General features: G+C 35.0%; 2 protein-coding genes across 4 annotated transcripts in view; one reads left to right on the forward strand and one right to left on the reverse strand.

Annotated features, from left to right (window-relative positions):
- Positions 1-1,019: 1,019 nt before the first annotated feature.
- On the forward strand, positions 1,020-33,458 carry G3BP1 (G3BP stress granule assembly factor 1). Of its 3 annotated transcripts, none has more exons than XM_051978747.1 (12): positions 1,020-1,155; positions 20,257-20,370; positions 20,785-20,866; positions 21,569-21,742; positions 23,761-23,851; positions 24,755-24,848; positions 26,250-26,451; positions 28,160-28,261; positions 28,430-28,541; positions 28,742-28,870; positions 28,951-29,081; positions 32,277-33,458. In XM_051978747.1, exons 2-12 carry the CDS (start codon positions 20,276-20,278, stop codon positions 32,481-32,483), a joined length of 1,419 nt encoding a protein of 472 aa, XP_051834707.1. In that variant the 5' UTR covers positions 1,020-1,155; positions 20,257-20,275; the 3' UTR covers positions 32,484-33,458. The 3 variants fall into 3 exon arrangements, with proteins under 3 accessions (XP_051834707.1, XP_051834709.1, XP_051834708.1); XM_051978749.1 differs by having other exon boundaries at positions 28,972-29,081; XM_051978748.1 differs by lacking the exon at positions 1,020-1,155 and adding an exon at positions 4,576-4,668.
- A 19,546-nt stretch (positions 33,459-53,004) lies between these two features.
- The window catches only part of GLRA1 (glycine receptor alpha 1), a 78,224-nt gene continuing 59,139 nt past the window's right edge, over positions 53,005-72,089 (reverse strand). The window contains exons 5-9 of the mRNA XM_051978750.1: positions 68,312-68,394; positions 66,862-66,999; positions 65,340-65,554; positions 64,090-64,236; positions 53,005-53,459 (exon numbers count right to left, since the gene is read on the reverse strand). Coding sequence (XP_051834710.1) covers positions 53,145-53,459; positions 64,090-64,236; positions 65,340-65,554; positions 66,862-66,999; positions 68,312-68,394 — 898 coding nt within the window. The 3' untranslated portion in view covers positions 53,005-53,144. The remainder of the gene's footprint in view (positions 53,460-64,089; positions 64,237-65,339; positions 65,555-66,861; positions 67,000-68,311; positions 68,395-72,089) is intronic.

Raw genomic sequence — 72,089 nt, forward strand, 5'->3', positions numbered from 1 at the left:
GTATTTTACTAACGTGATGATGTATCAAACGTTATCTCTTTTGGAGGAGTTCTGTGCTTTAAATATTAAACGTATCCACAGTTAATATGTTACGATTAGGGTCTTTAGCGAGTTCAGAGTGATGGGTGAAGTTGGTCGAGAAAATAGCTAGGTTGTGAAATCCAAATGAAATACTTTGCAAACCTTAAAGCTTTATATGAATGTTCTTAACGTAGTTGATGCGCAGAAGAATGGGGAGGGAGCTGTGTGTGTATGTATAGTACACGCGCACGAATTTGAGGGTAGGGCGGAGGTCGCCCGGACAGTGGTGTTTAGGTCGGACTCGGGGTGCTCAAGCCCAAAGGGCACGGCGCGTGGAAGAAGATTCTGAGGGTTCTCGAGCACTCAATAGACGTAGCTAGCACTCAGCTACTGCCCCAGGCTCCTTTTACGGCACTTCCTACCCTTGGAGGGGCCGTTCCGACTTCTCCCTCACTGTCCGAAGAGCTCAGGCCTGGAAAGAGCTCGAGCGGCAGGCCCACAACGCCGTGGCCTTCCAGAACTTGGGGGAACCTGGCACTACTACCTCGCCGCCCACCCCCATGAAGATGTCAATCATCTACTGCTCGAACCTCAATTGGTTCTGAAGGCGCCATGGCGCCTCCTTGTCCCCGCCCCTTGGTGTTCAGGGTTTCCTACGCCGAAATACACGGGTCCCACATTGCGGAGCAACCGCTCCTGCACAGAAAACAATCTCCGCCTCAGGGAGACGTTTCACCTAACAAGGAAAGGTTTATGAAGCCATTGGCTAAGAAGAGTGTCGGTCGAGTCTCATCCCACCTTCGTTTCCGCTCTGTGCCTCAGCTACTGGTTACTATCAGTGTCAATCTGTTACTAGGGAAACCACCTCCTCCTAGTGTCACAGGCTACTCCTCACGTCCATCAAAAGCTGCACCGCCTTCCTCGAGCTATGTCCAATTGACACTCGTAGAGAATTGAGGGCGGGCTCCAGATTGGCTATCGAGTCGAACGACCCGGCAGCAACAGGGTAGGCTGAGCCCTGGTATATGTACCGGCGGCTGAGCACGCGTGTGTGCGGACGCCGTTGCGTGAGAGAGTTTTGCTACCCGGCCTGTTTCGGAGTGAAGACTCTTCCTCTCCCGTTCAGCCTTGCAGGTAGGTGAGGGAGGACCATTGAGGAGAGGGTTACTGAGGAACGGATGAGCGAGCTTATTTTCACTTGGAGCTTCGTTGCTGCCTATGTTAAAAAAAAGAGAACAAGAAAAAAAGAAAAGGAAAGGGGGTAATATAGTGCGGTGAGGGAGCAGCAGCGCGAGCGCCGTCGCGAGGCGCGTCCTCTTTTCCCAGCTTCCCCCACTTCTTCCCCCACTTCATTCCAACGGCCACGAGCGCGCGACTCCCCCCCTTCTACCCCGCCCCCATCAGCCTTACAGCTTCCAGTTTAGGGAGTGCGCGTCTTTTCTCGGCTCGCGCTCGGAGCTTCCATCGCTTTCCCGGGGGACCCATGCGGCCTTTTCAGGCACCTGCACCGCTGGCTTGCCCCTGGCTTTGGCTTTTTCGGGCCCGAGGGATGCGGAGGAGGGGAGGGGAGGAAAGAGGGAGTGGACTCTGTGTGTGTGTGTGTGTGTGCGTGTGTGTGTGTGCGCGCGCGCGCGCGCATGTGTTGTGTGTGTGTGTGGGGGTGTTGGAATGCCGGGATTTCCCGACCTTGGGCGGGAAAGTGGGGGGGCGGCCCCCGGTAAAAACCTTAAGGTTTCTTCCCGGAGGCTTCGAGGATCCCGTTGTTGGCTGCCCAGCGGTCCCTTCTCTGGGCCTCCGAGCAGAGCGTGACTCTAAGATGGGTGCTGAGCAGCGCCGCTTCCGGAGGGGTGGAAGCGGCCCCTTCCCCGACTAGCCCGGCTACACCGCGGGAGTTACTTCCTCTCCTCACGTGTGCTAATGGAAAAAGTGCCCGGCTCGGAGATGGAGGTGGAGGCCTCCGGCCCGCGCGTCCCTACGGGATTGGCCGCCCAGAAGAAAGTCTCCAACTCCCCTGCATGACTTGAGTGGAAGGATAGGCTGTCCCGGAGTAGTTAGCTGGAAGGTGCCATTAGGGAAGAGGCTCTACGGGATCCCGGTTCATTCTAGCAAAGGGAAGGGGAAAAGGCAAATTAGGACATAGCGTGGATCCGTTAGTTTTCAGGTGTATTCAGCGTGGGTAAGGAGTAAAGAACCCGGGATCCGACTGTTCCTTTGTATTTTAGGACTGTTAGAAACTTCCTTGGACATCGATTTCCGAAGTTACAGTGATATGGGAAAAGAAGAGGAAAATAATATCTGTCCTGTGCTACTTAGTACCAATATAAACTTGGTCAGGCCAGTTAACATCTCTGGGTTTCAAGTTTCCTCATTTGTAAAACGAGGGGCTTGAACTAGATGATAAGAGTTATTTTCTGGATCTCAATTTCTGGTCAATTGGGAAGGAAGAGCTGTTTAGTTGAAGGGAAGTATGAAGGGAAACGTGAGAATTTCAGAAAATGGAACTTAGGAATTTGGAATGTAAAGTTCACAGCAACTTAAATGTGTCTTAATTTATGGTCAGCTAAATGTATATGGAAGATACCTTGTAAAATTGGCAGTAGTGAGCAAATAAAAAACAATTCTTAAATGCAAAACCTGATTATTGGATTAGAAATCTTTCCAGTGTTCTTTCAGAATCCATGGATATTGAATAGTTAAAAAAAAAATCTGCCTTTAAAAAAAAAAAAATTTCAAAGACCATTTCAACCAGCATCTTCAAAGAATTTTGAGTGCAAACCTGCCCTACTGAAAATAATATTCTATTATTGGACAGTAGAATTTGCCTTAAAGACAACCATGTAATATACCTAGCACAAAGATTCTTCCTAGTTTTCAGATGAAAAATTGAAGCTTAGAGACCTCACTAGTTTGATCAGGGGACTTGAACCCAGGTTCTTTGACTTCAAATTTGATAACATGTTGCCTGCCTGGTTTAGCAATATTTGTAAGGCTAAAAATTTTTGGATAGGATTGGAATAGGATTTAATCCATTTTATTTGGAAAAAACTGTTAAAGTATATATTTGATAGTAATTTTTGGCAGAGAATTTAAGAGTTTTTCAAAACATTGAAAAGTATACATGTGAAAAAGCTAACAATTTTACTGTAGAAAATACTGGTATGTAGCTGCCCTCTTATGTTCATTCTTATACTGATTTTTAACTTTAGAGCAGCTATTCTTATATTTGAGGTCTGGGAATTTGATTTTTAATGGTTTTGTAACCCCTCCCTGTATTTCATGCATTTAAAAACATTCTCCATTCTTAAAAACTTCCCCAAGACTGCCAAAGGGAATCTAAGATACTGTTTAATAAAGTGGTTTAGGGAGAGTTGCTTTAGGAAATAACCATACTATTAGGTTTGTACTGAAGTTCTTCTTATGCTAAATGCATTGATTTAGCATAAAGATGCTCAATATTAGTGAATTCGTTTCAAGTTGCAATATTAGGAATGTAAACTGCTTTGGGTTAACAGATGGCAATCAGGCTCAGGTCTGAGTTAATTTATGTCAATTTTAGCATCCCTTTATTTTACTTATTTCCATATATGTCTAATTCTCAATTCTTCCCTTACATTGTAAACTTTTTGAAGGCAGAAATTATATCTTTTTAAAATCCATTTTTTAAAATTTATAATCCAGTACATTGCACTGGATACTTAGCGAGTTGGAATATTAATAGACGTAAACTTAGCCTGAAGATATTAAATATTCCCATTATTGGTCCAGGCAAGTGGCTTATTATCTGCGGGATAACTGAACCTTGACTTTACAATCTTCAAGTAATAATTTGTTAGTGGGCAAGCTTTCTTAAAACATAATGATAGGAAGTCTTTGGATTAAAAGTTGCTTAGTGTACATTCCACAAATTTTGTCAAACTGGGAGAAAGCCCAACATAATGCATTTCTTTGAAGAATGGTAGAGAACTTTTATCTTTTTTGTGATGTACATTGTGACTTGCGACATAAGTATTTCCTATAATTATATGAAAAATAGTTTGGTAGCTGAGGGATAAATTCTTCTGCATAAACAGAAAAGGGAGGGTTAAATTTTCAGATAGACTATAAAAATTTCTTGGGAGTTTGATTTAATAGGTCAAAAGTAGTGATTTCTTTGTACTACATTGAACTCATACTTTGTATTGGGTCTCTCAGGGAGCTGTAGGATATTTTGGTAATGTCTTCTTTATGACCTCTTTTTGGCTAACTTTTTAATCTTGTTGTGGGTTTTTTCCTTTATGAACCACTGCTGTCCATCTAAGGGTTTTAAGGATATGCCAATCTTATATTTATTTTCAAGCATGAAGAAAAGTGAAGCTAAAATGATGGGATTTTAATCTAAAACTCGATTTGTGATGAAAACAAGAGGTTTCTCTTACACTCAGTAAAAGTGTACTTGTGTTTTTAAGAGTACATTTGCTTGATTGCCATTTTTTTTTTTTAACTAGTCTCATCTTGGTGTATTCATTTTCTTGATATTGGAATGCTTTCAAGGTTTCATTGAAAACAGAAGTCTTGACTATATAAAATTTTGTTTTGCAGGGATAGTCTTGCTGGTAGTAGGAAAGTATGAAGCTGGCTAATTTTATCTTACTGGTTAACCGTGAACTGGTGAGAAAAATTGTTCACTTTGAATCCTTCCTTCCTAGCTGTTAAATTTCCATGTTTTTTTCCTCAAGCTATAAAGCCTGTAGTAACACAACATATCCAGTGTTTTCTATTTAGGTGCATTTTTTTTTAATAGTAACTTTATGCTTCCTTATGGTATTAAAAATGAGTGATTATTCCCTTATTTATTCTGTGGAGCAGTGGGATATATAGTTCACATATACAACAGTCCTTGAGCCTTAACAATTGTAACAAAACTTTGTCATGGAGCCAGTGTCACCACTGTCATTTGAACCTGGAGCAACTGAATCTTTCTGATCCTAAATTCCAATACTTATTATTATATTATTATCTATTATACCATGCTGCCTATCCATATGCATATATGCAAAATGCAACTTGATAGTAATAGCAATTTGCCATGAATATCATAAATGAAGAATAAAAGTTTAAAAATTTTAATTTTAATCATTTATAGAAACTCAAAGAGGCCCTCAGAGAATGACTAGTTTGGCAGGTCAATTATTAGATAGTTGATGACAAGAACTGTTTTTCTATTGCCCTAGCTCAGTATTTTTACCATATCACATTGCCTCTATATTTGAAGGCTTAACTTTATGAGTACCAGAAAAAGCAGGACATTAAAACAGAAATTAATGATGGTTCAAGGGAGAAAATCTGACATTTTGAGACATTTTTTAAAGGCATGTTCGTTTTCCTAAATCAGCTTATTTGAAAATGGAAAACTTTGCATTGTGAAGTTAATCTTAAGATTATGTTATGTTCATAAAGGATGAGGAAAGACAAAGATTGCTTTAAAAAAAAAAAGTCATTTTAAAAAATAGCTGATGATTGTTATCCGCCCCCAAGCGTTATCCTACTGAATTGATGTAGCTATTGTATTCTCTCTTTCAAATTCTGTCAGGAAAAAGGAAATGAAGATGGCAAGAATATAAGTTTAAGAGGATTAAAGGTTGGTTAAAATGAAATAAATCATATTATGATGCTGTTGTGCTTTTAAATCATTTGAGTCAAGTTCTCCTCCCCCTTCTCCATCCTCTTTATTTTTTTAAATAAGATGTTTCCACCACAATTTAGGCATCATATGTCTGAAACAGAATGTTAGTGTTGGAGATCACAGAACATACTATGTCAGTATTCAATGCCCTATCTTTGCAATTTAGAAACTTTTTGAGTAAAGTTTGGTGGTAATATGTAACTCAAAAAAGTAAATTGCTATTATTATTCCATACTGAAGCAAATGATTATTGAAGTCATCTTTGTCATGGAGGCTTTTTAAGATAACATTTTTAGTTTTTGAGGACAATGTGTACTTAAATGTGCCATTTTTATTTTACCCTTTTTTGGTAAAAAGGTGACTGAACTAATCTTTGCTCCCTAGTTTTTTTAAAAAATATTTAATGAACCCCTTTTAATAAGGAATCATAAATCTTTAGGACAATTTAATATATAATTCAAGATTTTAAATCTATTAAGTGCTTATAATATTTGCAAAGATAGATTTTTATTCCCAAAAGTTCCAAATAAAAATTTACATCATATAATTGCAAAATAAACTATAAAATTTTACTCTGTAATTAGGAAAACTTCAAATATGAAATTACAAAACTAATTTAAAATGAGTATTATATGTGGTATGTTTTATAAGAAGTAATCCAGCAAAAAACTCTGTGCTTATATTATATGTACAAGACTTCATATTAAATTAGTTTTGCAAATTTTGTCTTAATATTTTTAATGTTACAATTTAAAAGACTGTTTAAGGTAGTAAAAACAATTTCAATATTAAGACTCCTTATTTGAATACAATTTTAAAGTATTTGGCCCAATGCCAAATAGTCTTGTCTGGCTTTGCATCAAGTTTATTTCTATATTTTGATTTAAAAGTTTAAAGTAAAAATGCACCACAAATATGTGGTGGAAATGGCAAAAATTTTAAAGCTCTTCCTGAGAAATCATTTGTTTTTAGCCACCTAACCAAATAAAAAAAAAAATAAAATCATGGTATAAAGTATTTAGTATTCCATTGGCTAATGACAAGTGTAGTATTGCATAATAGATGTACTGTGTTCAATTGTGAATATATTATTTCATTTTAAACAATGTTTAAATGTAAACATTGCTTAACTTTTTGAGTACCAGAAAAGCAGGACATTAAAACAGAAATTAATGATGGTTCAAGGGAGAAAATCTGACATTTTGGGACATTTTTTAAAGGCATGTTTAGTAAGAAAAGAAACTCTTAAAATGTGACTTTCTAAGCTTATGTAAACTCCCAATTTAGTGAATGGACTGAGAAGTGTCAACCATAACATTTGAAAATCTGTCAGAAAAGAGCTTTAATACTGCAGCAATGTGAGATTTGTCTCTGAAAAAGTATCTAATGGTTTCAAAATGTATGTATGCCCAGCAATCATAGTTTTTAAACAGCTTATTATTTGTGCTATCAAAATGCAAAGTTAGTAACATCTCGATTGAATAATTATGTTGCTAATGAGGTGCAATTACAAGTTAATTAAAACAAAATGAATTCTGATGCTTTATATAGTATACCAGTGAGGTATGCATCACCATTATACAGAACATTGAGAATGTGAATGCTTTTGATTCTCTCATTTGCATTCATATTAAACCCCTTTTTTTGGTCAATTTTTTAGAATTCAATTTTATTTTCATTTCCAAATTCTCTCCTTTACTCTATTCCTTCTTGCCCCACTCAATGTATTTACAAATACATAAAGATACAAATCAGATTTCTGCATAAGCCTTTTTTGTAGTGGTTTGGAAATACTCAATTTGCATAATTTCTTAGTGTGATGGTGATGATTTTGAATTGCTACAGAAATAAACTTGGACTTAAAATATGCATGTACTTGTCAGAGAGTAAAAATATTTTTATAATATGGATAATTATTTACTGCTTAAAATACATTGGACCACTATCACAAATACTCCACAAATCCCTGACTAGGAGCCACTGGGCTAAATTAGACAGCTAAGTTGTATCAGTCCATAAATTGAGTCAGGAGATGCAAGTTTCAAGTTAGTTACCCTATGCAATTATGGGTGTGATCCTTGCCCTGAAGTTTCCTCATTTGTAAAATGAGTGAAGGCAATTTACATCTTTTTCATCCTGTAATAAATCTGTTTTACCTAAGAAATAATATAAATATCCCTTTAGGTGAAGATCTAGTAGGACATGAAATTGTTTATAGGTGGCTAGTGTTAAAGTTTCTAGAAGTTCTAGATCTAGAAATAATATTTTTAGGACGTTTTAGATAATTTCATTTTTTTTTTTTTTTTTTTTGCAAAAAAAATGTAAATGAATCTGATACCCATCTTATCCCACCACTAGCCTGTGTAAGTCATTTGGAATACTGTAAGACCCCATAATACCTAAAATCAGGAGGCAGTTGTGGTTACTTAAACTCAGGATTTAACAAATAATTAAATGTAACATGAATCTGATACCCATCCTTCCTAGTTACAAAGAAACAGTCATAGAATTATTTTCATGGCAATAGCTATTTCCAACTCAATATTGAATGTTTTAAAAATATATTTTAGTTCTAAGCTATTAAAGAAAAAAACCTACTAAATTTTGAAAGGTATCAAATAGCTGTGGAAAATGCACTGTACTATCATAAGGCTTGGGTTTATTTGCCCTGAACTACAAGCCATCCGTATTTGATTTTTAAAACTTATTTTGCCTATTTCTTCTCAGGGTTAGTTAATTGGAGAAAGAAAAGAGAAAGTTTCTAACACTAAAAACTCTTTGGATCTAAGGCTGAAATGATAGTTAAGTAAAGTGGAGTGATAGTGCTATGTGCATGTTAAATCATTTAAGAGTACATTCAATTGTCATTAAACTATATGAGTTTATGAAGATTGATGGGGGGAATCATTTCTTAATGGAGAGGACAAAAATTTTGAGCAAAAAATAACTAATTATGGAAACTTGTTGCATATTAGAAAGATTTAGGTTAGCCAGTATTGTAAACATAGAATATACAGTCAGGAGAATTGTGAAGTGTTTTGAGTATAGTTTCCATAAGTTTGGATCACCTGGTCTGTCTGACCTTCATTTTTGTATATGAAAAAAAACGAGTTCAAAATAACACAAATACTTAATATAAGCTGGAATTTGAATCTCATACCATATAGCCTAGTAGGTTAAAAAGTACAGCCATGATAGATTTGTTAGTTTCTTCTATTATGGTTATGGATTTCAACTGTGGATTGATTTGGCCTCTGGAAGACCAGTCTTCAAACATTTGTGTTTTACTCTCAGAAAGTCAAAGATACTGAGAAATTTTATTCAGAATCTTAATTTATGTTATTTATTGAAGTGGTCGACTTGAAAAGTGGAAGGAGAGGTATAATGAATAATGATTAGGTGACCAAGTTTTTGTAATTTTGAATCTATCCCTCATTTATTCCCAATAAATCACCTCTTTTAAACAAAGCTAAAAAAAAAAAAAAAAAAAAGAGGAAAAGCTGTTTAGCAAAACTAGGTAATATTTTTGCTAATCTAACAAAATTTACAGAATTCTACATACTTACTCCGCCACTTCTGCTACTTAGTGGTGAATTTTAGATTTTTTTTAAGCATGTTAACAACAAACTAGATTGGCCTGTCTTCTTTTATGTGCTATACATAACCTCTCCCTATCCCTGTGAATTTTCTTTTCTAACAAAGGGTTAGGCATAACCAGCTAACCATGACTGACTTTGGGTGCAGCCTTATTCCCCCACCTTTACTGAAAGGAAGAGAGTTAAGTGACTTTTGATTGGGAAAAGTTACATTTCATGCATGTACAAGATTTCTATTGGGAATAGGGAAGATTTACTGTTACTTTGCATACTTTTGGGAAAATTTTGGACCTGATTTCAAGGGCAGTTCTGGTTATTTAAACTGATACCCAATATTTGTTAGAAAAGAGTAAAAAAAGTATTGAAAGAAAATTTTGGGACTAATTTAAAAATAAAGCCAGAAACTTTTTATAGATCCATTTAAAAAAAGCAAACTCTTTAATTGTATTTAACTTAATTATTTGTTAAATCCTGAGTTTAAATAACCACAACTGCCTCCTGATTTTAGGTATTATGGGGTCTTACAGTATTCCAAATGACTTACACAGGCTAGTGGTGGGATAAGATGGGTATCAGATTCATTTACAAAAGTTAGAAAATAAGTGTAAGCAATTTTTTCTGTTTTTTAAATAAAATTAAATTTCTATAATTACCCATACTTTACTACTAATATTAAATTTAAATTGCCAAGATCTTGAGGAATATATTTTATATTCAAGCTTTTGTTAATCCATGACATTGACAAGTAATGCCTTATTAGGTGTCGTCTTATTCTTGTGACTTTTCTAAAAGGTTTTCTATTTGTATGGTATTTAATTTATAGGGCAATTTGTATTGCTTGACTTGACTAATGTGTAAGTGAAGCCTATATAAAGGTAATTAATGCTTAATGGCTATGAATGAGCTGTCGTGTTCCAAGCCTTATAGAATCTCTGGGCTAATTTTGGTACTATGGGAAATTTTTTCTTATGCCAGATTTTTTTTCTTATTTAACCCAGATTAGGGCCACCTTTATTTAATACAACAAAATTTCAATTGAATTCAGAAGTCATTTGACTTAAGGTAAACAATTGTATGCAGGTCTCTGGTAAATGTTGGTTGGGATTTGATTCATCTTTGCACTGTTGAAATCCATTTTGAAAACAGTGCCTCCCATAATTTGCCCTCTTTAATACTAAAATTAGATGGCCTTATTAAAACTCATCTGTCTACTTTTAATTTTTAGCTTCTTAGATTAAGGCAGTTTACTTTGAATTCGAGTAATGTACCCTTTGCAGTAATGGTTTTAATTGTCTTACAGAATTAGGAAATTGGTGGGCAATTTATTTTGCAAACAGGGATGTATATGTATCTTAAGTTTTATCAGGTTTCAGGTTCTACCTATTTCTATCTAAATTGGACAGGTAGGTGGTGCAGTGCATAGAATGCTGGACCTGCAGTCAGGAAGACTCATCTTCTTGGGTTCAAATACGTCCTCAGATACTTAATTAACTGTGTGTACCTAGGCAAGCCATTTAATCTTGTTCCATTTTCTTCATCTGTAAAATGAGTTGGAGAAAAATGGTAGAGTACTCCAGTATTTTTGACAAAAAAACTCCAAATGGAGTCATGAAGAAGTGGACAAGGTGATTTCTAAATTTTGGGTTTTGTGGTTTAACCCAAGTCTAGTGTTTTTTTGTTTTTGTTTTTGTTTTTTTTTTAAAACTTAGTGTGTCACTGGTAAAAGAATAATCACAAAAGTAGAATCTGATTTTGAATTTGTCTTTTGGAGAAAAGCCAATAAGTGACTTTTTTTTTTTTTTTGAGCTGTACACATATCTCTGGACTAAGTTTCTGTCCTTCACAAAAGTAGCTACAAAAAGTTGGGAAGGAGTAAAGGCTTACCTTTTTGCCCCTTTAAACTAGCCATGATTTGATATGTCATGCCCTTAGAGTTGTCAGGAACACTTGTTCATGTACAATTTGGGGAAATTTCTGTAATATGGCAGTGCTACAGGAGAGTAGTTTAGTTTATTATAATAGGGTAGAAGAATATGAAGTTCCATGTAATATTTCTGGAGACCAAATGAGGCTTTTAATGTGTTTTGAAAGAAATCTTAATAGAATATTGAAGTGATAACATGCTTGCAAAATGACTGAATGTTGCTTTTATTTTTATTTTTTAATTTGGTCTCCAAGCAGATGTTTTAGAAGTTATATCTTTTAAGATTTTCTTATTCTAGCACACTGTCTATCTAATAGGAAGATTTATTAGGTGATAGGCATTTAGACCAAAATAGCCCACCTTAGCAGCAGCTAAGAGAGACCACCGAAGCTTTTTTTTTTTTTTTTTTTTGCATCCTGATTCCCTAGTTATTTCTTTATATTATCTTTTCCACTTGTCATTTAAAAACAAATTTCTTTTGAATGTAACCAGTTACTTGTTTAGGTATTTTATTCCTTTGGTATAATGTAAATTACTTGAGCTTCGCAACTGTTTTCACTTTTCTATTTGTTTTCCCAGTGCCTCCCATTAGTGCCAGTGCTGATACATAGTAGACATCTTAATAAATGCTTGTTGATTATTTAAAGAACTCTAGAATGCAAAGATTAATGTAACCAGAAATTCAAGTAATTTGTGGTAATAATATAAGATGTTTATACAAGTCTAATTTAGAGAATATATATATGTAAGACTTCTTCCCCTTCCCCTTACATTTTGAGTTAAGTAAGATTGTTTATGTAGAACCTGACCAGAATTTTTTTCTTTCTACTTTGGAACTAGACTGGTTGGGGGAAATTGTAATAATGAACCGGGGGGGGGGGGGGGGGCGGCACTTGTTTTGGAGTTAGGAGAATTTAAATATGTGTTTCTTATTACCTCTGGCCTTAGGAAGGCCAATTCATCTCTGTGGGCTTTGATTTTGTTATTTTTGTAAAATGAGATTGGATTGAGATAAAATTTTCTCTAGCTTTTTTGAGCCGTTTAAATTTTATGAATTGTGTAGGACATTTTAGTCAGGCATTTTGGTATGTTCCTGTTGTGGCATTAGTCAGCCATGCAGGGTGAGCAGTCACTGTTTACTTGGAGCTGACAGAAGGATGATTTTCCTTTTAACAAATCTATCTCAGAGGAGGAAAAATTTGTACTTTAGCCAGGGACACTTACTTTCCTAAAGGCGAGATGATTGGAATTTGGCTTTAATGACATTGATCTTTTCCTTCTCATACACTCAATGAAAGATATGGCTCAACTCTTCAGCCAATTGTCATTGACATAATACAAAATAATTCAATATTTTACCTTCTGCTTCCTTTTGAGGTATTTTATCATCTTATTGATCACTTTCAAGTGAACAGAATTGGCACATACTCAACCATTTGGATTTTAATTTATGCACATAGGAAAAAATACTTAATATTAACAAGAATGCCAGTTTTAAAACTAGCTATAGTATTAGCACTTATTAGGGAAAAAGTAAAATAAAAGGTAATGAATAGGAAAGATAGGAGAAAATTGTCATGGCATTTCATTACCTACCTTATTCCTTGTCTTGGATGGTGCTTGCCCACTAGAATTTTATCCCCAGTTTCCGAAGACTCACCCCTTTGGTCATGGTCAGTCAATTGGATGAATTCCACAGGAAGACTCCAGCTAGGATGCTTTGCTCTCTCTAATTTTGATGTTCTCCTTATCATGCCAATGTCAAAGTTTCCCATTTTCTGTCTTCTTTACTTGACTTCTTTCTAGCGTTTGCTGCGCACAAACTTCTCCTAGGGTCAAAAGATCTATGGGTACTCTAAAGTATTATTCTCTCACCCTACTCATTCCTTACTACACCCCTATCCCCTTGTGTCTAAGCCTTTTGACAGAGTTCCAAAAAATTGGGTTTACATATATAATCTATATTCATAGTATTAAATGAGAGACATTTTGGTGTGATAAATAGACAGAACTTTGTCTGTCACACATGACTCTGTAATTCTGGGCAAGTCATTTAACCTCTCTGTTCTTCAGGCAATTCTGAGGTTAAGTTGTAGAGGTTCTTAGTTTCTTGGTAAAAAGAATAAAAAATGAGAAACTAATTCCAATCACTGATATCCTCTGAGATAGATTTGTTAAAAGGAAAATCACCCTTTTGTCAGCTCTAAGTAAACAGTGACTGCTCACCTTGCATGGCTCACTAATACCACTGATCTCTTCTTCCCCCCCACCCCCCAATTTTTCTACTTAATAAGTCGTTTTTTTTTTTTTTTTTTTTTCTTTTCTCTGAATGCTTTTTCTCACACAACTCATTTTGAGAATTTCTCTAGCAAATAATACGTTTCCCTATGGCCAACTTGGTGATATGTGGTAGGTGGCTTTGTATTTAGCTTCTGACAAAATTTTTCTAGTTTTGTAGAACCTAAAAGTAAAGTACCTGTGTTTTGCTGAATAGATTAGAATCATCTCTACATATGGCAAGGCAAGGGAACAGTGTTGCGATACGGGAGCCACTTGCCAGTGTCTGCTGGAGGTCTAACTCAGACCTGTAGAATGGATCTCTTCTTGTGAGAGGATGATGACGAAACGAGGAGATTGAGAGGAAGTTACATTCTCTGACCTCTCCTCTTCCCTCTTGCCTTCAATTTATTTCATTTCAATCCACAAGGAACATCTGTGAAGGCTGCTTTGCAACTCCTTCAAGTTTGATTTACAGCTGTGGAGGCTCTTGGAGAATTGATCTGCCTTTTCACCTAGGCAGGACTTTAGGGAAGAATGTTTATTTGCTTTTTTAAATTAAAATTTCCTTTTCATTATGAACTCACTAAGCATAACATTTTTATATACAAAGAACAGAAAAGAAGATAGTATTGCTTTTTATACACAACTTATTTTTTAAAATATGAAATACAGTATTATTCACCTTTTTTATTTATACTTTGTGACTTTCCACCTCTTCATATTTTTAAAATGTTTCAAATTTTTTTCCCTCATCACTATTATTCAACTATTACTATTCAACTTATTAATACCACCCCTCTTCCAAGTTAGTTATAATGAGTAAGCCTGGTAAAAATGAAAAAACAAAAAACTTCACAAACACATACAGAATGCATTTCATTCTGCAGCTCATAAGTTTATCACCTTTGTCCAGAGGTGCTTTGATTAATTATCAGTGTTCTGGTGTCACAATTGGTTGTTAAATTGATCATAGTTCTTAAATTTTCCATACTTTTATTCAAATATAGTTCTTTTATAAATTTTTTCCTGGTTGTTTATTTCACTGTGTATCAATTCATGTAAGTCTGCAGATTTGTCTAAAACCATTCTTTTTGTCATTTCTTAAAGTGCTATTCTATTACATTTTTACACTATTCCCAAATGACATATACCCATTTTGTTTCCAGTTCTGTTAAAGCAAAAGTTCTGCTTTCTGTGTTTTATAATACATTATTGATATAATTCTTAGCCCTTTTTTTGGATTTCTTAGAGCTATGCCTAGGTTAGTGGCATCCAGATCCTCCTGTCTCATATTTATTACTCCCCACCCTTTTTTTTTTTTTTTTTTTTTTTTTGTATTGTGAATTAGAATAGGAAACAAACCTTGATTTACATGCAAAGATAATTTTCATCATTCACCTTTGCAAAACCTTGTGTTCTAAATTTTTCTATCTCTATTTCCCCCATCTTCCTCCCCTAGAAAGCATATAATCCAATATAGGTTAAGTATGCAATTTTTTTTTTAATTCTTTAAATAACTTTTTATTGGGTAATTTTTTACAGCATTATCCCTTGTACTCACTTCTGTTCTGATTTTTCCCCTCCCTCCTTCTACCCCCTCCCCCAGATGGCAAGCAGTCCTTTACATGTTGAATAGGTTACAGTATATCCTAGATACAATATATGTGTGAAGAACCGAAAAGTTCTCTTGTTGCACAGGGAGAATTGTATTCAGAAGGTATAAATAACCCGGGAAGAAAAACAAAAATGCAAGCAGTTTATATTCATTTCCCAGTGTTCTTTCTTTGGGTGTAGCTGCTTCTGTCCATCCTTGATCAATTGAAACTGAATTAGCTCTCTTTATCAAAGAGATCCATTTCCATCAGAATACATCCTCAAATAGTATTGTTGTTGAGGTATATAATGATCACCTGGTTCTGCTCATTTCACTTAGCATCAGTTCATGTAAATCTCTCCAATCCTCTCTGTATTCATCCCGCTGGTCATTCCTTACAGAACAATAATATTTCATAATGTTCATATACCACAATTTACTCAACTATTCTCCAATTGATGGGCATCCATTTATTTTCCAGCTTCTAGCCATTACAAACAGGGCTGCCACAAACATTTTGGCACATACAGGTCTCTTTCTCTTCTTTAGTATCTCTTTGGGGTATAAGCCCAGTAGAAACACCGCTGGATCGCACAGTTTGATAACTTTTTGAGCATAGTTCCAAATTGCTCTCCAGAATGGCTGGATGTATTCACAATTCCACCAAAAATGTATCGGTGTCCCTGTTTTCCCACATCCCCTCCAAAGTATGCAATTCTTAACATTTTCATATTTATCATGATGTGTAAGAAAAGATCAAAAAGGAAAAAAAAAGAGAAAGATAGACAAGCAAACAATAAAAAAGGTGAAAAATACTATGTTGTGATCCCCATTCAATCCCCCTACCCCTCTTTCTGGATGCAGATGTCTTTCCATCACAAATCTATTAGAATTGGCCTGAATCACCTCATTGTTAAAAAGAACCAGGTTCATCACAGTTTGTTGTTGCTGTATATAATGTTCTCTTGGTTCTGCTCACTTCACTTAGTATAAATTCATGTAAGTGTCTCCAGGTCTTTCTGAAATCATCCTGCTGATCATTTCTTATAGAACAATAATATTCCATAATATTCATGATATATATGTGTATATAATCATAACCCAGCCATTCCCCAACTGATGGACATCCACTCAGTTTCTAGTTCCTTGCCACTACAAAAACATTTTTGCACATGTGGAGTTTTTTTCCTTTTTTATGATCTCTTTGGGATACAGATCCAGTAGAGATACACTGCTGGGTCAAGGGTATGCACAGTTGTTTTGCTTCTTTTAAAAATTAAATATATCTTCTTTAACATACAGTAATAGATTTATATATATATATACACACACACACCTCTTCTAAAGAACAGCAAAAGAACTTGGGTAGTAAGAGCTTAGTATGCTTTTAGTTTGAATTAAGTTCTCCTGAGTAGTTATTTTATGCTTGGAAAAAAAATTTTTTTAAAGCACTTAGGTTTTTTCTCAACAGAATATTAGGAATGGATCAAATAACTCAAACCATTCTGTAAACTGCTTGGTCAAAAGTTAACTGAGTTAAGGCTTTTTAGGCTGAATCTTTTCATCTAGGAGGAAAATAATTAGGTAGTATAAATTTATTTTCTCTCTTTTAACTTATATTTTAAATTCAAGGTGCTACCACTTGAATTAAAGTATTACTTGTGTTCATATTCAATTTTTAGAATGTTAGATGAATTAAATAATTCCTTTCAGCCATTTTAGGAAGCTGAGGACATTTTAGTAGGAGTGGATTACTTGCTATTTGCATTTGAGAGACATGATGATGATGGGGAAAGAATATTGACTGGCTAGTAAGCATTAAAGCTCTGCCAGTTAAGAATATCTTGGGCGATTCACTTTGCCTTTGAAATATCTTGGTTTTCTCATCTGTTAAGTAGATAATGATAATTGAGCTACCCTCTTCAAAGCTTCCTATAAAATACTTAAGTTGAGCTTTTGGTTCTATTCAGGTTTTTTTTTTTAATGCACTTTTGACACTTGATGTATGTAGAATAATAATCTTAATTTGGTCTTGAAAATTTTGTGAAGATTTTCCTTTATTCCCCACCACTACTAAACTGTTTAGGAGAAAAAAGATTACCAAATTAACATTTTCTTACTCTTCCACTGGATAGGAAGGGGAAACATGGAGTGGTCATCCTGTTTGCAGTTTTCCTATTTATTTCTATGACGATTAATTTTTCTTTGTTAGACTGCTAAATGACTATGAGAGTAATCTTAAAGTTCAATAGCTTCGAATCTATAATTAAAGCAGAATCTTGTTTCCCAGTTTCAGGTGCTTATCTGAGTATCACAATTAAGGTATTTTAGCCCCACATATCATATATATACCAACCATAAAACTTTTTGTTAATCTTTATATCACCTTCATTTCCCTCCTTTTCTTCCATATATTATATATATATATATATATATAAAGAACAAGATAAGTAGTTCAACAGAACTGAATATGTCAATCAAGTCCAATAGTAATGAGCTGTGTTTTCTGTCACATTATCAGCTCTTCAAAGAATGAAAGGAAAGTATATTCTTTTGGAGCCATGCCTTGCCAAGACTTAATAGGGTTTTTGGTGGGAGAGCTTGCCTGTTGGTGTAGAATCTGATACTTTCTTTTGTAGTTTTCTTTAATTGGCATTGTATCAGTTTGAGTCTTCAATATCTCCCTATGGACTATCACATTCATGTATCACAGTTTGTTGAGACATTCCCTAATCAATTGACATCTTGAATTTCACTTCTTCCTCTGCAAAAAAGTGCTTATAAATATTTTGGCATATTCATAAAAAAGTGGGACCTTTCTATTGATGAATGTTACAAGTCTTTCTGGGCAAACCTCTCCTCCCCCCCACCTTCAAAACACCTCAACTTAAGAATAGTTACTATCTTTTCTTTGTGTAGGAGTATGTGTCTTGTGCTTATTCAGTAAGAGTTGTTAAAGCAAACTTTCTCCACCACCAGGTATTTAGATGAAATAAAATTATAAGATGAATAGTTCACAGGGGGTATACATGTCTATGGTTTTCAATGTGAGGAAATGTAGAGGAAGGATAGGCAGGATAATACTGGTTTTTAGTTAAATTCTTTCTTGGGAATCAAAAGGTGTCCTACATTTTTGAAGTCATTTTAATTTCCAGTGTTGCATAAAAGTCATTGGTAAAAGAAACATTTATATGTGTGTACATATATATTCTAGTTAGTATGTATATAAAAATAAAAATCTTGAAAATTAGGTTTAGAAGAGAATTATAAGTCTATCTGAACTAGGACATTTGGTTGATAGTGCTATATACATAAAAATAGTTAATTCTTTTGTTCAGGCTTCCTTATAGATTATTATTGAATAGAAATGATTTTAAAAATAATTTACTACCATTTGTAACCAGTTCTTAAATACTTCTATTTCATATGTAGCATGGATAAAGAATTAACTTTTTTCCATGTGTGATTTAAATCACAGTTGGATATAGAAATCCTTTGATCCTTTTGTTCATTTTTTTATACTTACATTGAACTTAAATTTGCATATGCTTTTGAAAAAATGATGTAGGTTGAAATCCTTATTTTTTAAATAATGCTACTAGCTAAAAATGTTAAAATTTATCAATAAGCCTGTCATTAAAACACAATACTCAAAATAACTCAGTATTTAATGAGGCAGAACCAAAGGAATTATTAAATAAGAAAAGACTTGCCCTATCAGAAATTTTTGGTCCTGCTTTTCCTTCTCCTCCATTAGTATTCAACTTGTTCCTTTCCCCATTAGTATTCAACTGTGATTTTGCTTATTTAATTTACATATTTCCTTTTAGGTTTCAATATTTATTTTTATTTTTTTAAATTAGCCACAGTATTTTCTTAAATGCATATACTGTAATTTAGCCATTCTTCCACTTTTCAGTGTAGTGTTTCCATTTTTGGGGTGACATTACAAATGAATTAGCCTTGAACATTTATACAGATAAGGTTTTCCCCTGTGTGTGTGTGATTGTGCGTGCATGCAAGAGAGAGTGCATGAGAGAGAAAAGGGATGGGAGGAAGGAAGAAAAAGATTTTTTGTGGGAGGGAATAGAATCCAAAGCAAAGGAATTGCTGGGTCAAAAAGTATGATCGATTTTTGTGACCAAATGGTTTTTATTTTTCTTCAGAATGTTAATATTCGTCTGTCTATACTGGATTGTTGTTCTTTAAGTGAGCTTCACCTTCAGTTCTACAGAAATTGTGTACCATTTCTAAGAATTTTTATTTGTAAATATATTTAGCTCTATTTTTGAAAATTTGTAATTTTTGCAATTTTGTAAATCTATTTTTATGTAAATCTAGGCTAGTTGTATTTTTTTTCTTCATTGATAAATAAATGTGTATATATACTATACACACACACACACACACACACACACATAGAATCTTTGAATGAAAAAGTTAGCTTCGTCCAATCTAGCTTTTATTTGAACACTTGCAGTAATAGAAGATTTATTACTTCCTGAGGTAAGTCATCTTATTGTTCTATGACTTTCCTTATTTAGAAAGTTTTTTCTTATTTATTTGAAAGCTTTTTTCCTTTCAATTTTAATTTGGTTATGGTCCTACTCTTAACCAACCCACCAACCAACAGGTTGTTTGCTTTCTTATGGCAGTCCTCCAAGTGTTATCTCCTCATGTTATACTATTGCCCCATAAATCCTGTACAATATTATAAAACAACCTAATCACAGGACAACAAAAAATATTTTTCCTTCTAGCCTACATTTTGCAGCTGAATTTTCTTAAATTAATATGGAGTTTAACTTGTAGCTTTAAATTTTATTTTAATTAGTTTCAGTTTCATTCTAACCTTAAACATTTTTTAAAAAAAATTCCTTTTATTAGTATGTTGGCTAATGTCACTACAAAACTTGTAAGAATAATTTATTTTTCTTCTTAACCTTGAGTTTTTCTTATGGTTGCTGGTTAGTGATTTCAGAGAGAATAGAAAGTGAAAAGCCCACTGAGCACACAGTTGATCTTCTAAAGTAATCTCTAGACTTAAGTGGGATTTAATTGCTTTTATTTTTGGTTGAATATCATCTGATCTGTTTTGTGTTTTGAAGTTATTACATATCCCTTCTTAATTTAGAATAAATACAAATTAGATTTGGCTTTTTTTTTTTTTTTTTCATAGGTTGCAGTTGACCAAAGAGATGGTTATGGAGAAGCCAAGTCCCCTGCTGGTCGGGCGGGAATTTGTGAGACAGTATTATACTCTGCTGAACCAGGCACCAGACATGCTGCATAGGTAGGCATTCTTTTTTGTTAAACTGGACAATTAGAGAATGCAGAATGTATTCCCTTTTGGCCAGTAGAGGTGTCATGATGCATTAGAAAGATCTTTGAATTATCTGTCACTTGTTCGGAGTAACTTTAAACTTTTGTTTCCTCATCTGTACTATTAGGGTAATATTTTTACTGATTTGTATGGCTGTGGAGGAAAGTGCTTCCTAAATGGTAAATAGCCACTTTATGCACTTAAAAAAAATTCTTAAGTGTGACCTGCTTGAGGACTATATCAATCAAAAAGGCACTAGTTCTTTACAAAAAAATAAATAAAACTACAAGACTATACTTTTTAAAAAACTTGGATAATTGGGGCAGGTTTTAAGAATAAAAAGTTAAGCAAGATTTTTGAGGATCATCATGTACTCTTTTACAGGTTTTATGGAAAGAACTCATCTTATGTCCATGGAGGTTTAGATTCCAATGGGAAACCAGCTGATGCTGTCTATGGACAAAAAGTACGTATTTTAAAACTGTCAATTTTTTCCTTAGATTACTGTTAAATCAAATAGCTTCATAACAAAATGTAAAATTGTGACAAATATCTAAGTAGACTTGCTTTTAAATTGACCAGAATTTATTGGCGTGGATTATTTAGAAGGAGGAAATCTTTAAATCAAAATAATTGCAGGATAATTTGTTTATGCAAGTTTCATAATAGTCTTAGTTTTGGGGTTGTTTTTCTTAGCTTTTGGATAATTCTAGAAATTCTAGAAAATGTTAATTTTTGTTCATTCAGTGCCAGTTGTGCAATGTACTATATGTTCATTGTACTATATGCAAAATGATAAATAAAATTCCTGCCCTTGTCTAGCTTAGAAGTTATTTGGGCTAAGTGTGATTTCTATATAAGGATATAATAAAAACATGAGTGGAAGGAATCAGATTGGAAAACAAAAGACAAGTTGGCATTTTAGGTAGGCCTTGAAGTAGGGTAGAAACATGGGAGATTAGGCAAAGGAAGCTATTACCGTAGTGAAATTATTAAGGCTTTTAGCCTCAGATAATAGAATTTTCTTAGTTAAAGCAAAACAAGAAAGAAGAGAAAGAACGGTGTATTTGGAACTATAAACTTGCAAAGGGAAATTAATTTAAATTAATTTAAGTAATTTAAATAACATTTAAATTATGCTTGACTCACTGTTTGGGTTCTAATTTAGGAAATCCATCGAAAGGTGATGTCCCAAAACTTTACAAATTGTCACACCAAGATTCGTCACGTGGATGCTCATGCTACTCTCAATGATGGTGTTGTGGTCCAGGTGATGGGATTGCTGTCTAATAATAATCAAGCATTTCGGAGATTCATGCAGACATTTGTACTTGCACCAGAGGTATGTATTGATATGAATGGTCACTTTTAATAGGTGATAATCTCAAATCTTAAAGACATAGTGAATTGGCACACAACTAGTAAAAAAAAGGACTTTTAAGATTACTTAATCCCTCACAAGTTGTACTTTAATAATAACCATGTTATTTATCTTTTTTTTCCCCTCTTGTTTGGTTTATCTCAGTCTTTTTTTTTAATACTTGTCTGATTTGTTACTTCAGTCCATTGTCTTGGGTTTTTTCCATTGGTAAACAATAGGTAAATTAAATAAAATTGGAAATATAAAATTGTAAGATAGAAGCATTGAATCCTTTACCTGTAACAAGACATTTGTAGAATTGAATATTTTTTGTCAAGGAAAACTCAATGTAAGACCTCCAGTTTCATTGGTTGGCACCTCTAAGTAGTTGAAAGTTATTGACGTTTTGGGCTGGTATTCTCCATGTAATTTGCCTACCGTAGTCTTAATTCTGTTCTTTGGGGCTATATAGAATTGTAATTTTTTTATGTGATAGCCTTTCAGATATTTGGAGAGTTTTCTGTTAGTTTGTCCTCTTACTTGTGGGTATGTACTTTCCTTCTTATGACCCTGTTCTTACAGAACAGATTTTGAAGGACTTCCTACTATTATAATCTCTTAGCCAATATTCCAGTTTGTCAATATTCTTATTTACAGGTGAGACCAAGAATGAATTGAACACAACTCATTGCACTTAAAAAAATTGTTTTCATGGTACTGCTTTTAAGTTTCAGCATAGAGGAAGTTTTAAGGCTTGACATTCACTTATAATAAATTCTCCATTTTACTAGATCTCCAGAATAGCTAATTATAAAGTACTGTCCAGATCATGGGTCCCAATTCTACTTTAATGGATTCCTTAGAACCAGGGGATTGAGATGCAACAATTAAGTCTTGACATAAACCATGTCCAACAACTGATAAAAAGGAATGAGAAAAGCCCTTTTCTGAGGAGATTAAAAGATAAAAGGGAAATTCCCTGGGGTCTTTGAAGCTTTTAGTCAAAAACCTAAAACTTTTTTGTTTCTCTTGTGCCCAAATTGTTCATAGTTATCTGGGTTCGAAATCATCTTGCCTGAGAATAAAGTTAATTCATACTACCTCAGGGTTCCTCTACTGTTTTCTTGATTTCTGGCTATAACATTTCACTTCCAACCCTGATCACCAATAATCTTACTATAGAGTGGCCAGTATCAAATATGAGCTTCACAGCACAATAACTTCCATCTTCTTATTCTTTTAGCAAAATTGAGAGAGTTCTATCAAAACAGAATAAAAGATAGGCATGAACCCTTCTTACTGACCTATTCCGCCACCTGAGTCCTTCCTGTGGATATATCCAGCCGTATGTGGTCTTCTTTGGGGCTTGCCTATAGCTAGTTAGGATTTTGTTGCTGTTCTATCCAACTGCATACTAGAATGTCACTGCCCTTTAATTTTTCACTGCTGGTGTTATCAGTTACTTCTTGTAGACTGTATGACTCATTTTTGAAGATACCAGGACATCACTGTTACCTCTTACTCTAGTACAACCTGTGTTATCACTGCTCTCTGAGCCTACTAATTTTGAAGTCAGCTTTCACTGTTTTCCTTATTTAACCTTTTGTCACTGGCCTTTTTTGAATTTCTTTGGGAAGACTTCATGTTAACCACTCTCATTACTGCTGGTGACCGTAAACCGAATTTGTTTCTGGGTGCTTGTGTCCATGCAAACCCTATTTTTAATTTAAGGAATCTTAAATATAGATTATAGATCTGTAAGGATGTTAACATGTAGTATTCAAGAAGTATTGATGCTTGTGTTTTTTTAAAAACACATTTAGAATTCTGCTAGTGTTTATAGTATTGAGCATAATAGGTTTTTACCTTCAGTCTTTTAAAGAATGGTGTAAATTCATTTCAGTCAGTTCTTGTTATCTGTTATCAGATCTGTTATCAGATGGTCAAGTTCTTAAAATGCCAGCTAAGTAAGTGAATGCCTTTGCCCTTTTGCCTTTCAGGGTTCTGTTGCAAACAAATTCTACGTTCATAATGACATCTTCCGGTACCAAGATGAGGTTTTTGGTGGTTTTGTCACTGAACCCCAAGAAGGTAAAAAAAAAAAAAATTATGTACTGACTTTTATTTTTATATGTCAATTTATTGGTCAACTATCAGTAGTGTCTTGGGACTGTTACATAGGAGGCTAGCATTTTTAGTTCATTGATCACTTTTTGAAACTTTTGTCTTTACATTTACCTGAAGAAAAAAGCATTCTATTTTATTTGAATGGGGCAGGAGCTTTACTGTTAATCAACTTATGATTAACTCATGGGAGCTAATTGTTAACAGTATTTTACACCTTGAAAATTGGTAAACCTACAAATAAGGGTTTGCCCAGATTTAAGAAAGTGATGAATAAAAATAGCAATAATGCAAATTAAACTTAAAAGTGTATACTAGGGCAGCTAGATGGTGTAGTGAAGTCCAGGAGCACCTGAATTCAAATGTAATCTCAAATGTAACCATGATTTCTTCAACCTTTACACTTTCTCCCCCCAAAAAGTGTACTTATTTATGCATTTCTCCTCCTAGAAAACCAGTTGTTAGTTAAATATTCACTAGCACACAGCTGGGTCCATATGACAAGACCATCTAGTAGGTTTTTGTGTGGTCTTTTTGATACGAGTAATTCCTAGTTGAGAGGTATAAGATGATTTATTCCATCTTACTCGTTTTTATTTTGAAGGCAAGGGACTTTATACATAAAAAAAGAGGCCAGGCATTATACCATATATTCTGGGCTCTATCTTGTAAATTCTGTAATTTAGTAAAATTGATTTCCACTGGAGGATGCTTCCACAAAGAGCTAAAACTTTGATTATAAAGGATCTGATAATTAGGATTGCTTTCTCATATGTTGCACATTTTTTGACTTAATTTTCTTCAGATATGTCTTTAACATGTTTTGATTGAATAGTAGCATAATTATTTTAATCTTATTCCCCAAAATAGAATCTGAGGAAGAAGTAGAAGAACCAGAAGAAAGACAGCAGACTCCTGAAGTAGTTGCTGATGACTCTGGAACTTTTTATGACCAGACTGTCAGGTAAAAAAACTTTCTTAGAACTAAGTAGAACCTGATCTCTAAAGTTAATTTTCTCATATTGTAGTAGGAATTTACAAACAAATCTTAGAATCATAGGTTCTATAATCTCTAGATTTTTCTAAGAAAGAAAACAGTACTTTGAGCTCTGAACGGTAAAATAATCTTGAATTTATATTTTATAAATGGTTAAGAGACAAGGCAACAATGAATAATAGATGAAAGACTTGGAGCTAGAGGAAGGTTCATTTCCTACCCCTGGAATTGCTGGTTAATTGTTTTAGTCCTGCCCAACTCTTCGTGACCCCTTTTGGGGTTTTCTTGCAAAGATACTGGAATGGTTTCCTTTTCCTTCACTAGCTTATTTTACAGATGAAGAACTGAGACAAACAATATTAGGTGACTTGCCCAGGATCGTATAGTCATTAAGGCCAGATTTGAAAATGAGTCCTCCTGAGGAGTCTAGGGCTGACAAGCTATCTACTGCATCACCTCTCTGCCTCATCTCTGGGATATCTCCTGGCTGTTTACAATAGACAAGTTACTTAATCTTTCAAAGGCTCAGATTTCCTCATTTTTAACATGGAAAATATTTGAACTCTATACCTCATAGGTTATGAGAAGTTGTGGGAAATTGACAAACCTAAAGGACAATCTAAATGTGAATTGCTGTTGTTATAAAATAGATAATACTTTCATTATGTCTTATTTTTGTCTTACTTAAATGAAAGCAAAACTACGTTTGCCAATGTAAAGATAAAATGGTTAAGGGACAATACTCCCATGTGTTCAGTCACAGTTCAGTTATTGAGCATTATGATGTGTTAAATGCTTTGTCTTCTTGAGCTTAGTTAGAATCTAATCGGAAGAAACAGCAGAATGACAATAATAGAAGAATTAAATATTATAAGGCAGGACTGCTGAATGACTCATTGTTTTTGACATCTAATTGATCCAATTTTTAATGGTTATAAAATGCTTTTTCCGTAATGTTTATAATGATGCACAGTTGTGCATAGTACATACATACTATATTGGAAAAGGAAAAGGATAAAGACTCTTATATATTTCAAGTTTAAATACAAATCAACAAACCTATATTGGATTGCTGTCTGGAAAAGGGAAGGGGGAACTGGAAGGAGAAAAATCTGAAACAAGGTTTTGCAAAGGTGAATGTCGAAAACTATTTTTGCATGTATTTGGAAAAATAAGCTATTTTTAAAAAACCCACACAACAAACATTAACAAAAAAATTCACTGATTTTTCTCCTATTTTCCAGTCTTCTGGAGAATTATTACTGTTTTTGGTTCATGATTAGGGTCAAAATCTTAGAACTAAGGTAAGACAACTTTACTGTTGAACTTTAAGAAATGGAATGACTTCTTGTTGTTTCACATTATAAGCAATGATCTGGAGGAGCACCTAGAGGAGCCTGTTGTGGAGCCAGAACCAGAGCCGGAACCAGAACCTGAGCAAGAAGCTGAACCTGAAATTCATGAAGAAAAGTCTGAACCAGTTTTGGAAGAGCCTGTATCTGAGGAGACACAAAAGAGCTCATCTCCTGTGCCTGTAGATTCTGCTCCAGCAGCACAGGAGGACTTAAGAGTAAGGAAATTTACAACATCTATTTTTAGTGATCCAGTAATTTTTATAGTCTATATGAACAAATTTTTAGTGAAATTTTCTTCATATTAAATTCTTAAGAGTTCTGCCTGTCTGATAACAAAACTCAAGTTGCTTAAAATATCTTAAAAATATCATAAAAATCCTCTATATTCCTCTGCTATTTCCTTTCAGAAATCGTCTTATATAACAAATAATTTTTTAAACATGGGTAATAAAGGAAGAAAAATAAGAACTGTTTAACTCATTAAAAATGTCTAAAAAATGTTTAATTTATTGTAACTGGGGACCTCTCCACCTCTACAAAAGAATAGAATGGGACATCTCATCTCTTCTTTGGAGCTGTTGCTTATTTATAAATTTATAACAGCCAATTTTAGAGTTCTTGATTTTTCTTTTAAACGCAATTATTTTGTGTGTATGTGTGTGTGTGTGTGTGTGTGTGTGTGTGTGTGTGTGTGTGTATGTGTATATGTGTGTATGTGTAGGCTTTGCTTAGTTCTATTTGACTCTGCTTAGTTCTTTTACTTCATGTAAATCTTTCCATGTTTTTCTTATTCATAATATTTGTTATTTCTTAACTGTACAGTGATATTCCATTACATTGGTGTACTACAGTTTATTTAGTCATCTCCCAATTGATGGGCACTTTTTAAAAAAAGTTAATTTACTATTACCAAAAAATGTTGCTATAATTATTTTGATCTATATTTGGACTTATCAATTGCTTCCTTGTAGTATAAGGCTGGCATTGAAATAAATCTCTGGACATTTTATGTATGGACATTTTAATTGCTTTATTTGCATAATTCCAAATTGTTTTCATAAATGGCTGTGCTGATTCACAATTCCACTAACAATATACTGATGATGCCTATCTTCCATATAGCTGCCCCCAATATTGACTACTCCCATATTGTCATCTTTGTTACTTTTCAAGATGTGAGGTAATAAGCCATGATGGTATATGATATATGAAACTCGGGTAACTTCATGAGGATTTTATAAGTTTATCACAGCTTATAACCATGTCCTTCACCTTTTTATTTTCTTTTAACTTCATTTGGTGGATTGTCGTCATATTCACGATTATCACATTGTCCTTGTCCTTGTTCTGTATTTGGGCTGTTTTCAGTATTCAATACCCATAGCTGTTTTACTAATTCATATCACCCTATTAAAATTTTAGCCCTTGGACTCTCCTTTGTTAGGGGAATGTAGTTATTGTTTCCCCATCTCCCTCCTTTTTAATTTCCCTCTATATGTATGTGGCACATTTATTTCATCTGCAGTTTTGTTTTGGTTGAATGTCTTGTATTGATTTTCCCCTTGAGGCCTATTTCCTCCTTATTATTCCTCCCCATCTTTCCCTTTGACTAGTTCAATATTGGAAGAGGATTTATCTGAATTCTAGAATGAAACTTTTTTTCTCATTATGGTTTGTTACTTTTAATGAAACAGTTCTGTCCCAAAGCAGAAAACATTGTGACCACTGTCATTTTAAGATTGTTTAGCTAGTATTATCTATGTTTGGGACTCTTAAGGCTGAAAAACAATATTGAAAGCTGGAATGGGGAGCATATAAACTTGTTACATGGAAATATCTGCTTCTAAAGGAAAAAAAAAGACAATTTATGTAAAGTTGCATATATTATGACTGATCTTTCTTTGTTTATATAATTTCCTTTAGACGTTTTCCTGGGCATCTGTGACCAGTAAGAACCTTCCACCTAGTGGAGCTGTTCCCGTGTCTGGGATACCACCTCATGTTGTTAAAGTACCAGCTTCACAGGTTTGGATACTTTTATTCTTGATTTGGCTTTTACAAGCATTCCTTTTTTGGCTCTCTAGGGTAGAGGTAGAAAATGGTGCAAAGATTGTAGCAGATAACTTATATTAGTAATTTTAATATGGTGACATTTGTTTTAATTACATACAAATTGAATTGTTTTAAATTCAGGCTCGTCCAGAATCAAAACCGGAATCTCAGACACCACCACAGAGGCCCCAGAGAGACCAGAGAGTGAGAGAACAACGAACTAATATCCCACCTCAGAGGGGACCCAGACCAAGTAAGAGGACTTTAGGAAGTATGGTTTGTCATAAAGGTTATTATTTTTGTGTTTCAGATTAGATAAGTGAGTTTTTTCCTTTTTAAAAATAATTGTTGGTTAGAACCTTTAATTACGATATAATAACTATTGAAATCAGTACATGCTTTTATTGATTTCTTTTTTTTAATATAACTTGAAGTATTTTGTTTCTTTTCAAGTCCGTGAAGGTGGTGAACAGGGTGATATGGATACGAGGAGAATTGTGAGATATCCAGACAGTCACCAGCTTTTTGTTGGAAATCTTCCACACGATGTGGACAAAGCAGAACTAAAAGATTTCTTCCAAAGTAGGTTACTGAATTGTGTGAAGTTGGGTTGAAAGTGTAAGTTCTCTTGGCATAACAACAGGCCTAACAAATGACCGAAGGTTTCTGTGTTTCGTTCAAAGGTTATGGGAATGTTGTGGAACTTCGAATTAATAGTGGTGGAAAGTTACCCAATTTTGGTTTTGTGGTGTTTGATGACCCAGAGCCAGTTCAGAAGATCCTTGGCAGCAGAGTAAGACTATTTCATACTTATAATATTGTATTTCTTTTTTTTTCATGCTTTTTATTTTTCAAAACATGTGTAGATAATACTTTAACATTAATCCTTACAAAACCTTGTGTTCCAATTTTCTCCCTCTTCCCCCGTGCCTTCCCCATCCAATATATGTTAAACACATAGTAGAAATATGTTAAATCCAATATATGCATACATATAATATTGTATTTCTAAGGAATCATGGTGTATTGGTAATGTGTGTTTTGTTTAAATATATTCATGACTCATTTTATGAAAACATTCATTTTTCATGTTAGATTTGACCACGTGACTGCTGAATTCCATTTTTGATCTCTTTAATACCTTTTTTCCAAGTGAAAAAGGTATTACAATATTAAAAAATACCTCTATTATATTTTGCAAATGATGATTATATAAGAATGATTTTTTTGTATATTTAAAAACCAAGATGTTAAGAAATACTACCACATTCATTCCAAAATCTTGTCCTTTAGCTTAGGGCATAGTTGTGTATAAATAATAAGTAGATATAATGTGGAAATAAGAAGATACTAGGCATTATGGTAGGTCAGAGGAAGGAAAGACTAATATAATTTCATTATTTGAATAAGTTACTGGAGACTAGAAAATACTACTTTGGGTGTAAAGATAGTTCCCTATAGGAAAACTTCTGTACAATAATCCAACACTTCAATTAGGAAAATTAATTTAGTGTCAGGAGAGAATATTTATATCACAGAGCTGACACATTGTTTTGTCTTTTGTATTTATATATGCATAAAAATTTCTTAGAAAAACTATTGTTTTTAGCAGGAGATTATATTGTATATTTTTTCTTAATAGTTTCAGCAACCAATAGAAAAATGAAGCCAAATTTGTTGCAGTGAATTGCTGCAAATTTTGTATTTGTCCTTATACATTTTATTTCTGGTTCTTTTTTAATTAAAAGAAGCACAATTGTAAATAATGGAGGTTTTGGAAACTGGTAGTACTTCAAAATGGTAATATCTATTACAGTGACTTGGCTCAGTCTGCAAAATGCTAGGCGTGAACAAGCATCACCCCAGTTTCTCAGCACTGGAGGAAATTAGACTAAATAATATGGTAATCTCACATTTATAGAATTCCATTAATTAAGAAACAACTTTTTCTCCCTTCATTGCCTTTCTATTTAATATTCCCTCAGTGTATAGTAAGAGCAGTACTTAAAATACTTTAAGGTAGGAGCAGCTAGATGGTGCAATGGGTAGAACCACTGTCCCTGAAGTCAGGAGGATCTGAATTCAAATACAGCTTCACACTTAACAGTAGCTGTGTGACCCTAAGCAAGTCATTTAACCCCACTTCACCAAAAAAAAAAAATTCTTTTAGATAGCTGTTGGCTACATTAGACCATATTATCCTAAGTTGGAGGGTTCCTGCAGTCCAACATTCATTTTACTCATCAGATCCAAAGTATAGATGTAATATAATATGTCCATTGTCACTCATAGCTTAATGGCAGAACCCATTGAACCTCCTTGGTGTCTCCCACTTAAGTGCCCATTAAGTCAGATCATATGTTACTATAAATATCATGGTTTTTTAAAAAGTTGCTTTTCAGCAAAGTTTGATAATTCCCCCTTCTAATAATAAACTCATTTTAGGATCAATCTATTTGTCTTATTTTCCCTTGTTAGGATAGTCTTAGGGGCATCCTGACAAAGTTAGAAAATAATTTCTTTCTCTCTGTTGCTTATATAGTTCATGTTCTCCTCGGTTAGGAAAATGAAGATGCCATTCTTAATTCCCATCTCCATTGGTAAAAGGTTCTTTCCTCCTCTGTGTATATATACATTTGTACTTACCTTATAATTTTAATGATTTAATTCATTCTTAATGCAAAAGATTTTGATCATATTACCTTCTGGATTACAAATCCTTGACAGTACAGCAGTAGTGTCTTCATTATCTTTATCTGGTACCCAATACAATGCTTTGTCTACATGGGTTCTCAGGCACTTGATAAATGTTTCTGAAAGTAATAGAATCTTGGAATTGGAAGAGACCTTAAAGATGACATAAACCTGATTTCCTCTAAAAGATATTTGGCAATGTTGAGTGAAATGAGCAGGACCAAGAGATCATTATACACTTCAACAGCAGTATTGTATGATGATCAATTCTGATGGACGTGTCCATCTGCAGCAATGAGATGAACCAAATCAGTTCCAATAGAGCAGTAATAATCTGAACCAGCTATACCCAGCTAAAGAACTCTGGGAGATGATTATGAACCATTACATAGAATTCCCAGTCCCTCTATTTTTGTCCGCCTGCATTTTTTATTTCCTTCCCAGGCTAATAGTACACTATTTCAAAGTCCATTTCTTTCTGTACAGCAAAATAACTGTTTGGACATGTATATTTATATTGTATTTAATTTATACTTTAACATATTTAACATGTATTAGTGAACCTGCCATTTGGGGGAGGGGATGGGGGGAAGGAGGGGAAAAATTGGAACAAAAGATTTGGCAGTTGTCAATGCTGTAAAATTACCCATGCATATAACTTATAAATAAAAAGCTAATAATTAAAAAAAAAAAGATATTTGGCAAATGATCATCTAGGTCCTACTTTAAAAGAAAACTTTGTGTCAAAGCATAGTACTCTTCAAGATAATCCATTTATTTGTGGATAAGTTTTAATCAGAAATTTCTTTATATACTCTTTTCAGTATCAATTTTATTTATAAAAATGAATAAATCGAGCCTATTTTAACTTTTCTTTTCCTATTTGTATGTTAAAACAAATTAGATCTTTCATAAGCTTAGCTTTTTTCATCCTTAAATAGCTCAGTGTTTGTCCTCCAGACCTCTTATAGTTTATCTTTTGTGGCAGCTGAAAAGGTGAACATGTGCCTCTTGAGGCCATTTTTGGCTGTTGTATGGGATAAAGACTTTTTAGGGCTAGCCTAGGAATGGAAACCAAAGTTCTTTGGAAATCAAGGTGCTATAGAAATGTAAAATATTAATGTAAAAAGTCAACTACATTTTATTTTGCTGAATTCTGAAATTCTGATTCTAAACAGCCAGCTTATAAGTGAGCTTTTAGAACAAACATGTTGCATTTTTATCTAACTTAAATGTTCAAAATTTGGTGGCAATCAGGAACTGTAATTTTAGAAATCTCTTTTAACTTTTACAGCCCATCATGTTCAGAGGTGAGGTGCGTTTAAATGTGGAGGAAAAGAAGACGCGAGCTGCCAGAGAAGGTGATCGTCGAGATAACAGACCACGTGGACCAGGAGGCCCACGTAGTGGGCTAGGTGGTGGAATAAGAGGGCCTCCTCGTGGAGGAATGTCCCAGAAACCAGGATTTGGAGCTGGAAGGGGGATTGGTCAACGTCAATGAATTTGGCACAGATCTTCACATGATGGCACAAATCTTTGCTCCTGCAGCGTTGTGAATTTCAGCCTTGGGTATCTTGGAATGTGACCCTAGCCTGTTATATAGACTGCCTACGTTTGATACAATTTCAGGCCCTTTTTTGTTTGTTAATGGTTTTTTTTTCTTTTTCTTTTTGGGTGTGTGTGTTTGTGTGTGTGTGTGTGTTTGTTTGTGTTTGTGTGTGTGTATGTGTGTGCTGTTTTCATTCCCCAGTGCCCCTCTAAGTCCTTGTCCCCAATTCCAGTTTTGTGGAACAATATTTTAGGAAAAGTCAATTTTAAAAGAAGAAAAAAAAAACTGAAATTCCTTGCTCACCTCAAATATACGGACTAGATTTTTTTCTTCTTTTTCCAACAGTGGTTTTATCCGAAAGGACTATATTTTTTGCTTATAACTGATATTGGAATAATTTTCTTTTTCCTTTTCCACGTGTTCCAAGAATCTGTCATAAACCCAGGATTTGGCAAACATTTTGAGGGCAGGAAAAAACCCCAGTTGTTCATTGGAGGGCCATGACTACTCTCTGGTTTGGAGTTGTTGCCACAGGAAAAATTGACAGTCATACTTTTCTCTGTGGCATGGTTAAAAAAACGGAATAAAGGGTATTCATAGAACTTTTTTTTTTTTCTTTTGATACGTGATCACACAAAAATGAATTCTAAACTACTGTTTTTACCACTTGGAATTTTGGATTGTGGGATAAGTTTTAAATGTGTAGAATTCAACTCTTCAACAAAACGCTTTTCCTGAATTTGTGGAAAAAATTTTTTATTGAAGTAGGGAGTTTTTTTTTTTCATGTTTTAGTTTGTATTTGTAAAAAAACAAAACAAAACAAAAAAACAGCAAAATTGTTGTGCCTTCTATTTATCTCTCATTCCAGTCTTGGCAAATTGTTTTAAAATAAATAAAAAATAAAAACATCTAGATTTGCTTTATCAGGTTCAGAGTATGTGGGAATTTTTCCCTGAAATGCTTGTTCATCTTAAGCATTATTACATTATATCATTGTGATCATATTTAGCTACCTGGTTCTTAAGGATATACAGAAGATGAATTTAAATTGGAATGCTTGTGGAGTTCTCTTGATCGAGAGACTATTTTTATAAGCCTTTGGATCTAAAATTAATCATCTTATCAAGTTATTATGATCTATATCTGCTCCATAACTAACATATTAGAAGGAAATTTTTTTGGGTGGGATAGGGAGTGGCAAGACAATTGGAGATAAGTGACTTGCCCAATCACTGCTAGTAGTAAAAAAAAAAAAAAAAAGCATCTTGAGACCAGATTTGAATTTGGGTTCTCATTCACTGGTACCACTTAGCTGTCCATGTTAGAAGGATTTTGAAATGCTTGTGGTAGAATTCTGGCTAGCTATCAGCTGCCTTATAAATGAATCGTTTCCAATGTTTTATTAGTGTGCAAGTCTTACTTTGTAAGTATGCATAGGTTTTTAAAAAAAATTTAGGTTGGAAGGTTCATGTAAAGAAAGAACTAATTTAGTATGTATTGTGATGTAGTTGGTTTTGGGAGGTGGTTTATGTAAAATTTTATTTAGATATTTGAAATCTAGCCTTGATTTCTCTGTAATTTACCCATAGAGCAAAGTTATTTTCAATCCCCTAAATACTTTTTAGGGAATATTTACTTTTTGGCTATATTGCTGGTCATATTCTCTTACCTTGGAAAGGGGTTTTGGGAAAGTTCACTTTGTTTTGAAATTTTTTAGAAGATCATGCTATAAATTGTTGGTTGTATGCAATTTTATTTGGAAAATTGATTGAACATACAAATGAATATTAAGAGTAGTGGTTAATGGATTGAACTCTGCTTGGCAAAGGCGAAGTCTTCAATTTCAGGACTCTGTTCTGTTATCTGGCATTCCTTAACTTAGATGAAAGGCAAAATTTCATAAGTTTACAGGAGAAAGATCTTTGCAGACTGATGGATTGAATCTGTTAAGGTGAAAACTTAAAGATAAATTTAAAATCTCAGTTTGTATTTTAATGATTGAGCTGTAGGTACTTCTATCTGAAAAAAAAAGTTTTAATAATGAATCAAAATTAAAATTGCATTAATATATAGTTTCTAGAATGAGGGAGCTGTTAACTCTCTTTACTGGTTTTTTTTTTCCCCCAAACTTTTTCTATTCTGGGCGTATTAGTTAAAGAAGAATTTTAATAAGCTGAACTATGCCCAAAGCCAAGTTAAAGCATCTGGGAGCTATCTGAAAGACATAAAAAATTGAGGGGGTTGCAAAAGGAGGATTTGGTTATGAACCTAAATAATTTCAAGATACTAGAGAATGAAAACTCCAAGAATTGGTGAAATCTACTCTAAGGGATCGTTAACCTTAATTTCTGTGTATTTGCACTTGAAAATTGAAAAGATATTTTGGGTATAGACAGGTAAGTACATTCAATATGTTCAAACCTAGTTTGGGTTTTCATTGTACTTTTCCCCCTCAGACTAATAGGCTTATTATTTCATATCATATACAATGCAAAAAAAATACATTTACTTAATTACTATTTAAACATAAATTAAGAGTTATTGGTATCAGTGGATTTATATAATTCAAGAATCCAGATGTCATTGTTTTCAGAAATTCTGTTTTGCTCTTGTTTACTCTCATGTGCACTGAATTTCTTATCTTTTGAGAGAAAAGAGGGGATCTTAACTAGGTGATTAAGTTTTTTTTTCAGTTCAATAAGAATTTATTTATTTTTAATAACTTTTTTTTGACAGTACATATGCACGGGTAATTTTTTTTTTACAACATTATCCCTTACACTCACTTCTGTTCCGACTTATTCCTTTCCTCCCTCCATCCCCTCCCCTAGATGGCAGCCAGTCTTATACATATCAAATATGTTATAGTATATCCTAGATACAACATATGTGTGTAGAACCTAACTGTTCTCTTGTCACATAGGAAAAATTGGATTCAGAAGGTTAAAAATAATTTGAGAAGAAAAAACAAAATGCAAACAGTAGTGATTAAGTTTCTAATGTTCTAGTTCTGAAACTGATTTTTCAGCAATAATTTAATTTGTTTATACTAAATTGCCTTTTATAGTCACTATTAGGTATAAAGTAAATGTTAGTATTGATAGTTTATATTTAAAGAGCTCTATCATTTTGGAAGTATGCTTTAAAAAATCCTCAAAACTGAGAGTTTCTGTAATGTGTGAAGACATAGTCTATCTAAAGATGAGTTTATGTATTGCCTGAATTTAATTTTCTAGGTGAGTAAAGAGGAACAGGTGTGTGAGAAATTACACTATTTTAGGACAGTTTTTTTTTTAAATTATGGTTACCAGACATTTTGTTTAGAGTATACTTTTAAGTAAGATAATGAGGTCACATTGTAAAGATCTGAAACTGAAGAAACTATTAATTAGCCCAACTTTTTGCCTGTTCATTGCTACATTGTACATATCATTTCTAACTGAGTCTTATAGTCTTTTACTTGATTAAGTTAATGAAAGAGTCTGATTTAACAGCCCTTTGTTGCAAGTAGAGGATTCATAGCGTGAGAGATAAGTAAATGATGGTGAATTTTTAATAAAGGATTTTCTTTTTTTGGTCAACTTAATTTTTTTAAAATAAGAATTTGAGGACTGGAGAAATCTGATTTATTCTAGAGTTGCCTGTCAGCATGTTCCAGATGAAATTATTTATTTATTTTCTTAGGCTCCATGGATTATCGGATGGGTTGGAGAAGGGCTTGCATAAATATTTGCCACAAAATGGTCAAATCTGAAGCTTGAATCACAAACATCTAGTATTCTTGTTAAATAGGAAATATTATTTTGTTGCATAGCATTTTAAACATACGGGCAAGAATATTTACCTAATGTTTGTTTCTTTTTTTGTACATCATAACTACTATTTCTAATTTTTTATTTGTGGTATTTTTTTTTTCTCTTATGTTAGAACCTTTTTAAAATTACTCTATCAGTGACCATTTTTAATAGCTCAATATTCCATCTGAATCTAAGACGTTATTTCTTTATGCTAGTTAACTGACATTGGGGAAATCACTTCTTTGGACTTGAGCTTTAATTTGTAAAATGTGGGGTTTTAACATCCTTTATAGTGCCATTTTATGATCTTACGCACATAAAATACTTGAAGCTGCATTTAATGGCTTTATGTATTTAATTACATTGTGAAGTTAAAATCAATCTAATTACATAATGTAATTAAATTAATATTAATATACCAATCATAATAATGAATTACATATTAGTATATGATAATTACATAGAATTATAATAAAATTAATTTAAAATACATTTTAGAATTAAGTAATGTAATTAATAAATATCATTATTTTAATTTATCATCTAGGTGGCATATAGCAAATAGAGCACTGGGCTTGGACTGGAAGTCTTTCTGACTTCCAGTCTGGCTTTAGATTCTTAACTGAATGACTTTGGGCAAGTCATTTAACTGCCTCAATTCCCTATCTGTAAAATGATCTGGAGAAGGAAATAGCATGCCAGTATCCAGGATATTCTAGTATTTTTGCCAAAAAACCCCCAAATGGGGCAACTAAAATGACCCAATAACAACAGTTAGACTTAGAGACACACACACACACAGTAATCAGAATAGGTTAAAATGTAACATTCAGGGATGGAAAAAATTGTCCCTCAAATCCATTTTTTCAGACAGGCATAATTGTACTCTCTGGGCTCAGGCAATATAATTGCCGCGAAACTCTTAATTTCTGTTGCATTTGCTCGTGATCCTTTGTAAAATCCTGTGAAATAGTGAAATGAATAACATGGGTAGGTGATATTTTTGTGTAAGAATAAGTGAGTTGGGGGTTTGAATTTGTGGCTTCAGCACATAAAACAATGCAGAGTTGTATGAATCTTTAAAGAACAAATAAGAGTGTTAGAAGATTATGGGATACAAAGGATTTGTTCTCTGTTAAAGATTAGTAGATCCTCCAAAACAAATTCCACAAAATAAAATATAAGTTGACATTAATATTTTAATATGAAATTTTTATAGGAAATAATTGAGAAACCAATAATTGGCATTCCCTTTTGATAGGGATACTTTTGTGAGATGTCATGGTTGAATACTTCACATTCTAGCTATATGTGCTCTTTTGAACTTCTTGATAGAATTTGCAGTTTCGGTTTCATTTGTGGCATTAGAGGTTAATGAAGCCAAAATAAAACTGGTGGGTGTTTAAGCAGGAGTATGGATAGGGAATGAAAAAAATGTAAAAAGAGTATGGCAAAAATCTCAGCAAAGCTGATGGGGATCTTGGGGAAAATGTCAGTTAAAAAGAACTTTAAAAGTCATTTAGATCAACATTTATTTTAATCCATGGGGAAATTCTGGCCCTAGAGTGGAAGTTAAATGTAACTTAGAGGAAATTTTAGTGACTAATATTGTAACTAGCATCTAGGTTTGTTTTGAGTCTAAAATTCTTGGCCATAACAAGAGTTAAACTTGGAGGACGTTGAAACTTGAAGGAATGACTTTTTGGACAGCTTTTTAAATGGAATTAGTAAATATTAATTGCTTACCATCCTCAAAGTTGGTTAAATGAATTTTAGAGGCCTAAATAAGCCTTTTCTTTCATATCTTCCTGGATTATTTTTCTTCATGAGAAAAAAGGAAGTAAAAATAACTGGGTGAAAAAGATCAGGAAATTAAATATCTTTGAATTTATGATGCTCTGTAAGGAATGTAAAAAAAAAAAAAAGAATTTCCAGATGGGTATGTGGGGAGGAGCAAGAGGGCTCTTAGCACTTAAAAGTGAGAATATAAAATGAAGCCTAATTCTTAGAAAATAGTTTTTAACTTGCATTTTTAAAAATACGTAATTTGGAACCAAGGATTGTAATACTCACTCGACTATTAAAGGGTACCTACCTTCCCTAGACATTTAGTTCATCTGGATTTCTCTTTCCTACTTATGAGTCATAGAATCTGAGAAGTGGATAGGATCTTGGACCATGTATTTCTTTACTATTGTAGTAAACTCCTTCATCCTCCCATTTTACGTCTCAGGTTCGTTCTGTTAACTTAACAAGTTCTGAATGAAATCCTCACAGCTCCCAGACATCAAAGATTAATAAATAGTTATAAGTTCAACCAATCCACTCAGAAAATTTCAGAAAAATTTTATTTTTTTCATTTTTTTTGTTGGAATCAGCATAGATGGGTTTGCAGCTGGTTCAATAAATATATTTTTATATACATGTTCCACAGAAATCTTACATTCCATTTTAAAACTGCAGAAATAGATTTTTTTTTCCCAAGCCAAAAAAATATCTACCATTACTTTTGTTAGTTCATGCAAAAAAAACAACCAAAACCAAAACCGGATTGGAATCATACAAGTTAAGAGTTTAATTGGAAGTAAAAATGTTGCATTAAGGAAGCAGTTGCTTGATGTGCTGCCAGACAGGTCCTTAACTGTGGTATTAAGGCCATACCAATTTTATACATTATGTACAAATAAATTCCCATATAAAAGACAGGAATATCACATTTTCATCAGGAATAGAAGGTAGAAGGGGAGCTTAAAGGTATTCTGCACAGGTGTTTCTGTTAACTTTCTTTGAGGCTTCCTTTGTGTTGGTGACTTGTTTTTGGCCTTTCTGCCCTTGGAAGTGTAATGCTCTGGATAAATGAACCCTGCAAATTTTTTCCTTCTATTTTCTGCAAGTTTTGGTGAATTTCCCTCTCCCTCCTCAAACCTCTGCCTAATGATGATCTGAACTGGTGATTATACTGTAATTTAAAGATAAATACCTCCTAAGTTTAGAGTGGTTTTGTTAAAAAGATGTGAAAAATGTATCTGAGGAAGTTTTTTTGAAAAAGTTCATGTATGTATAGGAAATTAACACTTAATTTTAGAGAGGAGCATGTTATATTAGTATGATAGTTACCTTCTAAACTTTTTTTTCCCCAAAAAATTTCAATTTCAAGGCCTAGACAATGGCCTTGGATCCTTCTTAGTCTTGGAAACAACTATCAAGCACCTACTATATTCCAGGCACTGTGCCAAATACCAATACGTGATTTCATCCTTTATGACAAGTCTGGGGGGAGATGGTGCTAATATTGTCTCCATTTTATAACTGAAGAAACAGGCAGACAGATTGAGTCAGATTGATTAAGTATCTAAGGCTGAATTTTAGATTTGATTGTCCCCTGTGCCAACAATTCTCATTTCCCCTTTCCAAAATGGGAATAGTAATTTTTCCAGTAAAGGTCAAGGCTTTATAGCAAGTATGGAAAAAGAGCAAATCCTTTAAGCTACTATTGTCTCTTCCATTTTGTTATGGTTGAGTTATGATCTCTCTATGAACTAGCCAATGAATCCTCTTCCAATCCTGATTGGAGCAAATTAAGCATTTTCGTCCAATGCAAGTTTGTAGCCATTTTAATAATTAAAATAGCTTTACTTTTTAATGTAAAAATGTAAAAACTTATTTGATGACAAATTTGATTTTTTTCTTTTCAGATTTATAAATTAAAATTAGAAGTTAATTTCTAAGAGGAGGTGGTAGGTGAATTTTGTGGCTTTTGTTTGGCTAAGGTCAAAGAATTTTAAAAAGTATCTATTATATATATGGAACCTTCCTATGTACTTATGTACTTAATTTACATTGTTCTCTGGGTTGCAGACTATTGCTCAGACAACTAGAGCCTTTGGGAGCCTCCAGGCCATAGTGAGGTCCTGGAATTTCAGATGTCAAAATAGAAAGAAAATTGTGTGTTATAGTAAAGTGTAAAAATTTTTATGCAAAAAGTAATGAAGAATGTCAAGCATGTAATATTGGGAAGAAATTAGGTTGATCAGGTGTTAAGAGTGAGATAGGACAGTTCTGGAATCATACTTGCATCTGAAATATTAAAAGACTTAGAAGAAACCTTATGTTGGCTAGATTTTTCATGGAGGATTTTTGGAAGCATATAGGTAAGAGTTTCATACAATATGGTAGTATGGGTAGGTTGGGATATGTCCTGAATATAAATGCATACCTGCACTGCTTGGATTCCCCAGAGGATCTGTTGTGGAGAAATAGATGTTGTGGCCTCATCCCTCCCTGTGCATTAGTGCCTTTTTGTTTTTTGAGCTGGGAATCAAATCTGCATCTGGATTAGTTTGCACAGGGGCTGCTGATAATTTTCTTCCTGTAGGACTGAAGATCCATGAACTTGTATTTGTTGTTGTTGCTTTTTATAACTTTAAACATTGATTTCCTTTGTAATCCTAAATTCCATTTTAGGCATTTAAACATTTTGAGGTATTTGAGACTTCTAGACTGCCAAATGGATCTCTGACAAAAAAGAACCTCTGGTATATGGCATTTAATCTGTTACTGTTACCCTTTGGGCAAGTCACAATAATTTTTTTTTCCTTCTTGTAATGATTAGGAAGAAGGTAAAAACTTCACTAGAAGAAAATATTCCCTTATGGAGAAGAATCAGTGAATATCCACTGTGTTTTTAAACTTCAGTTTAAGTCTAAATGACTTTTCCAGATCAATTACAAGGACATGCCCCTTCTAAATTAAGGTTGTTGCTATTCGTGGCTAGCATTTGAAGTGATTCTGGGTTGAGGACATTTAGGCAAGACTTAATGGAAACTAGCCCATGCAGTAGTTATCAGATATAGTAACTAATTAAATAATGTATGCTATTAATCTAAACGACTCCTGTATGCTATTAATCGAAATGACTCCCGTATATCATGCAACTTCACCTTTTCTCATCTTCTCTCTATTGATTGGAATTGCTCATGAGTAGAGTTTATCAACTCACTTTTGATAAAATGCAGTATACAATTTGTCCAACTTAGAAGTGATTTTGCTGTCATCTTTTGTCAAGACAGTGCTTGCTCATGTTGCAGACCTGTTTTCTGTCAGAGATTATAGGATTAGGAGGAAAATATTGGAAGTTTAAACCAGTGAGAACACAGGTTAATAACCTGGATTAAGGTTAGTCTTTCCACTAAATTCTTATGATGAAGATTAATATTGTTTGAACTTTTTTTCTGCATAAAATTAAGGATAGGACTCTTAAAACATGTGATTACTTGGATTTCTGACAATAAGAGTTAAAATGTTCCAAAACATTGAGACTGGATTTCAGAGGATGCAGTTTTGACTAAAGTATGTTATGTCTTGAAAGGAGGTAGAAATACTTCTAATTTAGAGAAAATTGAGATGTCACTACTTTTAAAAAATCACTTTTATCAAGGAGGCATTATATTGCTTTTTCTGTCCCTTGGTAGTAGAGAAGAGTATTCCCCAGATTTCTTAAGCTATTGATACCAAGCAACCTTGTTAATAACTTCAAGGCAAATTTATCTTCACTTTTTCTACTTCTTCTATGCAGTCATTCCATATTGATTTCAGATTTCTACTTTCTAAATTTTTTTTTTCTTTGAAATGCCTTCTGTCTAAAGGAGAACTATTAATGAGCCAGTTTGGTAAGTGGTCACTTAGCATTTTTTTTAAAGCAATTTAACCTTAAAGATATTTCTTTAATCTTAAGTTTTAAGTTCCAGAGCAAAATTCAAACCAGTGCTTAATCAGTGTATATCATTACTTCTACCTGAGCAGCTGAAGAAAATTAATAAAATTCATGAATGCCTGAGAAAAGGACAAGATTGTGATTATGGGAATGTTATGAATTCTATGAAATTTGTCTTCAGCTATATCTTGTTTCCAGTCTATCTTTTATGAATTGAGACATAAGCAAATTTAGCTGATTGATCCTTAAGGTAACTGTTGCAGCCACTCACCTATTTCTACCATTTACCCACCATTCTAGCCTATAGATTCCTTGGAGGGAAAAGGAAATGTTGCTAAAAAACGACTTTCTTGCTGTTATTTGCATCTTAGTCCCTACACCACTGTTTGTGATAGTTAAGATTTTTGGGAAATGCAGTATAACTATTAAACACGAGAGAGCTGGAGAAACTCGCTGGGGAAGGGCAAAGAATGGCAGTTCATGAACTTACACAAGACTCATCAGTTCAGTATGATGGGACTGGGCATGTGCCATCATGTGCATACTTATCTGCATGACAAAGGATTCCCTTTGCTGCTGAAGAGATCTACTTTGAACATTGCAAATGTAGGGAAGAAAAAAAAGGAGAAATTCTGGATTGTGGTGAATATGAACTTTTCTGAGACTCAGCTCATGTTTGGACGTGTAAAGCTGTCTTTTTCTTCCAGTGTTGGAAGACAAGACTAAATTCAGAGTCCAGCCAAGATTTTTCAAAATATATATTCTGACCATGTCCTAAAAAGGGAACTACCCCATTTTTTCTTAATTGGAAGAGCCCTCATCTTATCTCTTTCTGAACTATGCAATTCAACCTTTTTCTTTTTTCAGATTCTAGAAATAAATTCAAAGAGACCATTTTAAGCCTTTCCCAACTCTTCAAAGCTCATATTCTACACAGTAACCCAAACTGTTTCCATACTTGCTTACCTTACCTTTTCTATTTCTACCCTCTCTTCTCCCACATCAAATGCTCAAAACTGGGGATTAGTTCAGATTCTGACAAATCAGACTGTATGAATGCTAGCAAAATATTGGCTTGTACTTTCTTGGGTGTTTCAATGATGTGAGTGTCCCATCTTTTGCTTTTATATTTGTTGTACAGATAGCATGAGTGTAAGGGCAAAAAAAGAACAAGGGACCTGTTAATGTCATACTGTAAAATATGAATTTGTACCCTTGTAAAATATATGTGAACATCAGTGTATCCTACTGGGAGGTGCAGGAGAAGGGTTTACTGGTTATAAGGGTAGATCTTTTGGAACAAGAGAATAGGAGCATATGGGATAGGGAAATCATGACTTTTGTAAGGTTTTGTTTTATTTTCACATTTTGGCTTGAGGAATGAGCCTTCAGTTCCTGTTTTATCATAGGTTTTGATTGCTATAATGATTTAAGATTTACAAAATGGTTTTCCTATAACAGTTGGGAAGTAGCTAGTGCAAAAGATTATTATCCATTTTAACAGATGAGGAAAATCATAAAAAGGACGTTCTTGAATGAAACACAAATCATCTTTTAATTTTTATTTACAGATGGGAAAACAGGTCAAGAGGTAAATGATTTGATGGGGGTCACTCAACAAATTAGTAATAGAAATAGGACCAGAATCCAAGTTTTCCAGGGGTCATTTTTCTATATGATGTTGCCTTTCAGCCAGGCTGTACAGTACCAAAAAAACCATGTTCTGTATTTGACCCTGGTCAAATCTGTTAGCAGCTTAGTACTTTATTAAGAGTATAAGTTGAAGAGAAGATGCTAACCTGCATTAATAGAGGGAATTCCTTCATTCAGGAGTTCCCTGTATCATTTACATTACAGATTTAGTCCTTATGATTGTGTGTGCACTTGTATGTATATGAGTTTATAAATGACTCTGTACTGACTTCCTGCTCTTAATTGGGGAAACACTTAGGAATAAAAAGATTTAAAGTAAATAGAAATATCTCTCTAGACTTTCCATATGGTCAGTATACTGAAGAATCATTGGGTTACAGAAAAGGTTATTCTATCTGTACTCCTGTAGTTATTAAGGACTCTTAAGTAAGAGTATTAAGATCAGTATTTCACTAGTAAAGAACTCTTTAAAGAAGAGTTCCCACAATTTCCAGAAGGAACTACTTGTAGCTCTTTCAGGTATAAACCCTAAAAGGTGAGCAGAATAGTTTCTTCTTGACTTATATTTTTGCTTCATAAATAGGACATGGAACCCCAGAGGCAGATTTTATAGGTCTGATATTTCTTGTCCTTAGTCAAGAGAGAACTAATTCAGAGTGCCAAAGGAACCAAGACTTCTTGCTAATTAAGGGAGAAAGAATGATGAAAGTTTTGACTTTTGGAAAAAATCTAGGCTTCCCCTTCCTACCTTAATTTAATTAGTTGTATGTATGTATATGTATTAATGAATTGACAGTCATTTTAAACCATTCCCTTATTGTCCTAAATGTGCTATTTTCTCTTCTTCCCTTTCTAGACTTCATGTCTAAAGTCCATTAAAATATAGCATCCTTTAAAAAAAGTATCAATTAATACCCCGATATCAGTAGTCTCATACTACATTTATCTTAGAACAAGACTTAATGTTAGAACTGGAAGGGTTCTTAAGAGTATAGAACAGAAAGAATTACTTCTGAAAAAGAGCATAAGACAGGAAATGGAAAGTGTAATAGTTTCTTGGAGACCCTAAGTTTGTGCTATGAGATAGTTGAAACCAAAGAAAGCTAGGACAGGAAGATGGTGCAGTAATTCAGAGAGCAGGACAGGAAAAAGCCATTAAGCTTAGAATCTGTATGCAGCTTGCAAATGTCTTTCATCTCCAGATTAGTTAGCTAGTGCTATTCTGTTGCTGGCTAATGGCCTTCTGGAGAACATTATTTTCATCAGAGGGTTCTCTGAAGGGTATATTTTTGGCTTGCCATTCTTTCTGCTCTGACTTCTCGACCCAGTGTTCTGATGGAAATTTTTCAGAGCAATGAAATCTCAAAATGCGGGGGGAAAGAGAGAGAGGCTCCGAGGCCCATTTCCGTTCCCCCTGGAAATAAATCTGCATCTCCAGGCGTAGGTTTGCCTGACAAAATGAGATGCTCAAATGGATGAAACAGTCGATGCTAACTGAGAAAGGGAGGAGGGAGAGGGGAACAGACAGAAATAGGAGAGGGAGGGAAAGAGAAAGAGAATAGCAAAAAAGGGAAGAACTGATGACTCAGCTCCATTTGAAGATGGCTTAATGATCCTCCCAAATTATTAGGCAATAATTTTGACTGGGATTCAACTTGTTGCCCCTAAGAATGATCAAGTACTTTAATGCACATCTCCATCAAAATGGCATCAAATGAAGCCTGCATATTAGCAGTCATATCTTATGCCATTGCAGCTTAAAATCATAGAATCAGAACTTTAGGTTAGAAGGAACTTGCAACTGTTAGAGCTGCAGGGGTAATTGGGATGTAGAATAGAGAATATAAGAAATAAGTGGGGAGAACCTTAGGACATAAAGAGTATTAGGCCAGAAAGAACACTGGACCTTGAACATAGAATATAAGATGCCAGATGAAGAGTTCTTCAAAACAAATACCTCATTCAAACACTCATTTTATAGAGAAATAAGTAGATCTTGGTGGAAGGATCTTCATTTAAGATGAAGTAATGGCAGTTGAAATTAGAATCAAGCTTGAACAAGGTTAAACAATACCAGCAAGAAAAGAGCAAGAAATAGGCTTGGCAAAGGTGTATCACCTTGTTTGGGTGACTAAGGATCCACAAAATTTTAGAATCTTCAGACTTGAGGTTAGCAAGGATTAGTGAGAGATAATTTTGATTATTCACCTGCTGTGAAGTGGTCAGGGAGGAAATTCTTTTCTTCAAATTTTATGAGGAGCTAAGATATTCTTACTCCTTTGTAGCTCCTGCTACTTTCATTATTTTCATGGATTTTATTGCATGAATAAACCTATTGCAAAAAATGTAATTTTCCCACACATTAATACAGATGGTTTAAAAAAGCAGTGTATCAGAACAAGAAACTTTCCTCATAGCCATCCTATATGAAAATGTAAGGGTTCATTCTTTTGACTGATGCCCTTAGGGTTCCAGAAAGTAACAGGAAGAACTCTCATTTAAAACTCCTTAAAATTGGTTTGTGAAAATAGAGGCAAGGTTGCTTTCGGTGAAGAAACACAATTATGTTGTTAAAATATTCAGTTGCTCCCTGTAGAGAATTTTTTAAAGATGTCCACAATTTGTTTTAACAGTGAATGAAAACTACTCAATATTTTGGAGTATAAGTTGATAGAATATAAAGTTGTCCTTATTTTTCAGCATACAGTGCCCAGATCAACCCATTGAAGCGGCAATTAATAGGCTATAAGATTCCTTCAGCTATGTTGAATCAACACTTTATAAAGTGAAACTTACTTTTAGTCCCAAAAGCTCATTGGTAGCAGACTTAAGTAGAAGTTCTTTTAAGTTGGAATAGGGAGGTTTTGACTTCTAGTACCTTGGACGAGACTGGAAGTAGATTTTTGTTATCTTAAAAGATCATCTTAAGTACTGTGATATATGATTATAAAAAGAAGGGACAAAGTTGAAATTTTTTCTCATCTATTTTTGGGGGAGCTAATTATATTTGGAAAATGAGATGATTGATTGAAAGCATTGGGAAGGGATATTTAACCTGGAGAAGATGAGCCTTTGTAGGATAGGATAACTATCTTTGAATATTTGAAGGGCTGTTATATGTTCTAATGAACCCCAGAGATCAACCAGGAGTAATAAGCACAACTTGCAAAGAGACAGACAGATTTGACACTAGGAAATCCAATCTCACAATTAGTTATCCAGAAATGAAATGAGTGCTTCATTCATCAAGAAATGCTTCATTCTTCCTCATTGGGGGTCTTTAGGCAGAGTTTAGATTAAAATTACTTGTTCAGTATCTTGTAATGGACCTTCCTTTTTACTTATGGGTTGGACTGGATAGTTCCTCAGATATCTCCCAACTACAAAATTCTGTGATTATGTGTATTTGTAATGGGGCCTATCTGTTCATTTTGGTGAGCCAAATTTGGGTAAAGCCCAGGTGTAATGATAGTGCTCTTAGGGCCATTTTTCTCCTGGACACTTTGCTCTTTTTCACCCAGGTCTTTTCCAGTACCTATTCAAAAAGCACATAAAAAATGCAGGCTTAATTTCTTTATAGACTCCTGTACCATCTACTTCCCCATCCCCCAAGATGTTTTACTGCTTAAATAGAATAGGGAGTGTGGATAATTTTCTGGTGTTATTTTTGTATTAGAACATACTTAATCTGCTCCACTCTCCTCTAGAGCAGTGGAGAGTGTTGACTTCAAGTAGTTGTAATCTCCTTTGTTACAGAGCTTCCTAAAGACTTGCTCAGAAACAAGGAGTAAATTGTGGTTAAGTATTCTTAGAACCAAAATATATTAGGTCTGGAAACTATTTTATAGCATAAAACAATGATTTCCAATCCCTGGGATTGTCTCTCACAGAATTATTGTAAATTCATATGGTACCTTACAATTAAGCAAACATACTTTCGATAAATTGCAAAATGCCTCACTTACATGCATTACTATTGATCAAACACATATACAGAGATACTATTGTAATTAATAAAATATAAATTCATTTAAAAGTTCTTAAATTCATAGTAGTTTTTGTCAATATGTGTTTTCTCAATCACTGGATTCTAATAGTACAACTAATTCCAGGGAGAAATTTTTTTTTTTTAAGTTAAAAAGTCTGGAATTTGAAAAAAAAAAAGTTGGGAATCATTTCATAACTGACATATAATGTCAGAGGTAGAAGAGATCTTAGGACATAAAATCATTGATCATTAAAGCTTCTGGAAGGGATTTTTAAACACTATCTAGTCCAACCCTCTCATTTTACAGATGAGGAAACAGAGGACTAAAGAGAAAGATAATATCGCAAGGTCATACAGTGAGTAAATTGGTGGAGCCTGGATTAGAATCCATGTTTCCAAACTCTCGAGGAGGGGGTTCTTCTTCCATTTTACTATAATTGTCTGCCACTACTGCTTTCAGAAAATGTAATTTCTTTAAATACTATTCACATCTCTTCAAAGACTTTTTTTTTTTAAGCAAATTTGGTTATGGGTTAGAACCTGTTGTTCATGTTTCTGGCAATGTAGTGGAGAAGAAATTATAGGAAATAATCCTTTCTCATCAAAACTGGAATAGGATTAGATGGTGATGGAGGAAAACAGAGCTCTCTGTAAGTAAATTAGAAAGACATTTAATTTTCAAAACACTCCACATAGCTCAAAACTGAGCATTCAACTCAAAGATCTCTCAGATTATTTGCTAGCATCCTTAAGGAAGGATGTTAATAATGCACTTATAACCACACTGTCTCCATAAGTATCATTGCAATAGAATTAAGGAAAGGATTTACTTTTCACTCACGAGGAACTGTTTATCAGGATAGAATCATCTAGGCTCTGGCAGTTGCCTACCCTGCAACTTTACGTAGAGCTGAACAATGCCAAATGTGGCCTCTGTGAGTAATGCTTTTAAAGTAACATATTTCAAAAACAAGGAACTGTCTCCAATGTTCATCTTTCTTCCTCCTGAAATCTGCATCTCTATACTTTGCCGTGGAGTAGTAGGTTTTTCCGCATTGGAATGAATATTAGAGATCACCTTGTCATTTTATGGATGAGGAAGTTGATGACCAGAATGATTTATCTGCCCATCCATTGTTCCTAATTCTGAACTGTTGCCTAGACAAGCAAGTCTATTTGTTTTTCCACATTGCTTTACTTCTAATACTTTAAGACAGTTACCATTTAGCCCTTACATCTTTTCTTATTAGAATTAAACATCTCTAGATACATGGTTTGGTTTCTGGTTCCTTCACAAAATCTTTCCATCTTTTTTATGATACAATCCAGCTAGTCAGTTCTCCTTAAAATGTGGTACACAGGCCTGAATACATAGAGGACATACATAAGATCTGTCCAGTGAAGAAGAGTAGACCTCTTATTTCCCTAGTTCTAGATACTACACTTGCATAAATGCAGGCCACGATCCCATTAGCATTTTTGGCTGTCAGATCTTACTGCTGACTCATTACACTTGAAGTCTACTCAAACCCTAAAGTCTAATTAGATATTTCAGCTCATCCCTACAGATTCAGCTAAAAAGTAGAGTTAAGATCAAAGTACATAGATATGTCCTATCCTTATTTCTATCCCATTCCATTGCATCTTCTATACTTGACATCCTAAGGGAAATCAGCAAAGAACATGTTCTTGATATTCAATAAAGCTAGGCAACCTAGTTTTGTCCACCTTCATGTTTAACGCTGATCATAATTGATCTTCCCATTGACATCAATTATAATTGTGAAAACCAAAGAAATCATACAGTTGGCTTTACTAAAGAATGATTTACCAACATCTTTAGGGCTGTGGCTTATATTCATAGGTGTGGAACTTTTGGCAACATTTATATCTTAAAAATTGGCAATTGCTACAAATCAGAGTTTGATATATTATTTTGTTGATTGTCTAGACTTAAGAAAGGAGCAAAGAAAAATTGTTGATTATTTACTATTTAAAAGTGTGTTGTGCATACATCTTTTTCCTTCTTGAAGAATTTGTTAAAGTTGTACTAGCCACATCTGACTACACATCTGTATTGGTTTGAAAACAAAATAAAATAACTCCTTGAGCATGACCTAATTTGCCTCACTCAGACCTAATTTTTGCATGTAGACATATGGTGTTTTCATAACACATGATAAAATAGAGATTTGGCAAATAAGCTGCCTGGAAGAAAAGGGTTTTGTCCCAGCTTATATAGTTTGGTCATCAGTACCAGGTTTCTTAAACTTTTTCCACTTGTAACTCCTTTTTGCCTGAGAAATTTTTATGTGATCCCAGGTATAGGTATATAAAATAGGTATACAAATCAAACATTTGCAGATAATTTATAATTTTATGACCCTCACATTCATTTATGAGACCTCCATATGGGGTCACAATCCACAGTTTAAGAAACTGGTCTATACCAAGAAAATGGATCCAGGAATTGCTGTATTTCCTGTAAATCTGGACACTTTGTCTTGGACACTGTGGGTGCCACAGAACTTTGAAATAACTTTTGAGATCTATGTTTTACTCTCTAATGCTTCAATAGAGAGGAACAACACTTCCTTACAGGGCCCAGAAAAATAATTAATATTAATGTAGAATATTAAAATTGGAAACAACTTAAAACCTAGAATTCTTTTAGATCTATTAGAGCCTTATCCAATCCTACCTTTTTTTTTTTTTTTTTTTTTTTAGTTAAGAAATTGTGAGACCCAGAGAGAGGGGAAGTAACTTTCCAAGTAGTCAAGCAAAAAGGTTTGAAAATGAAAGAGAAGCAGAAGCCAGGGTTAAAAGTAAAATGAAACCTCATTTGATTAGTTTTCATCAGATGAACCCAAGCATTCGGATTTATTTTCCGAATTTGGCAGCCACTTCAGCAAAATAGTCCATGAAAAAGTCCAGTAGAATTCCCCCTAAGGAAGTGTTTCAAGTGATTAGTGTATCAGTGGATACAACTAATCTATCTCTCTCTGATTTGGGCCCAATAATTCAACAAGCTTACTAGTAACAGCACTAACTTTGGCTGCTCTTTTAAGGTCCAGGCAGATATACCTAAAATTCTTGTTATTTCTGTCTCAAGATTCCCAGAGGCCCAGGATAGAAAGAGGAAGGTCGGGAGAAATATCATTTGGAATTTAAGAATTCTAGTAAAATGTTAAGAGATCAACTGGTATTCTCCCTTTTTACCTTGGGAGATTCCAGCTCCTATTCCTCTGTAATCCAGAACTCAGAAATAATGAATTTGGTGCCATGATTTGAGGGCCTCTTCCTTCTCTTTCTCCTTTCCTTCTCTTTCTATTTTCTTTCTCATTCATTTTAAAATAAAATGAATGTAATACTCATGAAGGGGACCCAAATAACAACTCAGAAGATAAGATATCCCATTGCAGGACTAGTAGCATCAGTCACAATCTTTCTCCTGTGCTTCTGATTCAAGGTGCAGGGTGCCTATCGGAGGAATTGCAGATTCCCCTTTAAGCCCTGTGCTCCACTGATTCACACCTAACTTGGTTTATGCTCTAAGAGAAGGGTTTCAAAGTCTCATCTTAGATTTCAATATCTGTATCTATCTAGGCTAAATGAAATCAAAGTCTTTTTGCATGTTCAGAGACAAAAATTTTGCTGCATAGTCTATTTTTCTAATCTTATTGCAAGGCTAGTTTTCTACTTAATTTAATGAGTCACTTGACTCAACCCTCTAATAGTCCATGGAGACTTATCAGTTCTGTTGCAGTTGATGGGAGAAATTCCCCAGAGAAAAGGTGATCAATCTTAGGAATGAGCTAGTTTCTTATGACGTCCTGTTTTAAGTTCCCTACCCTCTTATTTATTGGTAGGGACTATTGTTTCTGTCTCTTGAGCCCTCAAGACACAAAGCCCTACATTGATTGTCAACTACCAATCAAACTAATTGCTGCTCTTATTTGAAGCCAAGATACTAAAGTGCAAAGGAAAACATGGAACCCCAGCTTCCAAGTCACTACAGCCAGGCCGGAGCCACTACAGCTTGAGGGCTGGAGGGCTGCGAAGACTAGTGCTGTGCATTCCCTGACAAACCTATTCAGGTCTGGCAGTGCCAGGGGTCAGATGGCTTCCATCCTTCAAGTCCTCACTTTCCACCATCCCTGTGAGGATAACCCGTCTTTGGGCAGCAGTGCCCCCGAACACTTTCCCTCTTGGAGAGAGAAATTCAAGTCTGACTTTATCTTAGACATAAAACAACAAACTAAATGGAACCAAACAGAAAACCCCTACCCCAAACCCAAACTGACTTATAAAAATATAATTGGGTTGTTTCCCCCAATTTCCATATTACTACTGATCTATGAAATGTCAGAAAATAATGACTGGCCTTTTCTGCCAGGCCAGGGGCAATTTCCCCACTGCCCTTTCCTCTTTAAAGCTAATCTTCATAGAACGCTTAGGTCTTAAGCCTATTCTTTCCAGAGACCTCATGTATACACCTCCTTGCAATTCCAAAGAGATTTGAAGAAAACATAGACATTTACAAAAATGGCATCCTTTTACACGTAGCCGCATTTTTTGGAAACCGTTTTTTTAAATCATAAAAAATTGCATATTGGTCACATTTCCAAGGAGAAAGTTGTGACCACCACTTTTGTGTTTGTTTCCCTGGGGAGGAGGTGGAGGAAGAGGTGGATGATGTATGGAGTTATGGGAATATGAAACTCAGAGACATGGGCCTGCTGCAGTCTTTAACTATAGGATACAAAGAACCAGTGGCCTTGTTCCCAGGTTTTCCCATGACTCTGGACCTCTCTGTCAATTCTCTTTTCATTCTAACACCTCCTATCCCCCATCCCAAGCAATCTTCCAAAGTAGGGATAAATGACTTTGGGACACAACAGTCTACCCAAGTCCATTTGTAAATAAGAATGACCTTGGGAGGGGTATGGAAAGAGGGAAAGGGCACATGACTATCAGCTTAAGGTCATTTGCAGCTGTTCCCACTCTTGGAAAGTTGTCAGTCACTCCAGTGACTTTAAAATCTAAGCAGTTAATAGGCTAAAAATTGAAAAGATCTTTTTGCATAATAATTAAGCAAGAATATATAGCTTATATATTACACTGCTTTCCTGGGACAAATTGTGCCCCCCTCCCCAAGTGGAAAACTACCAACTGCCTATAGCCCCCGGACTCTAGTTTGTAAAACTTCTCTTCCATCTCCATTCATTCTTGCCAGTTCCTATATAGGAAAAATCTCCCCACCCCCCTCCCCACCCCCCACCCTCATCACCCCTCCCCATGTTTAAATAGATATTGCCACATTCGGAAATTCATGCATTTCTGCATTGCTATTGCACATGTTCTGGGAGAGCCCTTCCTCTCCCTCTGCTTCCCTTGGGTCTTTTCTCCTTGTGCCGTGCTCTCCCTGCCCCTACAACCCGAGCTTTCACAGCCCTTCCCCTCACTGGTTGTGGACATCCTCCCTGCGGACAATCTTGTAGATGATCCAATAGAAAATATTGAAGATGAGGAAGGCCATGGGGAAGCCAATCCGGGACATCTTGTCAATCTTCTTGGCCCTTTGGATGAAAAGCTTGCGCATTTCCTCTGGGGACTTGGAAGGTGGTGGTGGAGGGTTGCCCGTGTTGTTGTTGTTGGCTCCCTTGACGGAGATGCCATCCTTGGCCTGTAGACAGGCTGGGCCCATCCCGTAAGCAGAGAAATTGAACCTCCCCTCCCCGGCTTCATCCTCCTGAAACAGATTCAGCATAGGGCTCTACTTAAAATAAGACAGTGGCAACCCACCCTCTCTGTAAGGCTCTCCCCCAGGGCCTGATTCTGCCCCCTTTCCCCTCCTTCCCCACTCCCCTGATGCTGGGCCATCTCAAAGCCTAGGAGGAGGTCAGCCTTACAGAGGGGCTTGGATAATATATGGCACAGATGCAAATCAGGGGATAGCATGAAAATAATTCAATTTATTTTCCTATGATGAGTAATTTGGTCATATCCCCTGTTTTGCCTCTGGCTCCCACTTCCCTCCCTCTCCCCTCCACTCCATAGCCTACCCTTCAGTTCCACATCACTTCCTCACTTTCTCCCCAATCCTCCTCCTCCTTCCTTTGGTACCAGCTGAATGGCACAGATTTTTGTGGCTCCATCTCCCTGGTGACCACAACTTTTTAAAGAACCAGCATCATCTCAGATCATGCCTTATGACTTCATACCACCCACCTTGCCTGTATGCAAGCATCTTTCTCATCCTATTCCTCTCTCTGAGAGTAGGGTGACCCCACAGGGAAAAAAGTTCTAAACAATCTTTGGACCTTTCAGATAAGTTGTCATTTAAGAATTGCCACAATTTGATGCTAACCTGTCTCTCCAGATTTAAATTTTGCTGAATCTTTAGCTTCTGATGGGATGGTCCCTCCAAACATCTTGTGGGTAATTTATGTTCTCTCTCTTCCTCACCTTATCTAGCCTTCCTTATTTGATTCTAGGGTCAACCCCTTCACGCAGGTGTTCTTGATGAACTCTCATGATGATATTTCCTTCTGAACTTTAATTACAATTGTAGTCAGGTCCACACATTGTTCCCTTTAGGATCATAAAGTCCATTTGTGTGTCCTGTTATTATGATGTGTTATATAACAATAATTTCAGCTCACATTTATATAGTATGTAAAGTGTTTTATGCATACTTCATCATCTCTTTTGATCATTGCAGCAGCATTCTGAAGGGGGCAGGGTGATGCTATTATTTCTGGTGAAGAAACTGAGACCCAGGAAAATGTGTTGCCCAAGACTCCATTTGATATTAAAAACAACTCTTTAAAGGAATCAGGCCAAAGGTTATCATGTTCATTTGACAGAAAAGAAAACTAAGCAGTTAATCTAAAAATTAAGGATTTTTGGCATAATAATTAGAACTCATCTTTTGTTTGCAAATGCTTTTTCATATAATATCAAACATGTAAATATGCCTATATGCATATATAACATACATGTACACTTATACATATGTATCATTTATTCCTGCATATAGTCTATGGGATCTGTCCCACATACTTCCTGGCGAACAGATGAAAATATAGATTTGTCTTACCCAGTAACCCTGCCACAAAGCACTTCCACATAATACTCATTCAGCCATGCTGATGGGAACATGACATAATGCATGTATGTGTTTTCTGAGATTTTGTAGATTCTAAGAGAGTATGTTGTCCATGTTCCTTTGTGTTACAACAAGGGGGTCTCACACTTTCTGTGTACTTGGGAGGCAGGGTTATAGTAAGCATGTATTGAGTCAAGAATGATGTCAAATTTTCATTAGAAGTGTTTTTTTGTGACCACAGGCAAGGGATGTCCTATTGTACTAGTCACCGGAGTAGCTTTCTGTAGCTCAGCATATGATCAGGGTCATAACTAGGGTGAAATGATTAGAGCTTTGCTCCAGGGTACCAAATTTAGAGCATACTGACAACATTGTTCTTCAGCAGCATAGAAAAAAAAGTTTAGCACTGACTTAGCAATAATAATTAGTCGAAATAGGAAGGTATCAGATGGTGATTCTAGATGAAATCTTTTCCTCCCTGCCTGTGTAATGGCATTCCCAGCAGTAGCTTTTGTTCCAGAGACGTTGTGGCTCCCCTTTTGTCAGTTCTTCATCTCCCCAGCCTGTACAATTGTTTGTGGTGTTTGCACTAAATATAAGAATTCTTAGTATAGAACAAAAGCAACTAAGTTTCCTGAGCTATCTTATCGTGGGCAGAGGATGTTGGATGTGGGAAGTAGGCATTTGTCTTGGGGCAGATCTTCATTCTAAATCTGACATCTAGGAGTCTTTAATTGAAGAATTTTAGAGTGGACTTCAGAAGTCATATGATCCAATTTATCCAATCAGTAATCAACATAGCCGGCAAATAGTCCGACTTTACTCAGATATGCCAAATGTATGCAGTGATTAGAGCAAGGATTATTATCCCCATTTGATAGATGAGATGATTGAGACCAAAGAAAGGAAGTAATTGAGTGAATGACAGCCCACTACTTCCTGAAGGAATCTACTTGATTTTTGGATAGTTCTAATGTTTGGAAGTTTTTTCCTTTTACTAAATCTGAAACTTCTGGCCATGTGAGAGATAACTGGAGGTAAAATGAATAGGATTAGGTTGTTGATTGTATATGAGTGATGAAGGATAGGATTAAAAAAGCCCCAATCTAAGGTTTGGAAGCTTGAATGATTAGATGGATAGTAATGCTTACAAGAGAAACAGAGAAGTTTGAAAAAAGAGTGGATTTAGATGAGACAAAGAAGACTTTTAGACATACTGAATTTGAGATGTCAATGAGACTTGGCTGGGTGAATATCAAGTTATAGTCACCTAAATAAAATTTATAATGAAACTCATAGGAGTAGTTAAAATTTCCAAAAAAGATAGTGAATAGAGAGAAGAGATCTAGAATAAAACTTTAGAGGCCACCTGTGCTCAGTGATGGGGCATAAATGAATAAAGATAAGTTATTAAGCAAATTAATATATTCCAAACACTATGATTCCAGTAGCCAGTGAGTTGATACATTACTAGGGGGACTAAATTGCATTTATAATAATCTCACTATGAATGAAATTTTTTTAAAAATGAAGAATACACAAGTCAATGCAAGGATGACAAGTTCTCCTAAAAGAGACAAATAAAGAAATCAGCAGATTTGTTTCCATTATTTGTCCAGACACAATAAGGAACCTAATTTCATGAGACATTTGCTCATCATTGAAATACTCATACTGAGTGTAAGCAAAAAACCCCCATCATGAATATAATTGCAGCTTTTACAACATCTGTTTTAGAGAAAGGAGAAATATAGAAATTCCTATGAAGAACTTGACAAGAAAGTTCTTGTATTAAATCTTGTATTAAGTACAATACATAAATTGCTAGTTGATGACTTCAGCAGGAAGAGGGCAAAAATTGCTTTGTAAAGTATGGTTTAAAGATTAGGAAATGAAAGAAGATCCACTCATATGTATCATAAGCCCTTTTGTCGAGTTAGAAGGTGCTGGACATGGTAAGCATTAAACAGCTTCATGACTGACAGGAAGTCACTGTTTATTGATATTGGACTTAGCTGTCATTCAAGAGGCAGATTTTTTACTGGTTAGAGCAAAGGTCAAAATAAATGCCAAATTAGAAGAAAGGATAAGGAAAAGAAGACACCAATTAGCTCTTTTTTATAGTTTTAAAAAAAATAATAAAGAGGTCTAATATATTCCTGAAATATATACTGTAAGATATGATGGAGAATGTCCTAAGACTGACTAAATCTGATGATCCTAATGATTAGGGTTTAAATACCTTATGATAGTTAAGGTTTTTAATAAAGATCCTAAATTATTTTCATCACTGTTTTCATTGAAGCCAAAGACTTCAATGAAAAATATAGTATAGAGGCCAGAGACCTATACTTGGAATACAATGGAGCTGGATTTGAATTCACCTTTAGAGTCTAGTTGTTTGACCCTGAGTAGGTTATTTAATATCTCTTAGCCTCAGCTTCCTGACATGTGTAAAACATGGGGGTTGAATTTGATAGTCCCTAAGATTCATTTTAGCTCTAAATCACTGCCCCTGTGGCTCAGTATTTTGGTTGACAGAAAGTTTTTGGATTATGAACCACAGCTTATGTGGGCCTTTGATTAGGGCCACTTAACAAGGACTAGCAAAAATGTATTTTCCTGAAATCTTATAAATCAAATCAAAAGGACTTTAAATAACGGAAGTGAAAAGGAGAAAACTGCCCTCATTTATGTCCCAAGATAGCTATTATGAAGAGCGACTTCAATATGAAAGCTAGTCTTGGAGTCAGGGAGACCTGGGCCCAAGTGTCAACTTTTCCCACAAATTGGCTGTGGGACTTTAGCTAAGTCACTTAATGTTTTGGTTTCATAAGTAGCTATCCAAGACTAAGTTGCAGAGCAGGAACACATCTGCATTAATAAGCGCAGCTTCTCATTGGGAATTACCTACATTGATTAAGTCATTGGGCTGGTGAAACAAAAGGAAAAACACAAAGACAAATCAACTATATATAGTGTAAAACAAAGAGTAGTAATAGAAAATGTTCCCAATTTCCAAAAATCAAAATCCAAGAAAGAAAGCAGTAATAAAGAGAAGTAGAAAGAGGACAGGATAAGTATTTATAAAGCACCTGCTATGTACTAGGCACCTAGGTGATACAAAAGATAGAGTGCCAGGACTGAAATCAGAAGACCCAAGTTCAAATTTAGATTCAATCACTTGCTGGCTGTGTGACTCTGGGTAAGTCACTTAGGCCTGTTTGCCTCAGTTTCCTCAACTGTAAAATGAGATAGAGAAAGAATTGACAAATCACTCCAATATCTTTGCCAAGAAAACCCCAAGTGGGGTCATGAAAAGTTGGACACAACTGAAATAATTGAACAATGACAACATGGACCAGGTACCATGCTAAGTGCTTTTATAAATTTTGTCTTGTTTGATCCTTACAACTCAATAAAGTGAGTACTATTGCTCTCCTCATTTTACATTTGAGAAAACTGAGGCAGACAGAGGTTAAGTGACTTCCAAGGTCACACAATTAAGTGTCTGAGACTGGATTTGAATTCACATCTTCCTGCATTCACAAACTTAGAATATAAAGAAAGAGCATAAAGAAAATAAAGAATGAATAAAAATTGAAAAGAAAATATGTCTAGCCTCTATTCACTGATCCACTTAGTTGCCATAAAAATCCATTGTTTCAGATGTCTGTACACAAATGTATAAAATATGAATAAAACAAAAAGTGCCTTAGAAACTTGTATGCAAGGAAACACATTTGACTACTAGAATCACTAAAATTTGGTGGAATTTGGCCAAATTGATGACTCTGGATATATTCTAAAGGATTACAGGATAAGCAAAGTGGGACTATAAAACGTTTAAGTTATATACTCATGTAAGGAAAGAAATTCAGCAATCAGAGTGGAGAAGAATGGTGAAAATGGTGAAAAGGATATTCATTGTCATATAACTGAATAGAAAGAGGAAATTGATGAGATATTATTCAGATATCAGGTATGGAAACACTACATAACAATGATGATGTCCAACTGTGTGAATATCATCTAAAACTCTCTCAGCCTTAATGATAATTTCACTCTGGGGGCAGTTAGGTGATGCAGTGAATAGAGCATACTGAGTTTAAATCTGCTTTCACACACTTAACACTTCCTGTGACCCTGGGCAAGTCACTTAATCCCAATTGCCTCAGGAAAAAAAAAAGATAATTTAACCTTTCAAAAGGCAAAGGGAGATGCTATTTTGGATCTGATTTCTAATCAAGAAAAAGGAACAAGATGCTGGTATAAAAATGTCAGGAATCATAAGCTGGGGAAAAGTGACCTGGACTAGATTGTATTCCGAGAAATGGCACCGTATTTTTGATTTTTACTTTACACTAATATTCCCCCATCTTGAATACCAGGTTACGGAATTTTCAGTCACAGCAATTCTCTAAGACCATTTACTAAGTTATGAAGGGGTTTGAATTGGTGCCAGTGGAGGGAGTTCTCATCAGAGTATGCTAGAGTCAACTCATATCCACATGCATGAGTTATGAGCACTTATACTTGAGAAATGGGCAAATGCTACAGACCCGGACTTGATTTATGCTATTATTGATTATCTAGCCTTAACAAAGGGATGGAGAAAATGTTGATAATGCAGATTAAACTTAAAAGAGTGTCTAGTCCTTTTTTGGAAGCTGGTTTAAATATTTATTAACATGTCCCTGGTCCCCATCTTGAAGAACTCACAGATGCTTGAAATGTTGAAGTAATTGCCCAGCTATATAATGTAATTGAACCCCCAAAGCATTATCATAGCAGAGCAAAAAATATCACACCAGTGACTGTGTAGTATAATAATTTAGACCAAAGCTTCTTAAACCCCATGTGGAATTGGGTAACTGCAGGGGGTCATGAAAACTTTGGCAACAGTAAAAAGTTGCTGAATGCTCTGTCTTGCAGTATCAAATATTCTGCCAAGATTTAATTTTTTATGTAAAAATAACAAACATATACATTTCACTAATATGCAAATTTGTTTTTATTGTTAATAAATTGTAAATTATGTGTATACTAAAGAATTGTTTTAAAATAAATTTCTTTATGATTTATTATTAGTAAATGTTTGATTTGTATACCTATTTTGTATACCCAGGGTCATGTAAAACTTTCTTGAGCAAAAAGGGGTTGTAAGTGGAAAAAGTTTAAGAAGCCCTGGTTTAGACTAAGAGGCAAGGGAGAGATGGGTTCAGATTCTGCCCTACATACTTTTAGACCATAGATAATCAATAACTTCTTTGAATCTGTCTCTTCATCTCTAAAATGAGGAAAATAATATCTCTAATATGTACCTTAGAGAGTGGTTGTGAGGATCAAATGTGATAATATTTGTTAAATGCTTTGGAAACTAAGAATTCTACAGAATATGCTATTATCATTTTCATGAGTGTAATTATATATACAAGAAGTCGCATGATAAGCGCGCACACACACACAGACATATCAGGGATCCTTTTCTGATCGCTACCCTTTCTCACTCCACCCAACATACTAGTATTCCTCCTCCCTAGCTACCTTATATCTAACTATATATATTGAATGTAATAATCAATTCATTATACAGATTAATCATTCTTAAACATACAAACTCCTGAGGAGCAATTGAATCTTATACTATATATGCTATACTATACACAAGTATTTCTGTCAAATGAAAATTTATTATTTTTTAATTGTAGATTGATACACAATGTATTTTATTATGTTAATATACAATGTCATATGTTAACTACTTTATTATTTAATCATAGTTATATTATTTATATTTATTAACACTTATATTATTAACATTATATGCAGATAGAAGTGAAATTTAAGAAAATTAAAAACTATTAGTCATTAACTGAGAAACTATATTCAAATCAAAAAGTATTGTGGGGAAGGGAGGGAATGGAGAACTGGAAGACAAAAACATTCATCACTTTATGTACTAATAGCTCCAATCTATTTAAATGTTGGCCAATTAAATTTAGCCCTTAAAATGCAGGATGTGGGTACAGTTTGATACTATTGATTGAAGTATTTACACAAGATGAAGTCTTTCAGAATAACTATATATATATGTATACATGAAATCAGCATAGTGCCTGCTTTTTCTTACACTTACCAGTAGGTGGCAGGTAACTCACACTAAACTGGATAACCAGAAATAAAAGCTTAAGAAAAATAGCCAAGTCCCTTCTACAAAAACGTTTTTCTAGGCCCCTTACAGATTAGAAGAGGGTAAGAGATTCCAGCAAGGGTACCCATTGAAAGTATCCAGCATAACAGGCAATAGCCTGACAACCAGGGAAACAGAAAACCACAAAAAAAAAATCAGATAATAATTCCCACTCATATGGCATTTTATAGTTTAAAAAGCACAAAAGCTCTGTAATGCAAGAAGTGAAAGGATTATTTCCATTTTACAGATGATACTCTGAGGTTGAAAAAAGGGAAAGAATTGCTGAGGTTCATACAGATAGCAAATCCTAGTCAAGCCTTTTATTCTTTCCACCACATTATCTGGCATTATCTAAATTAAATGGTCTTTTTTGTATGTACATAATTACAAACTGAGAACTTTAATAAATAAAGCTACTTCTTAAACTCTATTTTGAGGCCATTATTACTATGAGAAGTAACTTGGGATAGTAGATGGATTTGGGGTAAGAAAGACCTGAATTTGAATCCTGCCTCAGTTACTTAAGCTGAATTTGAATCCTGCCTCAAATACTTAAACTGAATTTGAATCCTGCCTCAGATACTTACTAGCTATATAAACTTGGACATGTCAAGTAAACTTTCAGCCTCACTTTCCTTATCTGTAAAATGGGGATAATCATGCTAGCACCTACTTCACAGTTGTGAAGATTAAATGAGTTAATATATATATAAAGTACTTTGCAAACCTTAAAACACTATATAAGTTCTATTATTATTATTAACATATTAGAATAGTAACATCTATTTCACAGGGTTTCTGGGGGAATCAAAAGAAATAATATATGTAAAACACTATATGCATTTTAATTATTATTATTATATTTCTGTGATAGTCATTTCTTTCTAATTCTGGGAAAGAATTTGCAATACTTCCAATGCTCCACAAAAATGCTCCTTTGATGTCTGTCTCATCATGGCACAGAGATGACTCTAAGTTCTAAAAGGCATGCCATTGAGATCTTGGTTCTTCCAAGCAAGAAAGGCTTGAGATCTTACTTTAGTAACTGACTGAGCTTAACTCAGTATGGAAGAGCTCATCACCGGCAGGGTGGCCACTATAACTCTACAGCTGTAGCAACCCAAGGTACATATAGAAATACTAAATAGCTCTTGTGTCTTAACCTCTTTTGTCTTCTACAGAATGGCAAACAAGAAGGTAGAGGGTGCTTAGAAACCTACTATTTTTATATTATCTGTGAACATTAATTTAACTTTAAAGATGTGATCTTTTTCTGATGACCACATCCTAACACAGAGGAACTGAACCATATCAACACTGACATTTTTATTAGAGATGTAATCAAAAGATATAAGACAGTTGCTGCTAAAGGGAAGAATAGCTCACAGGTCCTTTTGAAGAAACAAATAAAAGAGTTTTTGGAATGAGCTTCATCATGTTCCCAGAGGCAACAAGAAATATAATTTCTTAGGAAGACTGATCATTTTGTTTGTTGTGCTTATGGTTCACATAAACAAAAACATCACCATGAAAATAATTATAGCGTATGCGCCAATAGCTGTAGTGGAGTATAAAGGTCAAAAAGCCACTGGAAGAATTCAACATGATCCTCTTAAGGAATTTATCATATAATATATACATACATATTGATATTGATATTGATATAGTGAAGATCAGTGAAAAAGGAATCAGAAAAGATCCACTGAAAAATCTAGTTTGGGATAAAGAAAAGAGGGTCAAAATCTTTACACTACTCCCAGGCTTCATGTCTATTTACCATGGTGCTTTCTTTAGAAAAGAGTCAAAAACTTCTAGATATAGACATGCTACCAGATAAGATCACAAAAAATAAAATACCTTAATTGTCAGAATTTTGTAAAATGTACTTTGTATATTTGTTATTTTCCTGTAGTAGAATATAAGCTTTTGATGAAAGGAGTTATTTCATTTTTGTCATTCTTCTAGCAGTATCTGTAGTTAGCTGTCTAATAAATGCAGTTTTTTGAGTGGATAGAGTTGCCTAGATTCAGGAAGATTCTTCTCCTTGAGTTCAACTCTGACCTTCAATACTTAATAGATACGTGACCCTGAGCAAGTCACTTCACCTTGTTTACCTCAGTTTTCTCATCTGTGAAATGAACTGGAGAAGGAAATGAAAACTTTTGCCAAGGAAATTCCACATTTGTTCAAGAAGGGTCTGATATGACTGTAAAATGATTGAATATGTTAACAAATACTCATTGAATTTAGTTGAATATCTTGTTTTTGATAGAAAATCCCAAAAAGTTAGAGCTGAAAAATACCTCATCAATTGTCCAGTTCAACCTTCTTACCTTTCAGAGAAGGAAAACTGTATTCAACTGCTTCAGAAAATGGAGTAAACCTGGGATCTTCCAAAGTAGGAGTAAAAAACTATGACACACTTTAATACAAGAAGGGATGTTCATAATTATAAACCTAAGTCAACACGAAAGTGTCACATAATCCTGCATTGATAGGTGGAAGGGAATTGAGAAGTCATCTAGTCCAAACCCCTTGATCTATAGATGAAAAATCGGAGACCCAAAGTTACTATATGATTTAATCAAGATCACAATAGCAACAAATATAATGTTTGGAATTTTAAGTGGGCTAAATTTGAACCAAGATTCTTTTCACTGCACAACAACTGCATCCTCCCCATTTCCTGTCCTTATTGCTTCTTTCTTGGACTTTTACAGTAGTTTTTTAATTGTTCTTCCTTCTCTTGCCTTTTGACTCATCTTTTTCATATGCTGGTAAACTAACACAGTTTTTTCCCTAGCCAAATGGATGCACCAGCAGCAATTGATGGCATTAGCAACATAAATCCATTTTCCCAGACCCTGTCCCCAATCCTTTTTCCTACTGGCCTTTTTAAATACTTGACATTCTACTGTGAGCAATTAATTCTTTTGGCATTTGTCAAATGGGGGAGTTGGGACTAGATGACTCCTTTCTTTTCTAATAGTCTGTGATTTTGTGCTGCCATATTCATTCCCGATGGAATAGACCCCTAAGGATTGATGCTTATCATGTTATTTTCTGTTGCCCTCCCTGGAGCAGTGGCCTGAGTCTTACCTTGTGGTGTCTCCTTTTCCTCCTGAACCTGAGTAGCTCTTTGTGCTGCCGAGACACAAAGTTGACAGCAGCATATTCCAACAGTGCTGAGAACACGAAGAGCAGACACACGGCCATCCAAATGTCAATGGCTTTCACATAGGAGACCTAGTGCAGGAATGTTGTGGATAGAAGTGGGGGGAAGAAAGAGGAGAAGAATGTTCTATTTAGCATAGTGGCGTCTCCCCTCACCTTCTCCTGGAGGGGATGGGGTAAGGCTGGGGGGAAGGTGCAATGGGATGGAGAATGGTGAAAAGAGAGAAAGGGGGAGAGAGAGAGGGGAGGGGAGAACGAGAACTAATGGCATGGAGAAAAAGGTTGGATCAAATGACTTTTTCTATTGGGTTATTGGATTGAGTGAAATGTTGGATCAAGCTGAGTGAAGTAACTATTGGAAGAGTGAATTGAGCAGAACACTGTGGCTAGCAGAAAAGTGAATTGAGGAGAATGATGGATTAAGCAGAATATTGGCTTGGGTAGAGTGTTGTAGCTAACAGAATATTGGAGTGAGTAGAATGTTAGATTGGAGAGATGTTAATCAAGTGAATTTTTTTTTTTTTTACTAAGTGGAATGCCAAGTCAAAAGGAATCTTGGATCAAACAGGATATTGTACCTAGTAAAAAGTTAGGTGGAATAGAGTATTATTGCATTTAATGGAATTGTGAATAGGGAAATCTTTCATTGAGTGGGAAGTTATATGAAATCAAAGGGTTTTTGCCTTCTCTTCACTCTAGATTGGGGTAGGAGACGGTGCTGGGGATAGGAATGGGTAGGATTTCTCTTGTCAATAGCTCAGTGATCCGGTAACATCAATTTCCTTGCTGTTCCTTCCACATGATACTACATCTCCTGATTCCAGTCATTTCCACTACCTCTCCTTTCTGTCGAGAATTCTTTTTCTCCTCATCTTCAATTGCTGATTCCCTGGCTTCCTTTAAATTCCACCTTCTGCAAGAAGTTTTTCCTAGTCTCCCTTAATGGTAATACCTTTTTTTCTCAGATAATTTCTAATTTATCCTATGGATATCTTACTTGTATGTAATTATTTGTATTCGATTTTGAACTCCTTGAGGGAAGGGAGTCTTTCTCTGTATCCCTACTGTTTTGAACAGTTTTTGACACAAAATAAATCTTTAATAAATTCTTGTTGACTCGACTTTATTCCAGTATTCTGTGACCAGATGGGGGAGTGGTATTTGTTTGTTTTTACCTTAGGTAAAGATGCTCTAGAGCCAGAGCTCTGAGTGGTCATGGTGAGCACTGTGGTGATACCCAATCCCACCCGAGCAGGTGCAGCATCCATGTTGATCCAGAAGGAGATCCAGGAAAGGATGACGATGAGCAGGCTGGGGATGTACATTTGGATCAGATAGTAGCCCATCTGCCGTTCTAAGTGGAAGCGAGCCTCTATGCAAGTGAATTTGCCTGAAAGAAATTGTAGTGAGAGAGTGATTGTTGAACTAGTTGTCTTCTAATGGTAAGACTTGTGCTCTAGGGGGACAGTAAACCTACATTCTAGGTCAGGTTTTGCCACTGACTAATCATAAATGATCTTGGACTCTTTTAACATTTACATTCTAGAATCCTACATATAAACTGACCCTTATATCATTGATACATACATACATATATATATATATATATATATATATATATATATATATATATATATATATTATACAGACAAGGCATCTAAATGGTACAGTTAAAAGAAAGCTGGGCCTGAAATCAGGAAGACCTATCTTCCTGATTTCTAATATGGTCTCAAACATTTAATAGATGTGTGATCCTGGGCAAATCACTTAACACTGTTAGCCTCAGTTTCCTCATCTGTAAAATGAGCTAGAGAAGGAAATGGCAAACAACTCTAATAACTCTTCCAGGAAAACTCTCAATAGGGTCATAAAGAGTTGGATATGGCTAAAATGACTGGAAAACAACAAAATATATATGTACATATGTACATAAATGCATATATGTATGTTTTAAAAATCACTTGTACCCTTAAGTAGAGTGAAATGTGATCCTCTGAAATCTTGCCTCTCTTGGTAATCTATTCAGCATACCATATGTTTATATTTCCTGCAGAGGGCAGCATTGGTTGGAGCCTGAGAATTTTTCTTTGCTCTGAGAATGCTGGCTGAATGAATGGGCTTTTACTCTCATTTGGTTCTGGGATGATACATCCTCAGTGCTTTGTAAGGAGCTGCCTAGTACATCCGGAAAGAGCTGTGTGTGAGGCTATGCCTCGGGCTTCTTGAAAGATGCTGGTGGTTTACCCGACTCTTTTAGTCTCTATAAACCTTCCCAGGATGATCTAACAGCAGAGAACCAGCGCTGATGGTTCTGCCTCTCCGGGGCTTGGGGAAAGCATCCTGTGCGCTTTACTTGAGAGCATTGCTGGCAGGAACCTTTCATATTCACTTTTTACTATCCAAGCACACACACCCAGTATTTATGTTTTGGAGTCTTATATACTCAACAGGAAGATGTGCAATTTATAATTCTCTTTGGGATCAAGCAAGGGAAGGGGGACAGTATTATTACTGAAGGGGTAAAATAAGATACAGAGCAGCAAATAAACTCATTTAAAGTAGCATAGGTAGATTTTTGTATTCTCTCTACTGAGTTCAGAGTTGGACACAAGGTATATGGTCAATATAACCTGGTCAAATGAGGGGATTAAGGACTGAAAGCATGAACTCTGGGGCTTTTTAGCCCTTCTGACTTACCTGTGTTATAATGTTTAGTGCAGTATCGCAAATCCTTTTCTTCTTTGAGGATAAACTGAGGCAGAGTTAAGTCATCAGCCACTTGCACTGCACCTTGTTCTTGCCACTGGAAGATGAGGTCATTCATGGTGTAGCCAACTGTGATCAGATGGGAGAAAGTGGAATTACTCCAGGGGGAACAGTAGGCTAGAGCAATCTAGGATTGGGGAAAATATCCCAAAACTGAATCAGGAACTAAAGAAATTGGAACAGGCTAAGAACACTGGCTAAATCTAATCAGATGAAATTTAATAGGACTGAATGTTAAGTACTTCACTTGTCTTCAAGCTTAAGTGGCAGGCTGGGGAAGAATTGTTTAAACAACAGTGCAAATAAAAAAAATTCATATGGGAGGAGGTGTCTAATGGCTTCAAAATCATCAGTAAGGGATCACCTGTATACCTGGTGGCCAAAAACACTAATATGATTTTAGGCTACATTTATAGACATAATATCCAGAATGGGAAAAATGATAGTCCTATTGATCTCTGCCCTAATCAGAGTCAAGATCGTTTTTCATTTTTGCTCAGTTGTCTGTCCAGAATCTGAATACTGGAATATTGTGTTCAGTTCTATGTAAGCTTTTTAGAGAGGAAATCCACAAGAGTTGGTGACAATAGGACTAATAACTATGACAAATATATAGAGGATGGTTATTTTTAAGCTGGAGAAGAGAAAACTTAGGAAGTACAAAGAAAATGGTCGGTGCTTTCATGTATTTGAAGGACTCCCATGTGGGAGTCTGGTTTTGCTTGGCCCTAGAGGCGAGAACTGGGAACAATGACTAGACGTGCAGGGAGACTCAATATAACCAAATAAAACTCACTAATAGGAAGGGTCATTTGAAAGTGGAATGGGCTGCCTCAGGCCATGACTTCTTCATTACTGGAAGTCTTCAAGATGTTTCTGAGAGAATCTTGTTCAGGGATTGAATTAGATTCTCTGAATTCCTTTCTAACTCCCAGAACCTGTGACTCTGATGATAATTTTCTAGTTATAAGTTTCTTTTTTCTTTTTCCATGAATCAATTGGGGTTAAAGTGACTTGTCCAGGTCACACTGCTAGTAAGGGACAAGTTTACTGAGGCTGCATTTGAATTCAGGTCCTCCTGACTCCAGGGCTCTATCCACTGTACAACCTATCTGTCCCTAATTTAACTTTCAGGGATATAGAAAATACAAAATGTTTTTATTAACAATAATCTCTGTGATTTCTGGTCTTGGTTTAGTCCAATTTTAAGATGTCTAAAGCTTAGGAGTGGGTGAGGGATAAGCAGAAGAGGAGTTTTCCTTATACCTCTCTTCCACCAAGATTTTAGGTTAATTCTGAGTTGTCTTTGGGTTCTCATAGTACCTGAGCTCCTATGGAGTGAGTGAAATGGAATTAAAGGACCCAGGCCTATGGGACTTACAGCTCTCCAGTTGCATAATGCATGTCTGGACATCCATGGGAAAATTCTTCAAATCCATGGGACAGGCTAGAGTCAGTGTAATCCTAAGAACAGAAGGAAAAAAGAAATAAATGTTGGATTAGTTATGCTAATGAGATACTTCCGTACCTCAGACAAGCTTGGCAATAGACCTCAGAAATCATTTTCTGAAATGATTTCTGAAATGAAAGCACTCCAAGAACTTGGTAAAGTCCTCAGATCTTTGTGTCTCACTCCAGTTTAGTTCACTCTTCTTATTATCTTTCCATATCAATGACTTGCAGTTTTTCAAAAATACATTTTTATTTATGTCTTTTGTTTTTATGTCACTCATATATTTCAATAGAATTCCCCTTGATTGTCTCAGAGAATTATTCCTTATAATAAAGAATTAAAAAGAGAGTAAGACTAATAACTATATTTAAAAAGTCTGACTGCATATGGTACTAGTCCACACCCATAGTGCCCTACCTCTGCTAGGAAGGTGGTGGAGATGCCATCTTGTAACTTTTTTAACAGCTACATGGTGCAGTGAATAAAGTACTAGACCTGTAGGCAGGAAGATCTGAGTTCCAATGTGACCTTAGACACTCACTAGCTACATAAACTTACATAAACTGATTAACTTTTGTTTTCCTGTTTTCTCAATTTTAAAATGAAGATAATGATAACAACTATCTCCCAGGATTGTTGTGAGGACTGAATGAGATAATATTTTAGCACAATTCCTGGCACATGGTAGGTACTTAAAAATGCTTACTTCCTTCTATTCTTTTCCTTCCTTTGGGAACAAACTTGGCCATTATGATTTATCCACATTTCATTTTATTTGTTTTGTTGTTTTTCTATTTATATCATCATGATTCTTGTGTATATGGTTTTCCTGGCTCTGTTCATTTTTCATTAGTTTATATGTCTTTTCCTGCTTCTCTATATTTTTTATGTTTGTTTCTCCAGCATAGTAATATTACTTGTATTCACATACCACAATTTGATTATTCATTCTGCAGTTGGTGATTATCTATGTTTTTGTTTCTAGCTTTGCTACTGCAAAAAGATCTGCTATAAATATTTTGGTGTATTGGAGCTTTTCTTTTTGTCATTTGACCTCCTTGGGGTATATGTCTAGCAGAGGATTTTCTGGCTCAAAGGATATGGACATTTTAGTCACTTTCTTCACATATTCCAAATTGCTTTTTAGAATACCTGGATCAATTTACAGCTTCTCTGTAAGTACATTATTGTGAATGGCTTTCATTTTAAAAAATATCTTTTAAGTTATTCCTCTAACTCATTGTATGACAATGGGCAAGAACCTCCCCTTTGTTGGCCTCCAATTTCCTCCTGGATAAAATGAAGGAGTTGGATTAGATAGTCTTCAACATTTGTTCCAGTTCTGGGTTTTGTACATTTTAAGTTCACTTCCAGATGTTCCACATTCTAAATTTCTTTTTTAGTTTTGAGAATCTATAAGCATTTGTAAAATAGGGATGATAAATGGTATTGATCTTACATGGTTATTGTATAGACAAATTGAGCTAATTCATAGAGTGTGCACTTTAAAAGGCTATCTGAATGCAGGTTGTTTATATTAGAATAATTACTATTATCTTTATCACAACTTCTTTTGTAATTTTTTGGGTAAAGATTTCAAGATGACACTTACTCTCTGAGCTTATTATAAATGTGGTAAGATGGTAAAGAATGCTCTTAGCTAGAAAAAATTAGAAATTGGGATAAAGTGGCAATCCTTTGTAATAGAATAGAACCTTGCAGTAGAATCAGAAGACTTGGCTTTGATTTTGGGCCCTGACTTCCTATCTATGGGACATTAGACAAATCACTTTCAAGCTGTGAATCTCAATTTTCTCCTCTATAAAATAGGCATAATAATATTTACACTTCTCTTTCTCACAAGGTGATTGTGAGGAAAGTGCTTTGTAAACTTGAAAGTAAAATATGCATTTTTAGCCATGTTGAGAATCGTGGTCTCTCATCAAATGACTGAATGATCTTGGAGCAAGATCTTAACTCCTAACTCCCTTAATCTTCTCGATAAAATAATAGATTTAAACTAGACAATTTCTAAGATCTCTTTTGTGACTCTTAATTTTTCCAGCTCTGACATTCAACCTTTTATGTTTTAATGTCCTTCAGAAAGTTTTGGCATTGTTTTATATATTCTTTCTAGCTTTGACATTCTATGTCCTGAGATTTTTTTTTAATGGGGTGATATGGTTACTGTCCACATCAGACAGAGAAGGAATATCTGGGGATACAATTCTCGTCTGGTAGCTGGGAGAGGGAGAGTGTTTGTCAGTTCTTTTTCTTCCTTCTACATCTGGATACTTCCCATTTGAAGCTCCAGGGAATTATATGTGAGCGGGAGAAGAGAGGAGGGGGGTGTCCTCTGGGGATGAGTCCAGCTGGGGAGCTCTGAGCATCTGGAGTCCTTAGGCAGCTGGGGCATGTCTTACTCCTTTTCCCTCACTTCATTCCCATCCCAGCCTGTCGATAGCTTCCCAAAAAGAGCATTCGACTTGCTTCAGGCTTGCAAGCACAACTTATAATACAATATGGTTGCGGAGTAGGTGTGTTAGATTATATGGATGTAGGTTCTGCCTCTCTGGTATTTTCACCTTGCCATGTATACAACCCCCCTACCCTTTGCAAAATACCTAGACTGTGCTCCCTCCACACCACTACCTCTTCCTTAGTTTCCTTCCTCAATTCAAGTAGCACTTTCTACATGAAGCCTCTCCTGCTCTCTCCTCTCCTGTCTAATGCCTTCCTGCCAGTGTCCCTGTATTGATTCTTTATGTAGTTTGTATACTTCATATGTAAATGCTATTTCTCTTGGCTTAATGTATGTAAAAGTATCCTGTCTCAGTCCTGAGGATCAGAGCTCCAAAGTAGAGCAGCTGTCAGAACAGGTTAGTGTATTGTTTCTGGATAGACTTACCCATCTCCCTGCCCTTCCTTTTTAACCCACTGTCCTTGGGGTTTGGCCTTGAGGGGCACGTGCGGCAAAAAAGTACTGAGTGGAGACCGATGGTTCTGGATAGGTTGGGAGGTTGGGAAGATCTTCCTGGCTGGTCGCCTTCACATTTGGCCACGCTTGAGTAAACTATGTGAGTTTACCAGTTCTCAGGATAATTGTGAGGTCAGCGAAGTTAATCTTCCTGTGTCCTTTCCTTGCTCTTTGAAGAACTTTGGATTTAGAGTCGAGGACTTGAGTTCAAATCCCAAATCTTCTAGTTACTATTTTTATGTTAATCCCTGTGTGACTATTGCCCTTTTCATATCTTAGGTTCCTCATCTATAAGATAATAAGAGCTGGCATTTATATGGTAACTGGGTGGTGCAGTGGATGGAGTATCAGATCTGAAGTCAGGAAGACTCATCTTCCTGAATTCACATTTGACCTCAAATACTTCCTAATTGTGAGACCCGTGACAAATCTATTTACCTCAGTTGTCTCATCTGTAAAATGAGTTGGAGAAGGCAATTATAAATGATTCCAGTATTGTCATCAAGAAAAGCTCAGTAGGGAGATGAAAAGTCAGATGTAATTGAACAAGAAAAAAGTAGCACATATATAGTGCTTTAAGATTTGTAAATCTTCTTATATATGTTATCCCATTTGATCCTCACAACAACCTTATGAGGTAGGTGCTGTTATCATCATCATCATTCCTATCTTATAGATGGGAAGCTGAGAATGACAAAGGACTTATGTAGGATCATAGAAAGTAAGGGT

This window comes from Antechinus flavipes, chromosome 2, assembly GCF_016432865.1.
Source record: "Antechinus flavipes isolate AdamAnt ecotype Samford, QLD, Australia chromosome 2, AdamAnt_v2, whole genome shotgun sequence".
Classification (NCBI taxonomy): domain Eukaryota; kingdom Metazoa; phylum Chordata; class Mammalia; order Dasyuromorphia; family Dasyuridae; genus Antechinus; species Antechinus flavipes.

Coding starts and splice junctions, on each gene's coding strand:
- G3BP1 (XM_051978747.1), top strand. CDS start 20,276: ATGGTTATGGAGAAGCCAAGTCCCCTGCTGGTCGGGCGGGAATTTGTG. Junction 23,852..24,754: donor TGTCACTGAACCCCAAGAAG/GTAAAAAAAAAA, acceptor TCCCCAAAATAG/AATCTGAGGAAGAAGTAGAA. Junction 29,082..32,276: donor AGAAGATCCTTGGCAGCAGA/GTAAGACTATTT, acceptor TAACTTTTACAG/CCCATCATGTTCAGAGGTGA.